The sequence below is a fragment of the Melospiza melodia genome, chromosome 5 (genome assembly GCF_035770615.1).
Source record: "Melospiza melodia melodia isolate bMelMel2 chromosome 5, bMelMel2.pri, whole genome shotgun sequence".
Taxonomy (NCBI): domain Eukaryota; kingdom Metazoa; phylum Chordata; class Aves; order Passeriformes; family Passerellidae; genus Melospiza; species Melospiza melodia.
In genome coordinates, this window is record NC_086198.1 from 72,100,495 (window position 1) to 72,172,583 (window position 72,089).

At 36.7% G+C, this 72,089-nt stretch overlaps 3 protein-coding genes across 5 annotated transcripts in view; 2 read left to right on the top strand and 1 right to left on the bottom strand.

Moving 5' to 3' along the window:
* Positions 1 to 5,362, top strand: part of GNPDA2 (glucosamine-6-phosphate deaminase 2) — a 7,539-nt gene extending 2,177 nt beyond the window's left edge. Inside the window, exons 4-7 of the mRNA XM_063157350.1 lie at positions 257 to 439; positions 751 to 935; positions 1,028 to 1,202; positions 4,347 to 5,362. Coding sequence (XP_063013420.1) covers positions 257 to 439; positions 751 to 935; positions 1,028 to 1,202; positions 4,347 to 4,405 — 602 coding nt within the window. The 3' untranslated portion in view covers positions 4,406 to 5,362. The remainder of the gene's footprint in view (positions 1 to 256; positions 440 to 750; positions 936 to 1,027; positions 1,203 to 4,346) is intronic.
* Positions 5,363 to 8,403: 3,041 nt separating this feature from the next.
* On the bottom strand, positions 8,404 to 27,186 carry GUF1 (GTP binding elongation factor GUF1). Of its 2 annotated transcripts, XM_063157348.1 has the most exons (17): positions 27,055 to 27,186; positions 25,869 to 25,980; positions 24,813 to 24,961; positions 24,526 to 24,606; positions 24,112 to 24,189; positions 23,200 to 23,283; positions 22,705 to 22,769; positions 20,696 to 20,899; positions 19,050 to 19,189; positions 17,793 to 17,916; positions 17,305 to 17,437; positions 15,835 to 15,978; positions 14,773 to 14,906; positions 12,823 to 12,924; positions 10,712 to 10,831; positions 9,781 to 9,817; positions 8,404 to 8,753 (listed from the first exon to the last, which is right to left on the bottom strand). In XM_063157348.1, the coding sequence occupies exons 1-17, from the start codon at positions 27,184 to 27,186 to the stop codon at positions 8,616 to 8,618; spliced, it is 1,977 nt and encodes a 658-aa protein (XP_063013418.1). In that variant the 3' UTR covers positions 8,404 to 8,615. The 2 variants fall into 2 exon arrangements, with proteins under 2 accessions (XP_063013418.1, XP_063013419.1); XM_063157349.1 differs by lacking the exons at positions 22,705 to 22,769; positions 23,200 to 23,283; positions 24,112 to 24,189; ... (2 more) ...; positions 25,869 to 25,980; positions 27,055 to 27,186 and adding an exon at positions 20,207 to 20,352 and having other exon boundaries at positions 20,696 to 20,835.
* A 17,055-nt stretch (positions 27,187 to 44,241) lies between these two features.
* Positions 44,242 to 59,907, top strand: YIPF7 (Yip1 domain family member 7). Of its 2 annotated transcripts, XM_063157351.1 has the most exons (6): positions 44,242 to 44,369; positions 45,806 to 45,922; positions 47,066 to 47,235; positions 49,611 to 49,756; positions 54,175 to 54,356; positions 58,693 to 59,907. In XM_063157351.1, exons 2-6 carry the CDS (start codon positions 45,807 to 45,809, stop codon positions 58,853 to 58,855), a joined length of 777 nt encoding a protein of 258 aa, XP_063013421.1. In that variant the 5' UTR covers positions 44,242 to 44,369; position 45,806; the 3' UTR covers positions 58,856 to 59,907. The 2 variants fall into 2 exon arrangements, with proteins under 2 accessions (XP_063013421.1, XP_063013422.1); XM_063157352.1 differs by lacking the exon at positions 44,242 to 44,369 and having other exon boundaries at positions 45,824 to 45,922; positions 47,019 to 47,235.
* The last annotated feature ends 12,182 nt before the right edge of the window (positions 59,908 to 72,089 follow it).

Genomic DNA, 72,089 nt, shown 5'->3' on the forward strand with positions numbered 1-72,089 from the left:
GGATATTTGATAGTAATTGAGACTTCCTAGACTGAATTCTGTTTGACTAAGACAGTAGAAGCTGAGAAAAGTAAACTGTAAACCAGTTACCTTGTACGTGCCAACCTTTCTTCTCAATGTAGTTTCAAATCTTTATTTGAAAGATTTATTTGACTCAGGTTTGCTTTGCAAGCCCTACATCTGTTAGATACAGACTAGAATTAAAGCTGTTTGGTTAAATCTTGTCATATGGTAATCTCCCTGTAAATCATTTCAGGGCTTCCCAGAAATCATCCAGAGAGCTATCACTCCTATATGTGGAATAACTTCTTTAAGCATATTGACATAGATCCAAATAACGCTCATATCCTTGATGGGAATGCACCAGACTTACAGGCGGAATGTGATGCATTTGAAAAGAAAATTGAAGAAGCAGGGGGGATTGATCTTTTTGTTGGAGGTATGAGGAAATGCTCTATGGTTAGTTACAATTCAAGCACATACACCAATTCTTTAATTGCTATTTTCATAACTTGACTAAAACACAAATTTTTCAATTATTGTGTAAGAAAGTTCTGTGACTAACAAAGAATCAGTATAAATTTCAAAAGAGAATGGTTGGTGTCCAAGTTTCTAATGACTTAAGTAAGTTTTTATTGAAAATGGGGAAGCAAAAGGGAAGGATGAGCCCTTTTTTATTAATTTACAATGTTTGAGGATATGTGTTGACTCTCAGGTCTGGAATGATTTATTTTTTTTAACTTTGAAAAGGCATTGGTCCAGATGGCCACATTGCATTCAATGAACCCGGATCAAGTTTGTCTTCAAGAACAAGATTAAAGACTTTAGCAATGGACACCATTTTGGCAAATGCTAAATACTTTGATGGAGACTTATCTAAAGTACCAACTATGGCGCTAACAGTTGGTGTGGGTACAGTGATGGATGCTAGAGAAGTAAGAACTCATTTAGTTCTAGTTGCATGTGTGTTTTCAAGTTAGTTGGTATTGATACTGGGATGGAAAGTAAAGAGACCTTTGTTTTGCAGGTGATGATTCTTATAACAGGTGCACACAAGGCTTTTGCATTGTACAAAGCAATTGAAGAAGGAGTCAATCATATGTGGACAGTTTCTGCTTTCCAGCAACACCCTCGCACTATCTTTGTGTGTGATGAAGATGCTACTTTAGAACTAAGAGTTAAAACTGTGAAGTACTTTAAAGGTGAGCACTGAATCAGAGGTCACGTGTTTATGCAAAACCGACAGCTTTGAAATCATACTGATTTAAATCTGAGCCTTCCAACACTTTGCAGTCACTAATGTATAATGCTATATAGTCAAAATATAAATATTAACTTATTTCTTGTGTTTGGAAATTTGCCAGGAGGCATAATTTGTGCTACCTACATTCCAGACAATATACTTGGGAAGAGTATTTCCTTTGCTTCCAGTTTAAACAACAGTTTAGTAATCTTTAACTTTAAACAGCAGTAATCTGGTGTTCCAGAATACCAGTCTTAAGTTTACTAGAAAGTTTAGCTTAAAAAAATCTTAACACATTTATTAATCCTGATACATTTCCATGCTGCTTTTGCTACGTGCTGTAATGTGATGTCTAGTAAACTGCAATACAGACTTTGAAGCCACCTGAGAACATTTTTCATGTGCAATTAGCATAACAATCTATACTACCTTTGAAACACTGCACCCTTTTACTGTGTGTGTTTTTTGTATTTGTAGTAGGTATACTGGGGCAAACTTAAAGTAAGTCAGGATATTTGATAGTAATTGAGACTTCCTGGACTGAATTCTGTTTGACTAAGACAGTAGAAGCTGAGAAAAGTAGTTTTGTCCTGACTGCACTAGCAGAGCACATGCAGTTGTGTGACTCAGTTGTTGTTCTCACTAGCATGGGTACCTGTAGTAGCCAAGGTATCAGAGATCAAGATTGTAATTTATTAAATTCTTTTTTAGAGCATTATATTACCAGTGCTCATATATGTATTGGATTGCAATTTGGATATTTCTATGATATTTATCCTGATACCTCTTGTGGCCAGCTTGTTAATTTTGATTTTTTCAGTATACTGTTCTCTGCTATGTATTTGTGGGGTAGGAGGGAGGGTTAGTCTTTTCTTGTATCACACTGCTAAACAGCACTTAGTGTTGTTTTCAAAGATAAACTTCTCTATCTGCTTGGATAAGTTTTAAACAGTATCCTGTATTTTATATAAGCAGAGGCTTTGCTTGGGAAATACAAACCTAATGTAGAATCAGTAAATATAAATTACACTGAACATTGCTTTAAAAAACATCAAGGGCTACAATTTATGAATGTGTGCTATTGTGTCACTGTATTTAATTACCCTGTAATACACAGCAATAGAACTTTTAAAAAGATGGTTTACTTTAAACTTAATTAATTTTACCTGTTCTCAAATCAGTGAGATTTTTTTCCCCTTGTAAAATGGAGAAGTCAGTGTGGGTCAAATTTGGAATTATTTCTGAAACTTGATCTTCAGGTTAGACTTCTTAGGGAAGCTAGGTAGTTCTTAATACTGCTATTTATAGTAATGATTTATGGAGATTTTTCACCACTTAAAACTTTCAATATGAAACTGCTTTTGTTTTGTTTTATAATCAAGTACCACACTGGCTGGTAAATGGATTAACCTATTCATTTATTCTAACTTTCTGCAAACCTATAATAGGCTAAAATTATCAAGTGTGCTTATGGTCCTACTTGCAACTTCCTTGAAGAATGAAACATAAAACGAATTTTGAAATTACTGATTTATCTGCAGATAAGTTAGTTCAGGATAGTTTTTACCATACTTACACATGCTCCTCTTAAAACTGTGTGCAGAAATGTGTTTATGCAAAGCATACCTGAATATCCAGTGGGACTTTCCTTTGAAACAATTGTTTTGGCATCTACCAAGTCTGGTGCATTCCTTTAAAAATTCTTTTGTTTCTCACTGTTTTTCCTGTAACACTTTCACTACCAGGATTTAAATATTCTTCACTAAGTATGACAGAAGCTATACTTTGTAACCATTTTTCATGCATCTAGGATAATGGGTAATTATTTAATTTCCCCTTTTTAGAAGAGGAAAATATTAGTAGAAAGTTAAATGTTTTAAGGCTCAAAACATGTTTCTAGTTTACATTGTGTAAGCAGCTGTTACTCTTTTATGTCATTTGACTTATGTCAAATGTATACTTAAGCTTTTGTCACTGTTAAACTGAAAAAATATTACACTTGATCTACTATCTGTAATTTAACTAAATAATCACAAACTGATTAGTAATAGATGCTGCATAAGATGCCTTTTTTTATGGTCACCTACAGTAATGACCTTTGATTGTAGAGTTAACTCAAATTTCATGTTGCTGCAGTGACACTAAGGCTGCCACCAGCTGCATCATGTAGCAAAGGTATTTGAATATTCTTTACCATAGATAATAAATATGCAGTAATGTGAGATTTCTTTCATGGTTTTTAAGAAAATTACTTTTAGTGTTGCATGTTTTGATTTTAGAAGTTAAGTCTTTAGTTCAATACTAAAATGGACTTTGTGGATTGTGAACACTGATCATTACTGTTATTAGTACTCAAGATGAAATGTGGAAAAACCTGCCAGTGATCCAATGTCACACATACCTAGATGTAGGTAACATTTTTACTAAGTTATAGCAAAGTTAAGAAGGAAGCATCTTTTTTTATTAATTGCACTTCAGCATTTATCAGAAATAAAGTAGTTGAAGAGGAAAAAAATAAACCCCCTAATCATAGCTATGAAGGACTTGTATATGACAAGAAAAAGCCCAGCTACAACAGAATACAGTTGAACTGCTGAAATTGAGTCTGCACTAAGAGTCTGGATAATTTAATTTGATTTTGCCTGTCTAGGACCACAAGTATATGATTATTACAAAGACAGTATTACCACAATGCTAGAACATTTCAAAAGAACTCAAGCTGTCAAAGTCTCACTATGTGTGCATCTAATTTTTATGGCACATTGTGGTGTGAGGGAATTACATTGCTGTTACACAGTTTTTAATACATGGAAGATATATTGAGTTCATTTGGAAGTATTCCAGATGTGGGGTTTTGGGTCTGGTATTAGAGAACTGTCTGGTTCCCTGCTCAGCTGATACTGAATATGTCATTAGTATGCAAGTGATACAGGAATATATCTGCTGTCTCTGACTGAACTACTTTAAATAGCCATTTTTGTTCTCTTCAATGAATTATTTAAAATGTATGCTTTGAAGCAAATTCCAAATAAAAATGTGGATAGAAGAACATGTTAACAAAGTATAACTAATGTAAAGCTGGCATTGTTGCTTTCCCCCCAAGGTTTAATGCATGTGCACAATAAGCTTGTGGACCCACTGTACAGTATGAAAGAAAACTGAAAGAAGACTGAAGAGGAACTCCATGTGGGTCAGCAGCAACAGTTTTAGGTAGCAGATAAGTTCACTGCTATGCAATATGCTGAAAACTGTTTAAAATGGGAAATCCTAGGTACTGTATTTTTAAAAAGGTCCAATATCTGTACATTCACATTCCATCTGTTTGCTGTGTTGTGCATTTTGCTTTAACATTTGGAGCTCCGCTGTTGGTACATCAGTAAATGGAACAGAACAAACTTGGGAGAGACTGCACGTTATGTAGAGAGGGGAAAAGCAGAGCACTTACTCTAGCACAGCAATGTATTGCATCTGCCTCATGTTAGAGATGATGACACTTCATTTCCCAGAATTCTTAATTTTTGGCTTGGTTAGTGTAACTACATTTTGCATTTGTGTCTCTAGGCAGGATGGTTTTGGCCTTTGCTACTACTATGGACTTGTAATAGTTGTACAATTTCTACTATGAAATGTTCTGTTTACATATATCTAATGTACACTGAGCTTTTGCACTTGGTTGCCTTAAATTTGTCTTAAACAGTTTTTGGGCATCTCAAGTCCTGCTGTATATTTCAGGCAAATGAAGACACAAAAACAGTGCCTAAAAATGCACCAAAATCTTTGAAGTTACAACTTGCTCCATGGATAAAAATATTAAACTTCTACAATAGCACTTTTTCCGCTCATGTACTTCAAATTACTTTAGGATTTTATATTTTTGGTAATCAAGCTTTATACATAAGGAAGAAATCTCAACGTTCCTTCCTGGAGGTACCTGGTCAATTATATAACGGATGTTAGAATTAAATGCCTGAAAAGAGCTTAATTTACAGGACTATAATGTCTGCAAATGATCATTTAAAGCCAACTGTTAATCACTTTCTCATTGTATCATTATAAACATTGAGCTGTTACAAGGAATGTTATTTCCTACTTTGAATATAAGTAAAACTTAAATATAAATCTCTTAGTTTCAAAATTGTTTTATTTCTAAAATAAATTGTAATGAGTAAATAGTTCAGAATTTCAGGGAGTGGTTAGGCACCAAAGGAGAAGGATAAGAGTTTACTGATGAAGCCTTTTCTTGGGAAAGTCCTTGTTGAAAATACTCTCTGCAAGAAAGTACAACTAAGTGTAACTTCAACTTTTCACCCAAATGACAGCCATGTGGTCTTTATTACAAAATCACATAATCTCCCCAGATATGTGGCAGGCTTGCCTTTCATCTAGGTGACTTTTCTAAACTGATCTAGGCTCACCTTTCTCATAAATGGTCTTACAGGGTCCTTTCAAATCTGGACTGTTCTCTGATTCTGTGAAATTACAAAAGCACGGAAAAATCTGTCTATAGCAGTATAGGAAGCCAGGCCTAGTATTTCAGTTCTCAACAGTACATTGAACATCCACATATTTAAAACAGGTTTTCAGCTTTAAGGCTCAGTTTATGCACATGTATTTTTGAAGCATAATGCAACATTGTGGGGAAAAAAGTTGAAAAGACTGCCTTTCAGAAGAATGCTGTTTCAGGTAATATATGACTCAAAATGCAGTGTTAGGTTTGTCATTAGCCTTTACAGCTAAGCAAGTTTATAAACAATTCTATTAAAAAGCATGAAATTAAAAGTAGTAATTAATTTAGGTTAGTATTAATGGAATTGAATCAGGTTTCATCTTGATGATCATTATCCTTAATGTGCCAAAATGGAGAATTCTATTGAAACAACACCCTTGTTCTTTATTCCAGCACACCTTTCAGTCATGTGCCTTGCTTGGCACCCTTACTCACTAAAGCCCTCTGTGTCCTCAACACGTGCCAGATCACAGAATAAATATATTTTCTCCCTTTTTAACTATTCCACCTTCTGTAAAACACAGCCCAGTTTAAATACTGGTTCAGCAGAACCTGTCTGTCCCTGGGTCTAGGACTACTATTACATCTTTTAATGCACAGGTTTTGGTTGTTCTCCCGCTTGTTTCTCTTGTTACACTATTTTTAAAAAAATTTTGAGTGCTATATTATGTAATTTTTTAAGTACTATCACACTGTTTCCATTATTCCATTCTTTAAGATACTTCCAATCATTTTATGAAATATTATTTTTTCAAGAGAGTACCTTTCAAACTTGTCCACTACTTTAGTGGACAAGTCAACCCTTTAAGTTGCATAAGATTTAACCTGTTACTCTGCAGTAATGGCAAAGCAAGCATTTTCAAGTTCAGGAGGTCTTAAAAGTAAATTCTAAGTTAGCCTAGCACATCAAAGTTACCATTGTATTCTTTTTCTCATTTTAAGGTATTTCCAAAGGAAAAGGGAAATGAAAAAAGTAACTAGATAGAATCAGGTACATTTGTGACAAAAACTAATACTTCATGTACTTTACAGGTACTAACCAGTTAATTTAAAGTTCTTGTTCTTAAAACTGATACATGTACAAGTCCTCTCAGAATTAAGATTACAATTTGTATTTTTTTTCTGCCTCAGGTGACTATAGTAAAGCTAAAACCGATTCTCAAGGCAGCTCTATCCATCTGTGTAACTCATTTGATTAGGTAAGGTACGCTTCATGTGTCTGTCACTCAGCAAGGATATCATTTATATATCCTATTTGGATCATCTCTAGCTCACCTTCAGCTTCTGCCTTATTCCTCAGTACAGAACCAGTGCTGGTAGGTCTGGTTCAAGGAGTGGAGAGGAGCTCGTTTTAGCTCCTTGGCTCCTAGCATGTATCCCTGCAGCTGTAGTTCCTTATATGCTAGCTTTCACAGGGGAGGAATAATAAATGTGTTAGAGAGCTTTTATCCACAGCATCCTTCCTTTCTTCAGGGTCAGTAGCAGCAGTTTAGGTACCTTTAATAAAGGTACAGACACCTTGTTCACATCTAGATCTTTGGTTTTTCACTGCACTTGAAACAGCTTCAAATAAAAAAAAATAACAAAAAACAAAACCTGAACAACTACAACCAAACAGAAAAAAACCCCAACAAACCACTAACTTATCAGAATTCCCTCTCCCCTTTTTCCACACCCTGAAACTAATACAGGTTGAAAGGGAACAAGTCCTGTTCCCTTCCATCCCTCCAAAGATTTTCCCAATTCCTCCTTGTACACAGGCTGAAATAAAACTACTTTATAATTAAAGTGTAGGTACAAGCCTAAATTTAAGGGCAGACTTTGATGGTGACTGAGTACTTCAGTAGGTATGACTAGCAATTTGTTCTCTAAAAAATATTTAATAACAAGAAATTAAGATTTGTGAAGAGCAAAACTAGTCCCTGAAGATCAAAAAAATGAATGCAGTTTAAAAGCTTTTGGAGGTGGGTAAACTGTTGTAAATATAGTATATAGTAGGGTCATTAACTTGTTTATAATTGCCTTGTGTACACTTCCAAAAGTAACACTTCAAGGTACACACACTACACTGCAGCATTTAACTGGGGATGCACTGACAAACTTTAGCATGTAAACAATATAAATAAAACTTCACCAACTACACCAAGATACCCTATAACCAAACCTTCATGTTAAATAATTTTTTAAGGCCTGAATTGATCTTACTAGTGGAACAGTTACAGATTCTGTCTTTTAATATAAGAAAACTTACCATTTTCCTGGAGATAAGCACAGCTAGGCTGAACTAATGGTAAATTTATACACTTCAGCTGGTTTAAAATAAACAGCATGGTAAATTTAAAGAGTTTTGATTTTTTCATCTGATGTAGTTTCCCAGCATCATGATTTCCTGAAAACAGCAACTTTAGAGAAGGTGAAACAGGAAACAGCTTGATAGTTTTGTGTCAGCAGTTCAAACTTTAAAAGAAAAAAACCAAACCAACACAGCATTGTTTGTCTATACATACCTTTAAATTATTTTTATAACCTTTCTGCCATATGGTTCCTCTCTATACATAGAGACTTGCAATGAAAAAAAACCCCAAAAGTATGTTAATTTTAAGTATTAAAAGTATGAAAACAGTGGAAAAAAATGAATAAACAATATAATGTGAACTTTTAGATGCAGTCAAGTAAATTTAATTTCATAATAATCTACAAATATATGTACATTTTTTAGGTCAATTCATCTTCCCACACATACCAAATTCATACCATTTAAAGTCAAATATGTTCCATCTCACAGTGATAAATCCTGTATTAGCTCACTTTGTTACTGTCTGCAAAAAAGCTGACATGATCTGGAAGATCAGATTTCACTGATCTCTATTTGTCAGTTTCTCTCTTTAGAACACGTATAAAGGCATCTCTTGGAACCTCAACATTGCCAATTTTTCTCATCAACCTCTTGCCTTCTGCTTGCCTCCTTAAAAGCTTCATTCTTCTTGTAATGTCGCCACCGTACTGTGAAAAAAAAATAAAATTTACTCAGCCTAAACTACAACTGCAGCTACAGTACATTCCAGCCACACAAAACCAAAGGGTTTAAAAATAGTCAGAAAGGCTGGTTATATTTTGACAAAAATATTACTTTATACTCCAAACAGTTTGGCCTAAAGGCCACTAATTAAAAAGAACAAGGACGAAAATAAGCAATTTAATTTGCACAACTGAGTGTTGAACTCTGTCACCTAAATATATACATTCCTGTAAGCCTGGCTGACACTAGACAGCACATCAGATCCAAATCCCCTTGGATAGCAGCAGCTCAGATATACTGTGGAATCTTGACTAGCATTAGGTGCTTACATCTAGAAAAGTGACCTAAACCCTTGTACAGTATTGAACAGTCACCATCCCACAGCTGGGCTTAGCAGAATTCTATTGCAGTTGTGAGAAAGGGACACTTGTTTAATATTTTCCAATATCTTCACTTCAGAGAGCTAAATCCAAGCTAAGTAAGAGGCCTCACAGTTTTCCAACAGCTTTGTTGAATCTTGTCCATAATCAACTAGTGCACATTTAAAGCTTTATTACAATGTATTACTGCAAATCTAAGTAGAAGTTTAATCACAATCAAGTCTCAAAAGAAGCACATTTATATTTCCTTCTATCACCTGAGAACAAATTTAGGAAACATGAAGTTAACTATATGCTTGTGTACACAAACACACACACAAACACACACACACATTTACTGTGCCTGAACTATTAGAAAATTATGAGGAGATGAATCAGACACACGCAAAGTGTGTGATTGAAAATGCCATTACTTTATCTGATCCACTCCTCAAGCTGCAGCAAGGGGTTACAAGAGTTGGATTTTAAAATAAAAGCTTAAAAGTATCTGTTAGAATTCCAGACACTTAGGGGCACAAGCAGAAGAATATGTCTTTGCTGGGTTTCTAGGAAGAGATGGGCATATAACCTTAGCAGGACTCTAAGGTTTACAAATGTCAGAAACTTAAGAAAAGAGAAAAAAAATACCTACACATTTTGCCACAACATTTTTTCTGTAAGGTTTCAGCCTGCAAAATAAAATAACATATACACCTTAACATATTAGAACATCTGCATGTGAAGCTAAGTACTTGAGTTGTTAAAATGTTACTTGTTTTTCTCCTAGTTTTGTAAGATGCTTTGGAATCATAACATTTTCAGGTTTTGTATGCAAAATATGAAGCTTTAAACAGAAGATAAAATTCACAGTTTTCAATTCTAGAAACATCACTTAGGGCATATAATATGTACATAAAGAAATCACAGTCTTGGCTTTTTATCTGGAATTTCTGCTATGACTCACAGGAAGCATTACATCCCTGTGTATATACACGTATCAACAAATTCTTACTGCACCTCTGCCTGAATTCTGACCTTTAATTATGTTACCACCATTTAAGTCCTATTTAAACAGCAACAGAAAAATGTGATGAGAAACAACAACATAAGGAAATGGTTTGCTTTAAAGAAGCGTGTGCTAGGAAAATGTTTTTGTGTTCAGCTGCAACATATTTCCTTTAGAACAGCACAAATCAGCTCTTTTTTTGCTGACTTTCACAGCAAAGTATTCCACAACTGGCTAATTTTTTTCAGTAGTAAGAAACTTTTTCTACTGCCAAAGAGGAAGTGGACACGTGTTGGAAGTTACACTTAATCCACTAAGTGCAATTTTGACCCCAAGCAATCTAAAATAGAAATACAATTTCTTTGTATAAATTTAATTCAAAATGTTTAGTCAATAGTCACTGCTCAAATGTGTTTTTTTTTTCTTCAAGTAGCGTACATCAAGAAAAATACAACTTTATAGTGAAATCAAAGTCCTGTAATGTATGAAACTAGGTAAGACTTCACAAGTCTGTATTTCACATATCTTAAAATACGGACAGAAAAAAAAAGAAGGGGAACAGAAGGGCTTCACTTACGTTTCTCTTGCAATGATTTTCTTGCCAATGGCAGCCTGGATGGCTATTTCAAACAACTGTCTAGGAATAGTCTCTTTTAAACGTTCACATAGGAGTTTACCAGCAGCATAGGCTTTATCTCTGAAAAAAAAGGTCAGCAACACTAAAAATATACCCATAAATCAAACTGTTTGATTTAAGGATTTTAGTAGAGGTTTTCTTCTTCTTCTAACTCAGAAGATAAGCTGATCAGATCAAATTTTACATCTAATAAGTGGTCTCTGTATGTCACCTGTTTCATACTAACAGGTGATAAGATTGTATTAACTTCAGGATATAACATCATATAAAGCTTTTATAAAAAACACCCTGATTATCCATCACAAATTAAGATATTTTGAACACTGCCATAGCTTCAAGTGAAATGTTAAACTAGGTCAACGAGAATTTTCATTGATCATAGGTCCAATTGGTCAAAATATAGATATTACAGAATGCTTTCAAAGTCTGGTTTTATATCACAAGAAAAAAAAAATTAACATACTCTTGTCATCTGCTAATAAAAATTATCTAAATATATTCAGCATCTGCATATGCTTCAGGTTTTGGAAAGAGAAAACAACAAAAAGTCTAAAGAATCTACTAACAGATACTTTCATAAGCTGTTAGAAAGAAATGGATCTATCTGTATAAAAAAAAATCCATATTTAGCAGGCATTTTGTACCAACATACATGTTTTCAGGTAGTGGCAATGTGACTCTTGCTACCTGTATAGAGCAAACATTTAAACATGAAGTACTTGAGTCATGTTCATTGAGCGTTACAGTTTTCAGAGGTACATATATTTACTTCTACAGTAAGAACAATTGATGACTATCTTAATACCAAGCTTGCAGTAATCTCTGTAACACTTTCTCTATACATGTTATTCAGCATAATTCTTACAGATGCAGTTTTTACAGTGGGAAGACTGAGAATAGCTGCAGCAAGAGCAAAATGACTGCAACTATGAGTTTAAAAAAACAAACAACTGACATCTAAAGCCAAAAGAAAGTAAAGTGAGTAAAACAGTTTTAGTGAATAAAACCAGTTACTTTTAGTGAGTAAAACAGTTCAGGGTATGGGCTAAATTGATCAAAAAATACATGTTAAAGCAATAACTAACTTTTGCAAGGTGGCCCACTCCATTTTGCATCTTTTCAGGTAGTTTGCTAAACACTGCATGCTTATGAGAAATGCATTATTTCACAACTGGCAACTGAATGCAAGACAGTTACTCCCCTTCAACCCCATGATGCTGAACAAGGCAAGGGGTTTATTTTCCTATGTCAGCTTTCTGGAGTTACAGAATTTTAGGGATTTCAAGATTGCAGTTATGTAAAAAAATATGAAAATATACAAATATTTAGCAACTACAAGTATTTTAAGAAGGAAAACTAAACAACCCACAAAAGTAGGCATTATTGGAAAGGGATGCTGAAGTTACAGAAGGGAGCCTTGTAAAAACTTTGTGAGAAGCTAGGGGACAGGCTGGAAGAGCATTATTCTCACCTCTAATACCTGCAATGCCCATAGAAATAGAATCATTTTAGCAAAAAAATTCTGAGGTAACTGCATCCAGTAAATATTTACATTCTCCTGGTACTCTGTCTGGAAACAAGGTAACAATAAACTTATATGGAACAGGAATTAGTGGGAGAGCAAAATAATTTTTTGTCAGTACTAAGCATCATAAATTATTCATCTGCCATCTCCTAGATTGGTCTGCACTTTTTTCTAGCCCTTCAGAAGACTGGCATTTTGCATTTCTTTCTCTCTGCACTACATTTTCCACAAAAATATGATATCCAGTACTTAAGCTGAGAAAGAGAAGTAAAAAAATTGCTATTATTATTTTCTAATTTTCAGACTACAAAATGCTTCTCTTTTTCAGTGGTAATGAAGGTGATCATATGGAAAAATCTTCAATGCAAATCTTCAAACACATTTTTCATATTAAGAGTAACATATATACCTAGAGTAATTTAGAAACATGTCATCATTTTGGTCAGAAAAGACCTTAAATCCAGTCCTATTAATAGATAGTGTTTTCATTGTTATTCCTTTTGAATAAGTAATCCAGTAAACCTACTTGTGTATGACAGTTGCCAGTTCTTCAACTGGATTTCCATTTAGAAGAATATCCATTTTGATTAGGTCTGCTGATTGGTAACCTGCATCTTCATAATCAAAACTAAAAAAATAAAAGCAGTTCAAAAATTAGTCATGATATTGTATAAATTATATTTTGCATTCTTTGTTCTATAGATTTTATAGACATATTTCTTAATAAAACACTTGAACTTTTTAATATAATGGGAGTACAGTTTTTCGTAGTCTCTCAGTACATGTTCACACTAGAAATGCACCACAGATATGTCCCCTCCAATGCAGAAAGTTGTCATCTTGACTTCAAGGACGTCTTTCCAATCTAATCAGCAATTAGAAATCTACATGCTTAATGCAGTCTCACAGCTATTGAACACTCCATGTCCTGAATGTCACAGGAATCAAACACCAATCCAAGACTGTCTTCTTTTCATCCTCTCATTTGACAAACTTTTTATGTGACCCCTTATTATCACCATCTCTGACAATTAAGTTTTCCATTTAGTTTCCAAATCAGATTTCTTCTTTGGTAGCTGTGGGCCTTGCTGTCTGTGTGGTAGTTAGCAAAAATTCGTAAAATGGAAGAGATTTAGAGGTGCTGTATGCAATAGACAGACAGATAGATAGACAGACAGACAGATCTTGTGTGTAAGTGTGGAGGATCATCAATATCGATGTAATGTGGTCAAATCTGAAATACCAGAAAAGGGGGGGGAAATCCTTTTTAAAGGATTTAGATTATTTCAAAGTACTTCCATCTCAGTTGGCTTAATAACCACAGAAGTGTGAATGGATCCATATAACAGAAATATGATTACCGAGAGCACTACATACACAAGCTGTATTAAGGAGTCAATTAGGAAATAAATACTAATAAATAAATAAGATAACGCAACATCATTGGCAATCATCCCCAAATCAAAGGAAACCCAACATAATTCTGCTAATGAGATAGGTTCTTGATAAACAGGATAGCTTTTATGTAGTGGGGGAGCTAGATCCAGAGAGGAAATTCAAAATTTCATCCCTCTGTTTCTTCTATCTTGCCTCTCCACTTTTGTTTATGCTTTTGCTGCGTATATATGTAAACCTGGGCAGAACATGTTTTACTTACATTTTTAAGACATAATTAAACATAAACTCAAAGCAAATTCAGCCCTTCAATAAAATTCATTTTTATGTTTGTAAAACAAATAATGTAATTAGGTATACCAGTTCCTATTGTGTCATTAACATCCCACTAATGACATCTCAACATACCAGGTTTGTGAGAGCCATTGAGCCTCCTGGGGCACAAGCTCATCACCATGCAGCATTTTCACTTTCATTAAACTCACAAAGGCTCTACACAAACATTCTGAGCACTCTACTAGACTCTGAATTCATAGCAGCCACCCACAACAGAAAATTTTTTCTCAAAATACACATTATTTCCTTTTTTCACAAAATAAAGCATGTATATAAAGCAAGTACTGTTTGTTTAAAATACCACATTGTTTTTACTAGCTTTAAATAATCAGTGTGGTTAGTTTCCTTTTTCCACCAAGAGACAGTTCATACAGTAAGCAGTACAGTTCCATTGAAAAAAATTGTATAGTGTCACTTCAGACAAGGACAGACCATTTAGGTCTTACTCATATAGATGAACCAGTGCCACACCTGGGGGTGCCCTTGAAAAATATACTCATTGCCAAAAACAATGATTATTAGGTAGTGACACACTTTTCATGTTTTTCAGACTTATTTCCATCCATTTTCACAGTGAATCTAATCCATTCAAGGTGAAGAGATACTAGATTTGCAGCAGCACCATAAAGGAATATTCTTTACTTCTGCCCTTCCACAGCTGTTCCTCAGGCCTTTTTTTTACCATACCACCCCCCTTCAGGGTCCAGGGTGGGAGGAAGAAAAGGGGAACAGGAGAGGTAGTTACCTTGCGTAGCCAGAAGACAGAGACTTAAGAGCATCATAAAAATCCACCACAATTTCATTCAGTGGAAAGAGGTATTTTAGCATTACCCTGTTTTCATCAATGTACAACAGATCTTTCTGGACTGCCCTACGATCCTAGACAAATAAAAATTGTTTCAGTTTCCCTTGAAAATTTCTACAAAAAATACAAAACAAATTAAAATGAACAGTAATCAAGCTACACAAGAGAATTCCTGTAGTAAGCCCCAAAGTAACTTTCTCATTGGTAGTTTGCTGAAGTCACAGGACAAACTGCAGCATTGTAACAAATGAAGTGGTTATAACTTAACTAGAAATTCAATTCAAGCCTTTCCTCTCTAAATGCTGAATTTCTGAAATCCTTAACAGCTTCTGCTTACTGCTGCCACTGTAGGACTTGAAGGCTCATCTTCTCTCCTCACAGAAAGGTGTTCTTAAAGTTAATTTAGAAATTCTTTTCAATAGATTTTATTCTTCAATGTACTGCTTTGTATTATGCATTTTGGAATGTTAGAAGCTAAGAAAAATATTGTGAAGAAATAATATAAACACAGTATGCATGGCAGTTAAAACATTTTGAATTAGAAGTATTCCAAATACAGTTAGGCAAGTTTGGCCATCACTATCCTAAATTTACTTTCAGTGAAGTACTGAGAAAAGTACATGGACACATAGTCAGAAGTGTTGGCAGAAGTTGTTATTTCCATGCATATACTTCTAAAAAAACCAATACATCTTATTTCCCTGCTGCAGATTCCATTGTTTCAGGAGAACAGAACTAGCTATGAATTAGTCCAGTACAGACCAAGCACTTTGTTGTCACCAAATTTCATCATTAACTTTTCAGTTCTGTAGTTTGATGGATTCTGTAGTTCAGAATTTTACAAATAAAATGTTTAAAATTATTTTATCTTTCAAAAGTGTTCAATAATTACTTCAAAGATACTATTTAAGTAGCAATATCTATTATCATACTATCTTGTGTCTTCACTTTGAGGTGAAGAGCTTAAAAATGCAAAAGATAAAATTAAAATTATACACCAACCTGACACAAGGTAATTATTTTCCCAATATATTCATGAGGTGTTACAATAGTACCAAGAACAGTTGGCTCCAAATATTCTGATACTGAAAGTTTATCAGGAAACTGAGCAGGGTTGATAATAGTAATCTGGTCTTTTCCATACTCCTGAAAACAAATAAACCAGATATTGTAATTTATTAGTAAGTAAAATGAACAGCAAAGGAGACAAATATAGCATTGAAAAAATGCTAAAATATGTTTCAATTGTCTGAAAACATTGGTGCATTATGCAACCCAAGTTTAAACCAAGGATGATTTTAGAAGAGATTTTTATAAAACATATAGAAGTCTGTTATCAGCACATCCTTAAATATCACTATGCAGAAATTAGCTTTTGACTTGGGAAATGATAGAAATACAAAAAACTTTTCTATCCATTTTTCTCTCCACTGTAAATTGAGGATCTTCTTTCTTACTTCATCCTGATCCTCTAAGTTACTATTACACAGCTTCAACAGAAGACCTGCTCTAAATATTTTAGAGTTCAGTGGTGGAAACTTTCTTCCTTAAGTAGAACTTTGGGTTCAGGCTCCCTCACATGCTGAAGTGGATTTAAAAAATGAAGTTTTTAATTCCTGTGTGAGTGCTTTCATTACCTACTTCTTCCAGTCCAACATCCCAGTAAGGGCTGGAGTTACCCTTCCAAGGTAAAAGGAAAGTTATGCTGCTTATTGTGAAAATGCAACTGCCCTCTCCTCCCTGTCCACTGACAGGGACCCAACTTACAGCATTGTTTGAAAAGAATCTCACATCAGCAGTCCAGAATCACACACTAAAGGTATCAACTACTTCATTCCTAGCTGCTATACTGCCTAAGAAACCAAAACAACCAGAGAGATAAAAGGTTTATGCCTCACAGGTTGTAAGTACAGAAACCTTTCTTATACAAGTTTTTAGTAATTTGCAGGACAATCAGGCAGTCAATTTGCAGCCTCCTCTCTCAGCAGGTGCTCTAAGTCTACCTCTTTCTCTCTCTAGAACTCAAACACAGTAATTCTATTTGCACTCAGTTTAATGAAGTTAGCACAGGCCCATTTAATTGTGATCAAAAAATCTCACTTTCTTTCACCAGCCCCTGCCAATCTACAGTATCATCACAAGCTATTCCTAGAAACGTTCATGTTTTCTGATGGATAAAGCCTGGAAGATTATTTCATCTGCTTTTAATGCAGTCCAGTCAGTAAGCACTTAAAAGAATACAGCAAGGCATGTGTCCTGTACTCCCATTTTCAAGAAAAAGTGTAAGACATAAGAAGAGAGTGCTTGAAATAAAAGGGGAAAGAGCAGTTAGCATCCTTAAAAAATTAAAAACTACTTAAGTAATATACTGGTGTTTCTAATGCTTACTGTAAAATACAGTACTAGCCTACATTTAAGAAGAGACTCTAGATGTTTATTAAATTTACGTAATTTTTAATGAATTTAACATACCTTTATCAACTTTGCTGAGGAAAGAACAGCTTTATAGGGAACTGTAGGTGCAGTCAAAATGACAGACATGTTATACTCTTGCTCCAAACGCTGATTAAAGACTTCCATATGTAGAAGACCAAGGAAACCCAACCTGGAAAATAAATATCCTGTTGGTAAAAGTATTTGTGTATCCCCTGGAATTTCACAGTGGTCTTTTTCATCCTCCAGCATGTTTACAGTGCTAGTATGGCAGTATCAGGCAGAGCAAACAACCTTCAAGGGACCAAATAATTGTACAGTTGAAAAATCTTGGAGAACAAAATCACAGTAATTTTCATTCTCTGTGCAAACAGAGAATGTAAGAAAATCAAATGAAATTATTGATCTTTATCATTTATTTGAATTACAGCTTCTAATTTTGAATTAAGTTTAATTCTACCTTCAGTTGACTTAAACATGTGCTCTTATGAACAGTTTAAAAAATGAAAGCAGCAGAAAAACCTCACCTCCATCCAGCTCCTAAGGCAAGGCTGCTGTCACGATGAACAGTTACACTGGAGTCATTCAATGTCAGCCTTTCCAAAGCACTTTTGAGATTATTATATTCTGTTTGGTCTATTGGATACATTCCTGTCAAAATATATTAAATAGAAGTGATGTGACAGAGAGCTTTAGCTACTGTGTACCTGGCTTTCAAATATGCCACTTACAGTTAACAGAGTAATAAAATCAGGAATAGTTACTTTCTGCTCTATCAGTTTTTAAATGTGAAAACAACATAAGGATTCTTTATTCCTCGAAAAAAAATTAGTCAAAACATAAAAATGTTTTAGATTACCTCTGAATTAACATCTAAACCATAATGGTAGGATCACTGTATTCATCTAATCCTTCACATTTATGGAAGATTCATAGTTGAGTATAACCACTGTTTTGCAGTGTAAGTGTATAGACTACACTGAGATGTTCCCTCAAAGCTAAGAGTGAGTGAAAAATAAAAAGCATCATTTCAAAGCTGCAAATATTTCTCTCTTCTTTTGAAATTAATAAAAACAGCTGTTTGTATAACTACTGTCTGAAATAGATTCTACTGTATCACTTTTCACATCCTTGTATGCTCAGAAAATGTCATCTACATGAAGATGCAACACACATGAACACAAAAACATCATCTAAATGCCTAGTCTCCATGAGACAATTCAAGTGAGTTCTACACACTGCTTCACAACAGGTCTAGAAAATTATTTACAGAATTTTTTCTAAAGTCACCTTCTGTAGCATTTGTAGTAGTTACTGAAGCTAGTGGTAACAGCTCAACGGAATTATTCAAGCTCAAGAAGTCAAATATTTTACAAGATCATTCTGCATAGTAGCTCTGGCAGTTTACCATGTTTAACAAAAATGAAACAGTTGCTAAATTTTAAAAGAAGAAAAACCAACAGAATAATTACAGAAATCTGATTATCAAGATGAATAATTCTCTTTTATTTCAATCCTTCTTTTCCAGCTATTAAAGTTTACTGCCATTAGAAACAATAATCATATTTGTGTTGTATTCATAGAAAACCAGTCAGCATTTATTGCTAATCCTGCTAAGACACATGGAAAACATACAAATCTACGTAAGTGACACATCTCAGCTAAAAATTCTAATCCTCCCAACTCTTAATATACATGTCTAGAGCTTTTAAAAGAAGCTCTAACAGCTCTTGCTCTTGTCAATGGAAAAAAGTAACTCCACTTTACATTGATTTACTCCTCACCTGCAAAAACCATTGGCTTCGCTGACTTAAAGCCAGGCAAAGGCTCCACTGGCTGTTTATACAAAAACAGTGTGTCTCCTATTTGGGCTTCTGTTACTTCTTTCATTCCAGCAATCAGGTACCCCACCTGTCCTGCATAGCTAAATAAAATTGTTATTATATGGACATGATTGTTGGCATTAGCAGTATTTCTACTATTTTCCTACTTAATTTAGCCCAGCCAGAAATTCAAATAAATCACCCCATTAAAAGCCCATATCCAAAGTCCAGAAGTGAGATTTAAGTTGTTTCACCTCTGAGATGTGAACAGTCTCAACCAGCTCTTTTTCTGTTACAGCTGAACAGTACATTTATGATCCTGGTTTTGAATACTGTGTTGCTCTCAGTTTAAAACCTGGAGCTAGACCCTTGAGAGGCTCCTAAGACAAAGAAACCAGAACAGTTCCCAGCTGCCAGCACTGCAAGTTTCATATATCACTAGGATGAAACTAGACAAACACTTTCCATCAGCACATTATGCTAACAGGAGGGGAATACATGGTAAATATTGAGCAAAACACAGTGTTACTGGTTTCGGCTGGGATAGAGTAACTTTGGTCAAAGCAGCCTAGTATGGAGCTGCGTTTTGGAATTGTGACTGAAACAAGTGTTGATAACATACCAATGTAGGTACTGCTGAGCAAGCTCTGTGGGTTTCTCGCTGTGCCCCTGCAAGCAAACAGACTGAGGATGTGCAAGAGACTGGGAGGTGACACAGCCAGGACAACAGACCCAAACTGGCCAAAAGGGCATTTCATACCACAGAACATCAAGCTTAGCAATACAAAGCAAGTGTAGTCTTTCCAAGGCTTTTACTTGTAGACTAGCAGGACATCAGTCTGCTTGTGGGAGGTGGCGAATAATGGACTGTCTTTGCATAATTTGCTTTTATTTCTTCTTTTTTCCTCCTTTATTTATTAAACTGTCTTTATCTCAATCCACAGGTACTTCCTCAGTTCTCATCCTGCTAGAGCTGGGGAGTGAGCAGGGGGCTGGCTGGGTTGCTGGCTGGGTTCAACTCACTAGACACAGTAATGTAACCTGAAAATGACCCCAGTAAAGTCATTTATGTATATTTGGATGCACACTGGTAAAACTTCTCCACTGATTCTAAGTACCTGATTTTCTTCCCACTTCTGCCATTGAGAAGCCAGTTTCTGGAAGCTGTTGCATTCATGGATTTTAAGTTTTCCACCCTCAAAATATGCTGCAGCAATAACTAAGATGAAGCCCCATTCCCTTCCACTCTCAAACAGGGCAGTTCCTAGAAATAAATTGGACAGCTGAATAAGAATATCGAACACTAGCCTTTAAACACCTAGCTGTCCAGATGTTCCATGTACTACAGAAGATAATGGATTCCTCCCACAGTAATGCCCCAAAAGCACTCCGTAAAACCTTCTGCTTCAGCATGCCCAAAATAAAAAATGACACAGAGCATTAAATTGCAAATAGTAATTAGTAAAAAAAACTACCACCAAAGAACAAGAATAAAAACCTAGACATCTCCCAGTTTTTATCTCTCAAGGCAGAAATCAAACAGAAATGCAGGACATTGTAGTTTAGCCCAATATAATATTTTTCCACTGTAAGAAGTTTTTACTTACAGCTTATGTGTTGGCTGTTCATTTGGAGTCAGAATTCCAACTTCATTTACTTCATATCTTTTCTTAGTGTGTGCAGACACAATTTTGTGTCCCTTTGCAATCTCCCCACCAAAGAGCGCAATGTTAGCTACGACACCTCGGTAGTGGTCAAAGGTAGAGTCAAATACTAAGGCTTTCAATGGATCAGCAGTATTACATTGGGGTCTGTCACAAAAAAAAAATTAGAACAATATATTATGCAGAGTGTTTTTATTCAATATTGAATAAGCAAGCATGCCCACCCCAAACACTTTCAAAGAATCACACTAGGATGGGATTTCCAGTATCGCCTGATCCAACTTTTCTTGGCAAAAACACAGGCTTACACAGGATGGCCTAGCACCCTGCCCAAATAAACAGAGAGTGTCCAATGCTGTGGAATCCACCACTTTCCTGGAGAGATTATTCCAATCGCTCTTTGTAGCTACTGTTTAAATACCAGAATACAGCAAAAGGTCTCCCTTAAGCCTTCTTTTTTCATGAACAAGTCCATTTTTCTCAACCTTTCCTCAAAGGGCAGACTGCCCAGTCTTTCAATCATCTCTGTGGCCCCTCTTCAGCTGGTCCACATTTTCTACACAGAAGGGGCCAAAACTGAACACAGTATTCCAGGTGTGGACCGACCACCACTGAGCAGAGTGGGATAATGACTTCTTCATCTCTGCTATTGATGTCTCTGTCCTTGATGTCCCAAGGCAACCCAGCATGCTGTTGTGTTTCTTTGCTGCAGCAGCACATTGTTCACTCACATTGACTTTATTGTACCCAAATACCTCCAGGTCCATTTCCACAGAGCTGCTCTCCAGCTAGGTAAGATTCCAGCCTGTGCTATGCTCCTGAATTATTTATTCCCAGGTGCAAGACCTTTGCCTCTGTTGAATTTCACAGGGTTCTTTTTAGCCCACTCTTCCAGCCTATCTAGGTCTTCCTGCAAAGTTGTTTGTCCTTTCTGAAGTGTCTACTTCCCCCTCTCAGTTTGGTATCACTGGCAAACTTCACCAGGGTACACATCCCAACTTCCAGATCACTTATGATGATAAGAAACAGCATTGAACCCAATGAGGAACCCTGGCAGACCCTACTTGTGGCCAGTCTGAAAAGGAGCTATTTACCACCACCCTCTGGGTGCAGCCTGTCAGACAGCTCCCATGACACAGACCACTCCAGACTGTAACACAGTGGTTTCTCCAGGAGTCTGTGAGAAACCTTATCCAAAACCTTCAAAATCCAGGTAGAGAGAAATCCAGGCAGCCACTGTCCGCTGCTCACACTACACAGCAGGCTACCCTGCTGCAGAAGGTGATCAGGTTTGTCAAGCCCAATACACCCTTGGTGAACCCCTCCTCGCTTTTCCCAGTCACTTCATCTGGTTTGTCACAGCTCCCAGGAGGATTTGTTCCATACCATTTCCAGGCACTGCAGTAAGACTGATGGGCCTACAAATTCCTGGATCCTTCTTTAAGTTCTTCTAGTAAATTCGACATTAGCATTCTTCCAGTCTTCTGGGATGTCCCCTGATCTCCAGGACTTCTCAAAGATTACAAAGAGCAGCTTTGCACAGACACAGCCAGCTCTCCTACAATCCTCATGTGGATACTATCAGGGCCAATGGATGCACAGGGGTCAGGCTCCTGTAACAGTTCACATACCAGCTCCTTCTTTGCTGACAGTGCATCTGTGCATCAATCTGCATTTCTGCTCCCCAGCCCTAAAGCCCAACGGTGCTGGTAAAGACAGAGGTGAAAAAAATGTCCCTCTGCTTTTCAGCCTCACTGGTGACTACTTCATCTCTCCTGTTTAAGAACAAGTCACTATTTTCCTTCCGTTTCTCCTACATCTATCTATAAAATATTTTATTTAATTAAATGCATATTAAGTGTAAAACTACTGCCAATACCATATAAATGCAACTCATGATTTTCTAATTACTTTTAAAGGTTAATTAGACACATAATTAAATACAGACTTACGGTGGGATCTTCTCAATGACCTTTTGAAGAACTTTTTCAACATTTGTTCCTTGTTTAGCAGAAATCTAAAACAAATCCAACAACAACTTTATAAGACGCATCTTACATTTATTAATAAATAGTGTCATGTGAACTTAGGCAGTTTGGGTGGCATCCATAAAAGTACTCAAAAGGACACTCTAGAATGCTATTACTAAGAAATACTGTCTTTTGTCTTTTGTGAATGGCAATTATTTTTATGATAGAAATGAAAATCATTTGTGGATTGACAGCGAGAAATAATTTAAAATCCCAGATTCTAATCCTGAAAAAATACTAGAATTTTTAGCTGAGAGTTATTTTCTCCACTCTTACAGGAGACAAAATTTAAAGAAATTCTTATGTCAGACAAGAACAGGCAGACAGATAGCATTCTCTTAATTTATAACATGCACATGTCACATGTTAGTTACAAAGTTATATTATCAGGCATGTCATAAAACTCAGAGATCTTACCCTTATGCATTCATCTGTAGGGATATCAAACAGCTTCTCAATTTGTTTTTCAACTCTTTCAGGGTCTGCATTTTTCAAGTCAATCTGTAAAACAACAAACTGCTAAATATACAAGAAACCAGATCTCCCACATCATCCCGTACTGTACAAAAAGTACAGTAGAAAGTACAAAAAGAACAGCAAAGTACAGCAAAGAACCTTTATGTATTTATGAGTAAACATTGTCCATCTTTAGGAAAATATCAATATTCATTTTATAAAGTCTTCCTTCCTTGATTTTGGGAAGGATCCTGTCCATAACCAGTCTCCTTTTGGCTTGTTTCATTAGGGAAAACACCTTTGCCCAAGAGTTGGTAAAAATCTTTAGTTTACAAAATAATTTGAAATCATTAAGAGCTACGTACATTGTTTATAGGATCACATATTAAGTACAAAATAAACTTACAAAAAGCAATTAACATAAGCTGAGCAGTAATTAATCTTGTGATTCCAATAGCACAGCTCTCAAAATTGTACAGAAAGTAACACTTAGAATTTCTCTTAAAATTAAGACTTAACTTTTTAAATACTGAGCTCCTAGTCATGTCATTTCCTCAATATTAATGAACTTTTAACATCACCAACTCCAACCATAACCCCAGCACTGCAAAGTCCACTACTAATCATGTCCTTAAGTGCTACATTTTTAAATACCTAAATGTATTTCATGAAATTAAAAATTTCACAGCAGTTAAATTGTAAAATTTACACAGAGAGCAAATACAGAAAATTCCTAGTAATGTTAAATCTAAATCCTATAAATATTATAATTAATAACTTTCTTCACTTCTCTTTGAGGTTACATTTCTGATCAGCACTATACACATTTAAACAACCCAAGTATTTAATAGAAAATGCTAATAACTTTATTACCTTATTTATGACAGGAATTATTGAAAGCTGTGCTTCAAAGGCGAGATAGAAGTTTGCCACTGTTTGAGCCTGAATACCCTAGAAAATAACATTGTAAAGTTCAACACAGAAATCACTTCAGTTTTGGTGTGGGTTTGGGGAGTATTTTTAGGCATACTATACAATTTAAGATTACTTTGCTATTCTATTAACTCTTTCATTTAGGAGATGGATAAATAAAAGGTGATTGATTATATGCAACTGCTTTAAAATCCCACTACTATTTTTCTGCAATGTAATACTTTCATGGAGATAGCCCAGGGGCAGAAACACTGTCAGAAAAACAAAACAAAAAAAAAAATCCCACAACTAGTTTCCCTCTAGCTAAAGGAAATCCTGAAATACTAAATAAAAAACAAGAATTAGGTACTACACCTCATTTGCATCCACTACAAGTATGACACCTTGACAGGCAGATAGTGACCGTGATACTTCATAGCTGAAATCTACGTGGCCCTGTGGAGAAAACAAATGTTTACAATTTCAGGCATTTTTTGCAAAGATTTCTGTACTACATTGTTTTCATTTGTATATTTGTATAATGAAGTTCACATTCTTATAAAAGAGGAATTGAATAAACACAGGAAGCCAGAAAGCTCCTACTTTTAACTATAAGGACGTTTAGATTTGTGTGATTTCAACACTGTTTATATTTAACTTACTGGTGTGTCAATAAGATTTAAGAGGTAGTTTATTCCTTCATGATTGTAAAAGAGAGATGCAGATTGGGCTTTAACTGTAATTCCTCTTTCACGTTCCACTTGAAGTTTATCCAGCACTTGTTTATTACGGTCAGTTTTAGAAATTGTTCCTAAAAATAAGGAAAAAAAAAAGTTTTATTACCTAATTTACGACATAAATCTTGAAAATGCCATTAACCAAAAGTTAACCAAGAGCAAATGAAGCTTTCCCATATAATTAAGCTAAACAAAGATTTTCAATCCAAAATGAAAGAGTGCATCAATTCTACATTTGTCAAATAAAGTTTACACAATAAAGTTACATAAAATACTAACATCACCTAAGAAATTAAGAAGAAGGAAAAATTCCCTTGAATTGTAAATATTTTTGATACTTAAGGAAACTTTCCCTCTTATCACTGAGGAAGAGTGGCCCACAGCTCTAAAATCAATCTTAAATGCCAGACGAGCATTAGCATAGAGTGACAGACCTGAATTCAAAATCCCATTCCATCACAGGCACCAGGCAAAAATGCTCATGGTGATGACACATGGGAGGTAATCATAAAAAGTAACTTTGATCAGAAGTTTCTCTCCCTGGTTTTGTTTCATTCACCATTAAATGAGAGTCCAGAACTCCCAGGTCATGACAGTCCCACCCCTTCTGTCCACATCAACCACAGGCAAAAAACATCATAAACTTAACATGTACTGTTCTAATGGATGACTGGTTAGAGTGACAGGAGTGACACATTGAACAAGGAAGATGTTGAAACAAGGAACATCTTCAAATTCCTTTTCAGTTTCTTTCCAAAAGATGTACTTCTTTAATGAATTACGCACTTGCTTATGCCTACGTGTAGGCAGATCTCAACCATAAAGTCCATATATCTGTAACACTACACAATTAAGAGCTTAAAAGCCCAAGAAACACTAGGAGAGCAAAAATATTAGAAATTTTAGTATCATCAACAGTACACGAACTTAAGATGCCACCTTCCATGTCAAGAAAAGGTAGCATAAAATGAGAATGCTTACCTGTAATTTCCAGCAATCTGTCTGCTAGTGTACTTTTGCCATGATCTACATGAGCTATAATACTGAAGTTTCTAATGCTTTCAACAGGATACGTTGACATATCTATTTCTTCCTGAAAAACAGGAATTTCTTTTCATAAATCAAGGTTACAGTCTCTATACAGCATATGACCTGGCCTTTAAAAAACCATATTAATTAATATTTTTTCTCTAGAAGTAGTACAGGTTGAACAGAGATACAAAAGCTTGAATTGTCACTATTGTTTAAAATGTCAGCATTTCACTTTAGTCATATAGACACATGTATTCTTTTATCACTAAACAATTATGAACTATGCTGGAAAGTATGTAAAAGGTACTATGTTCCTATGTACAAATGGAGCTGGAAAATTTTGTTTTACAGTTTCACACTGGTGAAACTACTGAACTTAAGGATTAAGAAAACTGGATTCAGGGGGCCATTAAGGACATCATTCTTCACAAGCATGATAGGAATACAAAGCCATTACCTAGAGACTCAGCGAGCAGTAACTTTATCACAAGGAGCACATAGATAGTGAAAAAGGATGTGTGGAAGAAGCCAATCCACACACAAAAGTCAAAGTATTTTATTTATTTACAGTTCTGTGCAGAAAGAGGTACTTGGTGGAAAATCCACAAAGCCAGCAAACAACTATCAAAACTTCATACTATTTATACATTTTAGCAAACAAAGGCACTATTATCGATTGCCTAAAAGTTACATAGTTCTTTTAATTCTTATTCTATTGGTTAAATGATTCCCTCATTTATGCTAGTTAGCCAGCATGGTGTGTTTCTCTTGAGTCGGTGGGTTTCTCGGGTCTATGGTCGTGATCTTCCCCTGCCACAAGCACCTTTTTACCCAGCCAGAGCCGATTTCAGCGCACTTGCTGAGTTGACTGTGTTAGTTCTTTCCTTCTGGCCCGTGAATTCTGCCTTCTCCGTGCCCATTACTAACAGTACATCGCTCTCTCCAAACTCTGTTAACCCGTCCCTAGAACCGAGATCACTGAAACACGTCAAGCCCTACACCAAGGCAGTTCTACCAAGCAGTAAGGCATCCGTCTCATTCCTGGACGCCAGCGTGGGCCGCCTGGCAATGCGGCGAGCCCAGGGGTCCGGCAGCAGCCGGCCTGGGGCAGGAGCCCGGGCTGCCGCGGACTCACCTTGCCGCGGGAGCTGTAGGAACGCCCGCACGCTGCGGGCAGCCAGGCCGGACGGCAGAGCGGGGCGGCGGCGAGGCCGGGGCTCGGCAGCCGTGCCCCCCAGCGCAGCGCCGCCCTGCCGGCGAGGGCCATGGCGCTGGCAGCAGCTCAATTCTGCCCAGCCAAGCTCAGCCCGGCCAAGCTCAGCGCAGCTCCCCGCAGCCCGCCAGGGCCCGGTGCCGTCGGGCCGCGCCGCGCAGGGCGGGCGCAGCGGCCCGGAAGGGACGGGGCGGGGCGGGGCGGGAGGCGGCGGAAGCGCTGTGAGGCGGCGGAAGCGCTGCCGCGGCAGTGCCTTGTATGGAGGGATACGCTCCCAGGGTGTGTGTAGGGACGTGCAGAATCATGTAGTCTCAAAAATAACTGAAAAACAGCATAATTCAAATCAAATAGGTTGCACTTGCACTCCCTGTTTACGCCTTGGAGAACAAAGGTGTTTGCACCACATGCACACTCAGCTGGCTGGATTCAAGGAGCTGTGCTGGAGTAACTCAGTGAGCTCATATGCTGCATCTTCATCCTGGAACTTGTCCTGTTGTCATTGAGTGAACAGCTGTGGAATGACTGCTGGTCCATGCTGTGAGACAGCAGCCCTTAATGTAAAGCTATTTGCAGGTATTTTAGAGTTCTGAGATAGATGAAGAAAAACTGGGATAGAACTGCATTTCAAGCATGATTCCTAATCATATGAACAAAATATATTAACTAGAATTTCAGATTGGAGGTCCATCATAAGCTAGGATAGAGCACAGAAAAATTACAGTCATCTGTCTTTATTTTCACTTTTCAGCTCAGATAAATATATGAATCAAATATTAAGATTTTTGATCAATTTGAGCTCTATATGCAATGGAACACATTCACTGGAAATACTACAGAACGATGTGCACTTCATCAGAATAATAAATATTAAACTATTTATGTGACAGCAAGCCAGAAGCAAGAAATATTAATTTTCAAGTGATCATTTACACGTCAAAATATGATGGATGGATGCACACATTTCCTGAACATCAAAAGCCATTTGTTGTAATGAGGATAAATTAAATGTACCTGTCACTAGCTGCCTTCACTAATACTGGAGCCAACCATATAAATGGTAAATTCAGATGCTTACACATTCCTGACTGAAAAGGTGAAAACAAAATACAAGCACATCTGATTCCCAAGTATCTTGTTTCAACTACACTTGACTGCAGGTGTTGAATGTCCTATCAATAACCATTGAAGATATAATGTAATTGCTATAAATGCAAACCAGTTAGTGTTATGTATTATTTCCTGGCAGTTGTGTTCCATAGAAACAAATATGCTCCCTAAATGATACGGTTTCATAGCCTGAGTTTTAACAGGAATTGTGTTTTCCCATAAAGTGAAAATATTGCAAAATTAAGCATTTTCCCAGTCAGAGATGAGAGTTACCTGCTAGACTTCTGTGACAGTCACACAGGGTGAAGTAGCACACCCTAACACAATGAGTAATACAAAAGGTAAAGAAGCATTTCCTTAGTAGTGAAGTGTGAGCTGATAAAATGCAACTAGAATTTCATAGTGTAAGACATGTCTGCATGCAGAAGGCCAAACAGATCTGTAATCAGTGGTATCTGTCACAGCAGAGGCTGCACCACTTGCTACTCAATCATCAGTGTTCCTCATTTGGAAGCACTGCAAGATAGTGGAAATGCAGAAATAAGAACAAAGCATCATTCAATAGCTGTAAGTATAACAAAAAAAAAAAGAATATTTCTTTATTTCATTGGTGAGGATTACTGTAACAGAACAGATTTCTATTTCCCACAAGTACTTACTGTGCAAATGCAATAGCTGAGGCAAAAGCCTTTCTTGTCACTGGAAGCACTGCTGCCAGCAGATGCTGAAAGGGAATTACTACCTAAAAGATAACATTGGCAGAAATTTCACCATCTGTAAAATACATGCTCTTAAGCCAAATTCAAACACTTTATATTGCACAGTAATGACCTGAATTAAAAGGACAAGGTTTACCTAGGAAAAAACCTGAAGTCTCAAACTAAACACATTACAGGACAGGTCACTAACATTGATCTTCTATATAAATGTCTCTGTGGCAGAGTGAGGTGCCTGAACAGACACCTTAATTAACTAACCTGGTCTGCCAGTTTTTTAACTGGAGTAGTCACCCAGTTTTCCTCAGGATATTTGAGTTTGACAGGCCTTTGTTCTTGGGAGGACAAAATCTAGCAAATCCTTTATCTTTCTTCCCTTATTTTCTTCTTTTCTTTCATTATTTTTGTCATCAAAAACTGTCCTGTACAATATCCATACTTGCTGTTATATCTGCTCCACACTTTTCTTGACCAACGCAATGATGGACTAAGGGGCAGCAGTGACTGAAGTTAATATTTTGCTTCTTAGGACAAATTTCTATTTTGGAGCTGTTCCTTGACACTGACTTGTCAGATTGCTGCAATATATCAAGCTCATCTCCAATTATGCTTGAAAATGCAGTTTAATCTTTTATTTCTTGGCACTTCATGATGCTGATGGCCAAATATTTCTGTTGTAGCCAAGCTGACAAAAGTAGCAGACACATATATACTTCTTGCCTTAAAATAAAGCAGAAAAAGTAGTTAGTATCTTCCTGTCCAATCTTCAGAAGTCGCAGCAGAAACTGAAGAAAATGGCAGTATTTTAGTCTGTGAAAAAAAGTGTCTGAGATTATTTATGTCTGTCTAATAAAAAGAAAATAATGCATTTTTCCTTGTTTCTATAAATAATGACAAACTGCATGTTTCTAGGCCATAGCCTACAGTGGAAGAGGAGCATATAGTGAAATACATAGCAGAAAAATTGCTTTTTCTTTATATTGGAAACTTCTTTCATTTAAGACATGTACTTTCTATATTCCATTTACCAGAAAGACAATATTTTAGAATTATGTTCTGGTAACTTCCTTATGCTTGTAATTTGAACATGTTTTTAATAAGCAGTGATTAAGAAAGTTTGTTCCCCTTATTGTCCCCTATATTATATTCTTGGTATATGAAGTTTTGCATGTGTTTACCAGTCTAATGGAAAATTGCCTATTTTAAGATTTTCTAGTAATAAATACTAGATGGATTCATATCAGCTGGATTTGTGTTTACAAAGCAGTTTGAACATATTTAATAGGTTCATCCCTGTTGATACAAGGTTGAGAATGTCCCCATCCTGAGTTATCACTTTATCTTATCATCCTTAGTGAACTGTGTAGGGCCTCTCAGAGCCCCATTCAGGGTGTGGTGGTCATCTCTGCAGCATTTCTAACACAGTTCTGCTATAATGGGCAAAAGTCTTTCATGAAAATATTTAGGTCATAAACTATAATATTTCAGTCTCTGACAGAGACTGAAAGATGAGAAACAAACTTCTTTTTAGCAGGGTAATGATGTTAAATTCAAAGAGGGCTAATGCAGATGAGAAGTTTTTAACAGCGAGGGTGGTGAAACACTGGAACAGGTCAGCCAGAGAGATGTTAGATGCCCCATCTTTGGAAACATTCAACGTCAGGGTCAACAAGACTCTGAGCAACCAGATCTACTTGAAGATGTCACTGCTCATTGTAGGAGGCTTGGAGTAGATAACCATTAAAGGTCCCTTCCAACCCAAACTATTCTATGATTTCATTACCTTCACAAACTATATGTTGAGAAAAATGGTTTTCTTTATTTCTAATGAAATAGCTTTTTCATAGAAATGTAGCATTTTAAAATGTATTTTCACCCTTCTATTATCCAGTTTGTTTTACTGAGAATGTTCTAAATCTTAGAGGATACTTCATAAGGAATGTATTAGTGCATTCTGAACAGAAAAAGCATAAAGTTAATGAAGTAAATTGAACTCATCCAAAGTTCATTCTAGGCATTTCAAAATATTCAAAAAAGCATCATATGTATCTAGACAGAAGGGAAAAAAGGTCTTTCATGTTCCACATGCACTTAATAAGAGTTTCTAGTACTTTCTGGATTTAATTCTTCTTTGCAGTATAATAGAATAGCTAATAAAACTAAAGAGTCTTGATTTAGAAGGCTGTAAGTGATGCAGAACACTTTATATTGGATGATTACTCAAACAGCTGCCTAGTTTTAGATCTTTAAAAAGTGGAATTATATCTGTTCTGAATTACTCAGTGTCCTGTTGCCAGGACTGAAAAGGCCATCTGGAAAGATTCTCTTTTCTATAAGTTCTTACCTGATTAGTAGCCCCCCCCCTTAAGGTCTTTGTATACCGGACTAAGTTCCCTCAGGATTTGATTGAAGGAATTACATTTCTTTTATTATTTTCCTTTATTTCCCGGTTAATCGATTTCCCTATCACATTTGCATTGTTGTCTGTTAATGATTTTTTAATGAGAAAAGGCTAGTAGCATAGCTTTCCCTCCCTCATTATTAAACTATTTATGTGGTAAAGGGTAATTGTGTTGACACAAAATTTCTGAAGCTGATGCTGCTGCCATAGAAGCAGAAACCAGTTTGTACCTAGAGGGGTAACTGCATTTGGGCCATCTCAAATACCAGGTCTGATAATGCCCACCCTACAGTACAATTCAGATTGCTTTGTATCAGTGATTTATGCTTCTCATTATCTAAATAACCCTCAATCTTTGTGTTATTTTAAATTGCATTAGAATTTACTTTCCTAGAAATAATAAACAGAATTGTTAAAGTGTTTATAAGCAAGGAAAAGCTCTCCTAGACTTCCATTAGACACACAAGTACATGATGACCATTTCCTCAAACCAAACCTTTGAGACCTAGCAAATACACCAATCCATTTGATGTTCAGTTTAAAAGTTTTGTTGCAATTTTATAATAAAAATTATCATGTTATTAAAGTTACATGTCAAATAGAAACCTACATATTTTGTATTGAGAGTGTTATTTACCACCACTGTCAACTTAACTTGTAACCTTACTTTAAACAAGAAAAAACATTATTTTGATGCCATATATTTTTCACAAATCCAAGTTGACTGGCATTAATTATGACATCCTTCTTTAATTCTTGATTATAGTCCTGTAGCATCCATTCCTTTATTTTGCATATGATTGGCATCTAGCTGACAGGTCTGTAATTGCCCTCTTTAAAAACTTAAACACATTTCCTCTCTGTCACTGTTCTTGAACTGACAGCACGTCAAGAGTTGCTGGAAAGCCATGTTAATGGTTCACAGAGCTTGTCAGGCAGTATTAAAAGTTTTGTATGCAAATTATCTGGATACAGCTATTTTAAAATTGAACCACATAGTGGTTTCTAGTATTGCTATTAGAATAACAAATTAAACCCTCTCTACTGTGTGACATACATATATAAAGGTTGCTGGATAGGATTTTGACATAAAAGAAGTGTTCTCTATTAATAATATAAATATTATTTTTCTTCTAAAAGGTGAATCACCCCCAATGCATAAATATGATTAGAGGTTTTTTCTCCTGAGGAATGGATTTTGTTACCTAAAAATATTAGAGTTGGCAATGAATCATCTTTAAATTTTCTAAAGAACTCTTACCAAAAATCGGTAGTTCTCATCTCCTTATTTACAGTAATTATTGCCACCTTACACCTTCTTTCATTTCTTGTTTATTTTTTCCTTATACCTCTTCCTCCCATCTAAGATTAATGGTTTGTTGAACCAGTGTGGCCTCTGTCTTTGCTGTGTGCCCTGAGGCTCTTTGGGCACTGCTACTGCTGCTGTTCTGGACTGCAGCTGGAGCTCTGTCTCCTGGGCCCATACTTTTGTCCTTTGGTTTTTTAAGAGGAGTTAAAGTCATAGCACCCTACAAGTTGCTTTGTTTTAAAATGTTAACAGTTGTCTTATTCTCTCAAAAAATATCAAAGTTTTGGAGTTGCCATGTCAAGGCAGCCAAGCCTTAGCCATTCTCCAAGGAATCCCAGTTGTAGAATGCGACTCTGCATTTGTTCATTTCCCAATCCTTTCCAAAAAGGTATGAAAATATTTTTTTTTTCCCCCTCTAAAACATAAGTGGTTTTGACAGAATTAATAAACCCAGATTTGCCATGTGGGCCACTAATAATTGATTCATGGTGAAGAAGATAGTTTGATTAACTTTGTAGTTCTGTCTTCTGTTAGTGTAAGTTGATGAAGATCAACAAAGTACTTTTCTAGAACATCTTAAAATGCCTCATGAAAACATTGTCTCTACACCTTGTTTTGTTTTTAAAAAGCCATTAATAGTTGTAAGGCCATGAGTTACATAACCTGCAGGTATAGTGAAAGAAAACTAGTTTAAAATCCTAGCATGTGCATGAGTAATTGTGAGATTGTTATGCTTTAGGAGGTCTTGACTAGGTAAATGACAAAAGAATTAACTGAATATTATATTTACCTTGTATTTTCTTCCTTCTATATGATACTGGCCAAAGTTTTGTAGCTTATTTAGTATTGAACCTTTTCTGCTCTTTCCCTTTGTTAAATATGTTCTGTTTCAGTTAATGTTGTGCTATTTCTATACTACAGCCATTACTTATGTGTTAATATTTAATAGGAATACTGCAAGAGACTTTCTGTAATTAGGCATGAGTAAACAGAGATAGGAAAGGCAAAAGATTGGCTTGTAACTATAAAAGATTGATTTTCTGTGCATGGATAACTGGTTTGTACAACGTAAAAATGTGCCTTGGTCTATTACAAGTGGTTTTTTAACAATTTAATAAATATGCTGCTTAAACTTTTAAAAAATAATAGCAACATTTTTAAGAATGGGGCTCTTAAACATTAAAAAATGCTCTTTATCTTTTTCATAGTTCACATATTTTATTTATCATCTACCAAGGTGGAGGAAGTGCATTACTTTTCTAGGCTACTTACAATGGACCTGAATTTTCCCAGATTTGTGGCTCTGATTCTGCTTTCACATGGGGATTTTCAACAAACTTAAGTCACTTAACTGTGAGCTAACCTGAAAAAAATTCAGTTCTCTGTACGAAACCTATTTTACATCTATATCATCACAATAGATGCCTGAAATCAAGTGATTCAATGATAATTAAAAATCAGCAAAAAAATTATTTAAGCAAACAATCAAGACAATGCTGTATGTAAGAAAATAAAGACTTTTATTAAAAAACACAGCTTCATTCAGACAGAGAGGGTAAATCAGTGAAGCAGCAATATCTTTCAGCTACCAGCAGTACATGAAAATGAGTACCTACCAGTTATAGATGTTTTGAGCAGTACAGCACCTGCAGCATCAAAGTGATAATTATTTCCACATTTTTGTCTTATTTCATACTAAATCTGGAGTGAGGAGGGGTGTGGGGTATGTGTGTCCCAAGTTTGCCTTTGATATTAAATTGCAAGTGCCTCTGTACATGTGGCGATTTTAATTACCTCTGCTTCAGTGAGAATAAAGATTGCTACTAAACTGTAATATGCTGTATGCCTTGTCTATTATATACAAGGCCTGGAGACACATTTTCAGGATGCCAGAGGTCTGCTCAGTGATGTGTTGATCAATCCATTTTACCTATTCCTGAAGCTCCTTTCCCATGGCACTAAAAGAATAAGGTTATGGAGGGTGAGTCTAAGGAGAAAATAGCTCATTTGCATTATTACTTGTCCTTGAGATGTCATGCAAGACAGGCAGTTCTCCTTACAGAAGGACAAGTCTAACATCAAGAAGAGGAAAATCTAGTAACCACTCACTTTGATAGCCAGAAAAACATTAGTTCTAACTATTTAATTTGGATGTCCCTTAAAAAAAATGAAAAAAGGGGGAACTTCTTACTCCCCCTGTTTCCATGAACTTGTGTATTTAGAGTTTATATTGACAGCAATCCTGTGAAGTGGCCCTGGTCCAGCTCCACCTTCAAAGGACAGTTTCTGAACGACTCCAGCCTGTTGAGCAGTTGGCATATTTTTGTTTTCTTTGAGACCTAGGCCTTTTGGCCTGATTTGTTTGAAGTCTGAGCAAATCCTGCTTCCAAGCTCTTCAAGGAAATAGGTATTTGCTTTGTTGCTGCTGTAAATAAGTCAGTCTCTGTCTGCTGCAGTATCTTGTCTGTTTGGCTTCCTTCCAAGGCAGATGTCTGCTATCTGTCCTCATTTTATGAGTTCCCTGACTTTGTGCTGTAACAGAATGTCTTGTGTGCCGCATGAAGTGTGGCATGCTATGGCATGATGTATGTCTCTGTCTCCCTTTTTCTCCCACCCTCAGGTCTTTCCTCTTCTATGGTTGGATCCATTCCATTCTCCTGCCCATCTTCTGCCTGAGGTTAACCCTCTCTTTGCATTTAGTAGTTATGAAACAATTGCATTAACTGGGAATATTTGTAGGAATACAATACTGCAGTTGTTCTGCTTCCCTAGTATGTTCTGCTTCCCTCAGTACTTCCCCATGACAGCCTAGCAAAGAAATAACATTTTCTTAAAACTGGTGTTTGGTTTGGTACAGCCAGCCTCAAGAATTTTCTGACTAAATGTAGGAACTCCAGAGTATACAAAGGAGAAAATGAAAATATTTAGAAAATAAATTTTCCAAAATGATAAAAGACATTTACAAAACAGAACAAAACATATTAAAAATTTTACAATTTTCTGATTTCCTAGAAAAAGGAAAGCTAGCCAGCCTGTGACTGCATGGTCTGTCCACTTAGCAATGTAGTTGCCCATGCAGAATCCATATCTGATGGGCTTGCCTAGGGCAAAAGCCAGGTTTCCTCATCAACCTCCCACCATCCCAGCTGCCCTCACAGCCACGTCACACTGCTCAGCACTTTAGTGGACTGGGAGCTGCTAGGTTTTTCTCTCAGGGACGCATTGGTCACCCCTGGCAGGCCAATGCATACTTTGCAATACACTGTACAGGGGTAGCAGGAGGATGGAGATTGATTGGAACACCAGCCTTCCTTAAAGCTGAAAAAAATCAGACAGTATATAGAGCTTAATATGGCTAATTACATTATCCGTAAAAAAATTGGCCTTGCTTTAATTTCTGCATATGTATAAAGAAAAAGACCTTACAAAACTCATCAGATTTGACACACCTGCATCTTTCCATTGATTAAATGTATACTTTAGGATAACTTACAACCATAGCTGAAATCAGTAGGATCATAAGAAATGCCCTTCTGGGTGAGATGAATGCCTTGCCCAGAACAGTATTTTTCCTTCAGCAGCTGAAGCAGGAGGTGCTGGGAACACACAGGCCTGGCCAGGACCTCCAGTGCATTCCTCTTGCTCTCAATCATGTCTCTCCTTTCCTTTTTTCCAGCATGAAGAATTCCAGCCTCCATACTTTTAATCTTTTTTTCCACATTTATTATATTCTCTTTAATTCCATTGGTTTGCCATCTCTTCTTAAGAGCTTAGTTTTGGAAACAGAAAAGATAATTTAGCACTTTATTGTTTAAAAATGAGGTCCCAATGACCAGGACAGTCCTGAGGATGACAACAGAATTTATTTAGCCATGTGAACCGTGTCTAGAGGAACACAATCCACATACCTTGCTGTGATTCAGTTCCCTCCAGACATAGATCAGGCCAAGGTCATTAATCCCAATTTTAATTGCTTTTCTCTCTCATTAAGTTGGCTGTGTTAGAAAGCTAGATCCATCCAGCTGTAGAAAAGAGACAATTAAAATCTTTTTGATGGTTATTGCCTGAAAAGAGTTGCAAGTAAAGAAAATATTTTGAGCAGAAGAGAAGGGATTGTTCATATTGGACATATGTATTAAAGGTATTCCAAAAGGACAGCTTTGAGGATTTGATTTTCAAAACACACTATCTTGTGAATGATAATTGTGTTCTTGCTTTTTATTTTCAATGACAATAGAAGAATACACACCTTCTGAATAATGTACTTAACTTTTTGGTCTATATAAGTTTCCTGTGAGCTAGCAGTATCTATATTCTATGACTTGTCCAGCCCAATAAATTAATATCCCTATTTGAAAATTACATTATGTATTTCTGGCTACTTCTTCATTCTGTATCAAATTAGAGTTATAAATAAGAGTTTCTTAATAGTAAAATATAGGAGTTTCTTTTCCTTTTTATCTTTCAGAAAGGAGTTTTGAAAGGAGTAAAGTGAAATGCAGCAAGCACTTTAGTAAATCTTATCAGCATTTACATTTTTTCCTTTCTTAGTTATCTCAGCAGAACTGTTTTTTAATTTTTTTCTCGTTATTCATCTTCATGTTAAAATAATGATAACAGTAGAGAGCAATTAAAAAAATGAATAAGCATTTTTGAAAACAATCTTCCTTTCTGAATTTTGACTCTCAAGTTTCTACAACTATAATCGTAGTATTTATTTTCTTTTATTTATTCTACTGACAATCTTTCTATGTTGAGAAGAAGACAATTACTTTGGCTCCCTATTGGTGGAGTGTCTGAGGTTGGCTTTTAGCCAGTAAATTTCTTCTTCTCTATCTGGGTCTTACAATGGCTACTGTGATATAGAGTAACAACACATAAAACCTAGGCTAAAGAAATCAAGTCCGAAAACATTAGGAGTGAAATCCTACGTACAAATGTAATTTGAATTATACTGCTCATTCATTTTCATTCCTGATCAAATGCTTTTAATTTTATAGCCATATTTTTTTAGTTACTTCTAAAATGATTTTCAGAAAACAATGAGCATTTTTTTCAGTGAATTTAGTTCACCTTGAAAATAAAACATATGGGGAGCTCATCCCAGATACTTAAGACGTTGTAAATTTATAAGCAGCAAGGTCTTTATATAAGGTCCTTAATCACAGTGTGGACTGTGGCACTAATCCCTTGCTTGGATTACAACTGAGTGTACACTGTGTCATAACAAGCCTGCACCCTGGATGACCTTGGCTGGGATGAATCCTGGGCTCAGGGATCCCTGCCATCCATTTTGGCATTGAGCGTTCCAAGAGTGTGTGGAATTTGCTTCTAAACAAATGTGGCTCGTGTATCTTTTTCCTGTTCAAACTGGGCTGGGCCCAGGAAGGTTCTGCCTGCCACGACAGATTTGGCCACTCACGGGAATAGACCCTGTGCCTCTAGCCCCTTCCTTCCTTCCTTCCTCTTAGTGGCCTGTGGGATCTGTCTGATGTCTGGGCAAGGTCAAAATATATTCAGCCAAATAGAAATTCATCAGGATGCCCAGTTTAATTAATATTAAATGCTTCTCTGGTGATTTAGTTTTATTTCCAAGATTTGGATTTATTTCCTCTTCCCTTTGCTCCCCTTCTGTCAGAGCAAAATAGAAACAAGTAACAAAGGCTTTTAGTCTATGGACTTCTCTTAGTTTAACATTTCTGTCCTATGAGACCACTACATATGTAAAATCATACAAAACAGTAAATATATTGACAGGTCTACTGCAAATTTTACAAATCACCAGCATCTTTTTTCAGCTCTTCATCTGGTTCCAAGCATGGCTGTATTGCTATGTCCATAATTACTCCAGGCACAGACAAGAAGCTGAAATTTTGCCTGAGAAGCCCTTTAAGGATGACAAATTCATTTATATGCCTTTCCAAAAAAGTAAAACTCACTTTATGGAGTTAACATTCCCCTCAGGCAATTTGTGATCCATAGATTATTGACACAAAGTGCTGTAACTGCACTTTTGAAACCTTTATAGCTTACGGAGTCTGTATCTGCTTATTCTAAAGAAATAATTACAGTTGCCCTTAGGAGCTTCATGACCTCCACAGAGAAAAAACTTTTTTTCTTAAATATTGCCATATCTGCTGTTCCTAGTTCAATTTGGGAATAATAACCATGCCTATGCAGGATGCAGTATTGCAGTTTTGTTACTTCAAGAGGCCCATGAAAAGCCGATGTGCAACACATTTCTGAAATGCTGAATATCTTTATTGTGATTGTTTAAATAAATAGTAAGGCTGCCTAAACTCCATTTTCAGTATACCAGTGATGATACCTCCTTCCTGCATAAGACCCTTCACATTCTATTGAGCAAAAGTCCTACCACAACAACAAAAAAATTTAAATTTTTATTTTTTGTACATTGACTATTGGTTCAGTATTCCTGAAAATTTATTTAATGCACGCCAATATAATTAGATACTTGAACTACAAACAAGTTAACTCAAGAAACAAGTTTTCTATTCTATATCCTTAATTGTAATTTTTTTTTTCAAATTGAGTTCTCATACATACATATTGTACTGGTAAATATATATTGTAATTAATATGCCTCTATATATGGATTGTCCCCAAGAAAAGGAAGATTTGAAAGAAATTGTGCTAGAGTGAAACAACAGAAAGGATACAAGAAAACAAAAAAGGAAAAATTAATTAAGTGAGATTTATTTATTGCTATCTTTTCAAATTCATACAAGCCTTTATTTCTTAAGGACAAAGTATTGCTGCACCATGCTCCTTATCTACTTGTTTTGGCATTCTCCACAACAATTTTGAATTTGTTGGGTAATTTTGAATATGTTGAATATGTTGAACACAGAGAGAGAGCTCTTAATGCTAATAAGGTTTCTACAAATGTCATGAAAATAGGCAACTACTAGGAGGTAAGAAATTGTGTTGGTACCTACACTAAGCAAAACATAAAAAAATCACTCATGCTTATTAGACACCAAAGAATCAAGCTAGGAATCAGCTCTTGTGTGTGATTCATACATCAAAAAAAGCTTCATCTGAAGGGGATTTTTTTTTTTTTTTGGTGGTTTTGTTCATTGGTTTGTTGAGTTGGTTTGGTTTTGGGTTTTTTGTGCTTCTGATAGAAAAAAAGGCTGGATGGAGAATATATATATTATGAATCCAAAACCAGAAGTCAGCTAACTCACAACAGAGGTGGGAGAGCAAGGACTCCAAGCAGAAGTAGAAGCTGAGTGGAAGGAAAGGTATCGCAGAAATCATACAAAACAGTGTTTGGTAATTGTTGGAAGTCAGCAAATTAAGCCCATGGAGAATTAAGGATGTTATGGTCTTATGCAGTGAGTTTCTTCCCTGTTTAGATTTGAATCTGTAATCTTATGCGTTGCTTTCCTCCTTCACAAACATAAAGGATTTGAATGGTTATATAAGTCAAAACAGGAATTCCCTGTTTTACAATGACAATGATTGAATACACAAGGATGATTATGAATTCTTCCCATAAATATTTTTCTAGTCTTCTACTTATTCTTGTTTATTGGCTTCTTGAGCTGCATACCGTTTCTTTGCATTCAGTAATTCTTGGTTGGTTTAACTCTCATGGACTTCCAGATCCATAGAGATATTTAACATGCATAACTTCCTTTGACGTGGATTTCCAGCAGTCTGTCACTCACGAACCTTTTTTTTTCCTGGTTTTGAACTCCTTTTGAATTTTGTTTGTCTTGCAGAAGAAAGAGGCCCCAGCTTTTCCCTGCCCAGCAGTCCCTGTCACACAGTTTCATAAACCCCAATTAATCATTGCTTCTCCAGCCTGAGGACCTGACCTGGTTGTTGTTAGGTGGAGCCTGTTCCACACACACCTCCCCTGCTCTTCTCTCAGCAGGTCACCATCCTCCCAAATACTTTCTGAGAGAGCTCAGCTAGAACTGCATATAATATTCAACTTGTCAGTGAATCACAGATACATGCAGTGAAATAATGATCCCCTCTGTTTTACTGTCTTTTCCTAATAATGACTAGCAGGAGAATTGTGTGTTTGATTTGTAATGGGTATTGATAGGTAAAATTACTCATGCAGGAACCTGTAACTTCTCACTTGTTTTTTCAACTCTAGCACACTTGTTATGCATAAAAAAGAAAACACAAATAGCTTCATATTTCTTTTTTTTTTTTTAATTTGTATCTTATCCACCTTCTGAAGACTGGTTACAGGAAAGAATTTATCTCTTGCAGTAATGATATGTCTGAGACATAAAATTCACTAAGCCGCCACTTTATATAATGTAAGTAATTAATGTGATAAAAAAATGCTATTTCATAGTGAATGGTATATTTCTTTGCAATTAAATTTTCCTCTCTTCTTTAGGAGAACATTTTAATAATGTCCACTTGCAAAATTATTAATGGTGCCTGTAAATGTAAGTAATTAAGCTTAAGGCTTGCTGAATTAATCCTTAATAAGATCAATTTTTACATTTGATGTAAAAACTATGAAATTATTGACTAATTTTTATAATGGATTTGCCATACTCATCAGCTTACTTGGAGTAATAAATGTATGGTTACATAGCTGAGTCTAAAGCCAGAGTTCTATAGTCTTTTCTATCTTTTCCCATTTAATCTCATTTAATTCTATTATTTTTTTCAAAAAATGCTCACCTGAAATTTTAAAAAAGTTGAAGTGTCATTCCATTTCATAAAAAACAAAACCTGAAAATGAAAATGTAAACTTATGAAAATGGATGAAATTTCACTTTTTGCTGCATCTATTTTCCTTTTCAGGAAAGATGGAAAAAAGTAGGTAAATTAAAATCTAGGAGTTCACCTTTAAGAAAAGTTTTGAATTACTTCTAGAAATTCTCACATTTTTCATTAATTTTCTTCATCTTTTTTGTATTCCCCAGCTTAAATTCTCATTCTCATCTTTGAGGATGAGATTTCATCCAAACTATCTTCCCCGTAGATTATTAACATCCTCTGTACCTGCCCTTCAAAGAAAGTAAAGATATCTTCAAACTCTGTTCTAAAGGCTTTAAGTGCGATAATTTATTTTTCCTTTACGTTAATGCATCTGTGACAGCCTTGTCCAGTGTGGTCTCTCAGTGATGGACTGAACATCAGGTACCTGTGACACACCTGAGTGTCTGCAAGGTGATCTTTGGAAAGCTTCTGTCCTGTAAGGCATCAATGCAAATCCTCCCCTCTTTCCCAATTTCATTTGAGACACATCAGATAGCAGCTATTTAATCAGTATAATGGGTGTCACACTAAGCAGGGATGGTTACATATCTATTGAACCAAAATAAAGTAAAAGGCTTTGTATAAATATGGGTCATTGGTGGTTACCTTTCCCAAGTACAAATCTTGTTAGGAAATAAATTACTTTGAAATGAGCTCATTTCTAAAAGCCCATGTTGATTGGATTCTTCAATGCAGTTAGTTATTATTTGAGCCCATAATTTGCTAGGATCAATCTCACGGGAGCAGGGCTATAATTACTCAAGGCATCTTATTTAGCCTTTTACAGGATAGCATGTTTACTTACTTTTGATCTTCCCATACTTTCCTGTTGTTTTGTTACTCAACAACATAGAAAGTTTTAACCATTTCTTCTAAAACTTTTAGATGCAGAATTTTAAAATGGTGCTTTTAGCATTTCTAATAAACACATCTGTCTTTTAGTTTATTGATACTTTTATTTTTACACCTGCTAGGAGCATGGCAGTAGCAATAAAATTTTGTCTGCTTTTAGTGCACTTGAGCAGTCCTTATTTCAACCAGTCACTTTCCTATCATCTACTTAAACTTAGCTTTTTTTAAAATCATCTACTTCTAATTTCCAACTAATATTATCTTCTAATTTTATATTTTGTGTCCATTTATACGTGCATATCCACAGGCTATTAATACAATATATGTGTATAATTTATATATAATATGTATCATAAGTTATATAATAATTTTATATAAGGAGAGAAATATATATGGCTCAATTTTAAGTTCCTTTTTTTTTTTTCTCTTTTTGATTTACAGGTGGCTTTCTTGTCTAACTGTGGTATATTAAATGGCTATTAAGGTATTATTTGACCACATTCCAATGCAATTCATTGTAATTTTTTCTATTTAAAATCCTCCTGGGAAGTTTTTTGTCTGATAATTATTCCCACTTTTGTATAGAGGTATATATATTTGTATTTCTAACAGAAAGTAGCAAAAGTAATCAAATCACTTTTATAGTTTAAATAAACAGGCAAAACCCTAGCAAATCAGGATTTTTTTCTATTCCTAAAAAGAAATTTTTGAATTACCTTCCTGAGGGACAGAAGTTAATCCTGTATCATTGCCCCCATGGATTCAGTATAAACAAGATGAAGCCATTTTATCTAAACTGAGATGATCAAACATTATAGAGGTTAGCAGTTGGCTATGAGTTGAATATGAAACTTCACCTAGGTGGATGTAGCAGCATAAACTGTTACTCTAGAAATAGCAGAACATAAGGGAGACTTAACAATAGCTGTGATAACTACTGTAGTTATATTACCCTTAATCTTCAAAATCAAATGTCACATTTTTTCTTCTTTTCACCATTCTTTACTTCTGAACTCTTTCTTGAACATACTTACTGAGCAAAAACTTGGTAAACTTCATTTTAAGTTATTTTAAAATGCACTTATGTTATAACTCTTCTATAACATTGTAAGTCATGTGCTAACAGTTCATCGTTGTTCTGCTAATGAAATGGAATTATTTGGCTTTCAACATCACAGGATTGAATATGCACCTGAGGCATAGATTTGTTACCTGATAATACATATAATTTAATGTTGCATTCCTTAAATTTAACGGCCCAAATGCTTTTTGGGGAAACTACCCCATAAATAAAGAAGTGAAAAAAGCAGCCTTTGTTGTGGTTAGTCAAGTTTGTCAAACAAAAGCAGGTGTAAATTGAAAAGTCATCTTTGAAGCTTGAAATCTATTTTAAAATCCAGCCTGTGCTGCTGTTTCCTAGTAGCCAGGACTATGGAACAGAGGTTCCTTGCACTGATCCTGGCTTGGTGGGTACTGCACTTGAGGAGACAGCTTTGCAAGCAGAGAGAGCCCCTGGAGGAGCAGTGGGGCAGGGGATGTGCCCGGAGAACAGGGCTCGGGCGCTGGACCAGCACAGGGACTTGGCCCAGCAGGGTGCTAAGCCTCCCTCCCTCCTTCCCTCTGCCACAGTGCTCCCAGGGAGCATCCCACAGCCATTCCAGGGCTCTGGCTGCTGGAAACACACCCTCAAATAAGTGTATTCAGCCCTCTCCTTTAACAGGTAGTATTACCCTTTTTAATGTCCAACAGCTCAGCTGATGAGGGCTCCACCAAGGTCTTCATAAATACTTACTTAAGAGGGAATCTAGATTATTGAGTTGAAATATATGGGACAATATTTGTTCATTTTGTTCATTTTTCCTCGAAGGTTCCTACCCTTCTCTGCCCATTGTTGTTAGCTCTTGTTAAATGCCGGCCCTGATATTGACAGGTTGTGAGGTTTTTTTCCTTCATGTGCATCTGTTCAAATATCAAATTTAGAATCTTATAAATAGCACTAAGCTCATCCCTGTTGAAGCAAGAGGATATTTTAGGTCTTCTTCAACATGTAAATTCAACAGACTGGAGTTTTCACCAAATATCTTAAAACGTAAGTAACCTTAACTCCAAATTCTTTTGGAAAATAAATTTATCTTTTCTGAACTCTGTTAACCCTACCTGGTTAAGTAATTATTTCATTCTGTATAGTGACAGCAAAGGACATTAAATACTTTCTGGAATTGAACTATTGAGGTAGAGCTACCAACTAAAGTTTCTTAAAACATGCCCTGTGTGAAATTTTCATTGAAAGATTGACTAAGTGGTGTGCAATTCCAAATAAAGCCACAGTAAACAGCTTGGTAAAGTAATTTCTATTAATTCATATTTAAAATGTAAAAATTATTTTGAAAACCTTCACAATTGATTAGGAGTTAAGAAAATAACATAAGAGCAATTTCTACTTCGAACTCTAGGTAAAATAAGGAAATAAGTCCCCAAAGATTAGACTGATAATGGAAAAAAAATCAGAAATTCTAATATGCAGCATTTTAAGGTCCCTGATGAAATAGTAATCTTTATCACTTTTATCTTACAAAGAGATTTGCAAAGATCTTTCCCATAAGCAGAGTGTGCTTGATAAATATTGAGATAACTCTAAGAATAACTGCGAGGTCCAAAGCATATATTGCCAATGGCATTTGGAAAGTTGGAAATGAGGACAAAAGTGAAAAAAAAGGGAAATGTTAGGAGAGATGAATATCTCACATGAAAATCTAAGTAAGTTGGATATGGCTATGGTTTTCAGTCAGGTTATGTAACTTCTCTGTGGGTTTTAAAGGTTTAACTACCTAAGTGCTAGCCAAGTGGTAAAACACATGGAGTAGGAAGATATGCTTTAGCATATCTTTTCACTGAGGAATCATCCAATCATTGATCCAATTCAATCATCCAGTATGCTGTCTTTTACCAGTCATGTTGCTGGCCAGTGAGAATGTGCCTCTGCTACCACTGATGTGCCAGCTGTGTCCTTGAACAGAAATCACAGATTTTGTAAACAAATCTGGGATTTTTTCCTATAGTTTTATTACAGTCATATATAATATTGCAAAACATTGTAAATAGTCATTGTTTTTGAAATCCTAAGTACTTCCTAAAACCTTAATTTTTAAACATTGACATAGGGTCACAATTTTTTTATTGAAAGTAGGAAAATGAACTGTTTTAAAAAATATTTTGTAGGTATATATCTTCCTTCAAAATTGCATTATTTTTGGTAACAATATTGAGATAGGAAGTCTGATATACCACTTTTAAATTAATATACTGTAATTTCCAATAAAGCAGATTAATTCCTCTTGTTACAGCTAAAGGAATTAAATGGTCTTTTTTTTGTCACTTCCAAATTATCATGAGCTTCTACAGAAAGATTCTCTTGAGTTTGGGGCTTTACAGTTTGCTATTTTAATTTTAGAGCAGTTCAAAACATAGATTTTTGGTTTGTTGTAAAGGCTATTTATGATATTTGCAATCATTTTTTCTAACCAGAATGTCAAGTTTTGAGCAGTTTCACATCGACTTTTACCAGTCTAATTATACCATAGAGGACCAGGAAGAAGGTTGCAACAGCTATGGCTCAGATAAAAACCCCTGTGAAAGCAGAAAGTAAGTGTGGGTGTTGCTTCAGCTTCCCTCTCCAACAGATGGTGGTTCTGGGGCTGGCTTTGGGGCTTGCAGGAGCAGGAAAGAAGTTCAAGACATTATCTAAACTTTCAGAAAGGCAGAATGTTTATTAGTGAATTTTTCTTTTTAAAGGATTTGATTTTGTGCTACTTTTATTAGTAGAGGTGTTACAGCTTGTTTACCTGACAGGAGTAACTGAGCTTCATGTTATTCATGTGAAATTTAGGCTGCATATTGCAGGAAATTCTTTAGGATCCTTCTGAGATTCAAGGAAAAAATTTAAATGTATGGCTCTTTCATTTGCAGTATGGATGGATCTGAGGAGTGTCACCAGGCTGCTGGGCAAAAAAGCCCCAAGTGCCTGGATGTGGGAGCGGTAGTGGCTATGGGGGCTTCAGAATCCCGGCAGGCTGGCAGGGAGCAACAGCTCAGCTCTTATTCCCCACAGCAAGGACTGGACCCAGAAAAATTCCAGGTTCCCCACACTGAAAATAGCTGAAAAGTACGTGGAGCATGGTGAATAGCTCTAAGACATGTAAGAAATAACTGCTCGCTTTGAAAATTTAAAAGGGTTTATTAGACTTTGACAAAAATACAACAAAAGGACTACATAAGGAAAAAGCTGCAGCACTGAGAACTGCCCCTCATGCATACCACGTGCCCAGTTCATTTTCAAGGTGGATGCTCAGTCTTTTGTACCCCTGGGGTTGCATCAGCTAACCCTGGCCACTCCCGAAGTTTGTCAGTCAGCTCTTCTTTGCCATTTATCGGCGGAGACTGCTTTCTTGTAACTTGATTGTAGGTCAGGTGTTGCCGTGCTGCACCCCCTCAGCCCCAAGCTTTTCCATTCCCAGCTGCCCCATGCAAGGGGCACATGTGCCCCCCTTCTTTTTACCTGTCATGGACAACCCCAGCTGTCCGATGGTCACAATACAGGGGGGAAAGAGAACTGTGAGGAGAACAGAGGACATCTAAACTACAATAACATAACTATACATCACTAAACTTTTCTGAATATTCACACAGTAATTATCCCTTAATTGCGAGAGCCAACAATCTCATTATCCATCTGTAACAGACGTTTCTCACTGCAGCCATGAGTTTGTGCTTTGCTCCTTGTCCCAGGCGCCAGGCAGAGGAGCAGCCTGCAGGCGGGGCGTTTGTGCCATCGGACATGCTGCTGTCCCCGCAGCAGAGCTACTCGGGCAGCATCCTGCAGCCAGCCTGCAGCCCCGACGCTCCTTCCCAGCTTGGTTACGTTGACGGATTTGACGAGGAACCTCCTTTGCTAGAAGGTAAAACTGTGAAAAACACATTCACCCTCTTGTGAAAATTTAAGAAGTTTAATAAAGGACAATAGGAGACAAGGACTACAGAGCAAAGGTTATTGGAGCTGGGTGCACCTTGGCACTCAGCCAAGAGCACACTGTTATCTTTGGGGACACCCTTTAAATACCTTGTCCCTCACATCAGCCTCTTGCATTTTCATAGACTCTTATGCATGGTAAACTTTTCCTTCAAACTAGTTTGCATGTTCTAGAATTGTTTAGCATATCTCCTCTTCGGATTTGCCTTTTTAGAGCATGTGTATTCTTTGGTTGTGCTTTTAGTCTTTTTTTATCATTATTTTCAGTTTTAGCTCTGGCTCACACTGTCTTCAGACAGTGAGTGCTGATAGTTGGCATATCTGTAGCAGGTGTTTTCTTCATATGTTCATTGGATGTTATCTCATCTAAGCAGGTATTTTAACAGAAGTATATTATATCAGCTATTTCACTACTATGTCTTAGCTTAATTAACAACAGAAATAAAATTATATCATTATAACAAAGTTACTTTAACATTACGCATATAAAATCTATTTCAATATTTGTGAAAAGCCAATATTATAATATGTATCTATAACAAAACTAATCCCACAGACGACATGCAGGATTCCTGGGGGTGCCTCTAACTTTTCTCTGCCAGCTAGAGGATGGAACTCACTACAGAAACTGCAGCAGAGCTGGCAAACCTCGCTCTGTGAGCTTCAGCCAAAGCTCCTGGCGGCCAAACCTGCGTTTTCCCCTTCGGATCCGCCCTGGATTCCTGCAGCCTTGTGGCCTAGAGCAGAAATACTGTGCCACCGCTAGATGACAGCAGAACAATAGTTTTGCATTCATTCCCGTTTCCAAAATAGTTTCCACTCTTGCGTTTATCCTCTGTACATATTGGAAAATCTATAACTAATGAAGATGGATAATCATCTTTTTTTGCGTATCTAGTAATAGATTTAGGAGTTTGCAGATGCTAAGTCGCTTGTTTCAGTGGGGAAGGAATTGAGAAAGCTGCTTTCAGTTCCAATTAGTTGATCATTTAACTGGATGAGCAATGTCGTTCTTTATGATGATTGACCATTCTAATGCTAGTGGATGATTTTGTCGCTAGTAAAATACTTGTGCTGTATTAGGAAAAAAAAAAAAAAGGAGAATTTGTCTGTAATTATTTCAGCATAATATAAAATGAGCATCTTCAGCCTGCTGGTTTGCATACTGGAAGGCAGCTGGAGTTTTTACTACTCAAAAGGGACCACTACTGCCTTAAAGCCAGCAAGATCCTTCTGTTTGATATAGATAACTGCTAGATCTCTACCCCTAAAACCCCCAACCATTTAACTCCCCATGTGCTTCACCTTGGGAAAAGGATGTCGTAATACAGCTGCTTGTGATCTGCAAGGCTTTAGAGATATTCCTATCTGTGTACCACATAAATCTGACCAAAACCACACATTTTAATGCAGAATACCTTTATATATAAAATGTTTTGACTGAGCTCAAGATGATGGAGAGGTGGAACCAGGTAAAGACTTGGCTTTCCTAACAGATCTAACTCATTGTCAGTCTCAGCCATTCCGGCAGCAGATCTGAACCTAATTTTCCCCTTACTGGAGAATCTCGGGGAAGATGATTACTTGTGCAAGCTGAAATGTTTCTACAGAAGTTATAAGATAAAGATATGCCCCAGCAAAGTTAATGGCAGCATTCCCATCATCTTTAATGGGACAGAATTTTCTTCTGTTTCTTGGGGTCTCACTAATTACTTTTTAAATGCAAATATCTGCCACCCCCCCAAAAAAAACCAAAAACCCCAAAAACAACCACATTACAAACCCCTAAGCCTATAAAGCACTGTATAAAGTAGTATAAACTTGCCTTGAAGGAACAAATGTCATTTTTAAGTGCTTTTGGCAGTTCAGGCTTAAGACACATTTCTTGTCACATTTTCCAGAATTAAATTATATATCTCTGTCCTCAGTGTTGCAGATTATCTTAAATTCTGCAGTCATTGTTAATTAATGTGTTTCTCAACATCTATGTTAATATATGTGGCATTAGGCATTAGATATGTGTGTTTTAAATATAGGAAAAACAAATATTAAAAATGCTGAGGCCATTTTTTGCTTCACTGACTAAAATCAGACTTAATGCATTAATAGTCCAATTTAGAAAGCTGAATCTCAAATATACTGAGTACATAGCAGGGACATTATGTTCCTAATACAGAGTACGTCATCCTACAATATTATCTTCACTGAAGCATTTGTTTGTAGTTTTGTGGTGTCTAACGGAGTTTTGTAAAAGTGTTGTTTTCTTGTGAGCAATTAATGAAATCCTGAAATTTCTTGTTGCAGAACTTGGGATCAATTTTGAGCATATATGGCAGAAAACATTAACAGTTCTAAACCCCATGAAGCCTGCAGATGGCAGCATTATGAATGAGACAGACCTCACTGGACCTATGGCTTTCTGTTTGGCCCTTGGAGCAACATTGCTGATGGTAGGATGTCATAGAAATCTTCAGGGATTTCTTTTCTAACAAGCTCATGCCTAGGTGATAATGAGTGTGAAGCTGCAGAAGATGTAGTACCAGCATAAAAAGAGTCATTTGCTGCCAGTTATTCTGGGATTATGTGTTAAAAATTCCTCCTACTTTCAAAGCACCTGCTTAAAATTTAAATGTAATGTAAAGGTGACATAGGTAAAGTGATGTATTACTTCCAGTGGAAAGAGGAGACCACACCATTTTAGGGTGGGATTTTATATGAACAAAAGGACAGATCTGTGCCATATATAATCTGGAAAGGCTCTGAACAGGTTTTAAAGGAGGGAATAAAAAGGAATAGCATGCCAGCCCAGTTTTTCTAACACTCTTGCTACTTCTTTGGAATTATCTTCTTTCAATGTTATTTTAGAGAGTGCCCAGACAGATAGACTAAAAAAAAAATTATACAACTAGAATAATTAGAAAAAAAAGAAATTGAAACAGTCTTTTCCCTCCCACCCCCTTAAATTTGCAATGCCTTCCTATAAATTTGCTAGTACCTATTTTATATTCTTATTTTATATTCTTTGTTCTGCTTAACAAAATATAGTAGCCTGTATTTGACCTCCTTCTTCTGTATGAATGCAGCTTTCCTACAGGAGTAAAGTTAACAGGGTTGTGCAGAACTCCAAATTCATCTATATACCCCTGGCAACGGGGGCTCTCCCGTGTTGCTGAAGTACAGCTCTGCCTGCCAACAGCAATTCATCAGACAGCAGTAAGGGGGGACCTTTCTGGGAAGGGCTTTACTGCCCTGCAACTGAGGTCAGAGGAAAGGGGCTCTAATTCTCCATTTCCTCGGTGATAAATAGTGCTGAATCAGAAGATTCTTGAAAGTTCTTACTCAATTTGTAATGAAAATGCAGTACCTTGAATGTGCAAACTGCTATATAAATGGCAAGTAGCATTATTATTTATGTTCCCATAAAAATAAAAATATTTTAAAAGGGTGGAAGGGCAGGAGGAAAGGGAATAAAATGAAAAGAAGGTGGGAAGCTAGAGAAGACAGGCTATTTTCCACCTGGAGAAATAAATGTATGAGGGTAGTAAAAAGAGAAAGTTGAATTAATTATAATGAAGAAAATGAAAGGAAAGCTAAAAGAAAGAACGGAAAAAATGTTTCCTGTTGACTTTTCTTCCTGAATAGCCAACAGTTATAATGAATATTAAACTATTATTATCGAAATAAATTACTTTAATTATCATATTTTTGCTGAGATACTATGCATTTTAGGTGTCATTAGAAAGCCAAGTATTTTCAATGCTCCAATTTTAGGGCAGCAGAATACCTCTGACACAATCCAGTGTTTTTGTTCCATAACTTCCCAGCAGTAAGCCTTTGGGTTTATCTTAGAAATTCAGGCTACCATTTTATCTCAGATGTATTTGAATACTAACGTGTCTCTTCAGCTGTGTAAACTATGATATCCTTCTGTACTTAAATAAGTATCTTCTGATAGCACCAGGAACATAATTTGGTTGAGAGCTTGTTTCTAAAAATAATGTATACATTTTCTTTAGTTTCAGCTTTTTAACTATGGAAAATTATGCAAAGATATTCTTCAAAGGGTAGCAGTCCTTTCAGAGAAAAAGAGGAAAGTGCTGCTAGCCTGGCAGCAGCACTTGTTCTTCCTCACCTTAGTGTAAAACAGGGCAGCTCCATTGTAGATAGAGAAACAATGGCAGCCCCAAATTTAGCAGAAGCCCAAGTCTCAGCTGCTTTGCATTTTACACTGTTGTTTGAATGAAATCAGATTTCCCCATCTTCTCCAGCCAACGGTGGTAGCACCCACTCCAGGCAGATGCAAGCAAGAACACAAAGTCTGACTTTCTGCTAACCTTGCTCCTTCCACAGGACAAATTTAGCTCTTTCCATTCATCAAAGCCTGTCAGACTAATCAAGCCTGATTCTGGTTTTGCTTACATCACTGTGAACTGGGAGTATTCCCATGTGTGTGAGTCAATATATTTACATATGTTAAGTAAGAATAAAATCGGAACCAACATGTTCAGCTGCTTTTTTTCTTTTTTTTTTTTTACTTCTCTCACATCCTTGCACCACAAATCCAACGTTTCACCAACCAGAGATCTCAGCTAGGTGCTGGTGCTAGTGCTTCCTTCATCTCTGGCTCAGGAATTTTTTAATCTTAAACTAAGCTAATAAATAAATAGTGCTGTGTAGAACAGTTATATACACTGAAACAGTCTAAAATATATCTTGTAGTTCATGCATCTGTTTTGAGACAGAACTTGGTTTATAGCAAAGGCTGCCCCAAACCATTGTGAGTGTTAAACTTACTGTATATCCTTAATGACTGGAGTTCTAGTTGATAATTATCTGAGCTAGTATTGCTCTCCCACACTATCTCTAGCTATCATTACTTTTATTTGTTCAAGCAATTTTCCCTGATTATTTTATACCACTAGTATGCAAATGCCGGCAAAAAAAAAGTCTGTACCTAAGTAGGAAGATTTCTTTTGCTGTGATTTCAGGAATAGATCAGTCTTTATGGTGGAAGACAGAAATGGGGAAAAGGCCAGGATGCTGGAAGGATATATTGGCAACCTGGCTGGTCCTGACTTAACCTTGAGGACTGGGAGCAGAGGAGAGCTCAGCAGTGAGCCAGGTCAGAGTGCAGACAGAATAATGGCGCTGATGTAAAGTCAGGTCTTATTAACTCAGGTTGCATTTCACATTCATGAACTGCTCTCCAACAAGAGCTGGTGAGCTGCCACCAGCCTGCAGCATCGGGACTTCCAAGCTGTGTCATCACCAGGCCTTCTCCATGCTGCTGCTTTATGTCTGTCCAGCTCAAATACTGCTGGCATCCAGTGATCGATTTCCACATGCATGGATAGAGAAATAGAGGTCAGAAAAGGGTCCTCAAAGTTGATTTCCCCCAGATTTCATTAAAATGTAGGGATAAGTAAAGCCAGAGATCTCAATCCTCCTTAGCCATCATGGAAGATAAACTAGCATCACAAAACATGATAAAAGCTTCAGCATGTTTCCACTTAATCTATCTCAACAGAATCCAACCATAAGCCACAGCATTATTAGGAAACAGAAACCTTCTATTAGTTTTGAGTCTTCTGTGTTTTGTCATACGCAATATATCTATATATATGATATATATAGTGTGTGTGTGTGTGTGTGTGTGTGTGAACAAGCACACTTGTGTTTTATGTATCTGCATACACCTTATTATATATCAGGAAAATGATGCATAGTGGCCCTTCATTCGAGAAGTTCACTCATGGTTCTGAGTTAATGGTTAAGTTCCAGGTCTGAACTTTCTCCTTCACAGGTGCGTTCTATCATTAGGATTCAAAGTTCCAAGAAAAAAAATAGATTTCTGATTTATGAATGTTTATCTCATGTACAGATGTGAAAATGACAGTATTGCATAGCCAACTTTCAGCATTTAATTTGTTAGAAGCTTGAAGAGAGACAAAAACATATTTAACAGTCTTTTGTGATGGTTTATTTTGGGGAGTGAACAATGCCCTTATGCCTGGAGGGATCCTTCAAAATGATGGCAGGAGATGAAGGAATTGGTGGTGCTGTGGCCACAGTTGCCTGCTTTACTAGCTTTGTGTATAAATTAGAAAGCATCAAGCTCCAGGCTGCCAGGCTGGTACCTTTCATAGGCAATAAATTCAAACAAAGGAATAAAACCTAGAAGGGAAAAAAATCCCGGATTTTTTTCATTTGTTAGAACAAAAAAGAACATAAGCTGACAGTTACCGCTGAGTTTTATGTTGAAATGAACATGTTGTGTTGGTCTAAGCACAGAAATGTATCCTTCTCATGGTAGTCAAGGGAAAAACAAGTCACATTTGCCCTGAAAACCACCATAATTTAAGCAAAATTTTCCCAATTTTTTGCAGACCTGTTTATAGTGAAGATTTGTAATAAAATGTGAAGCACATCAGGTAACCTGGGTCATCATGTTACTTAGGACACTTTTTCACAGCCCCATTACACTTATTGAAAAGATATTTCCTGAGCCTAAACTGATTTTTAATGATTAAATGTGCTTTCCATAATTTCTTCTTAGTTTGTTGCCAGTTAAACTTTCCCAAATCTCTCAACCAATTCCAGTTGTGCTCAGAGCCCCATAAGTAAGTGAGAATAAGCCTTGTAACTTTAAGTTAGCAACAAGCACATTTTGTCAATTGCACTTTGGAATTATTTTTATGCAAAAATCACTCAAAAGTGTCATCTGTGGTTCACAACTGAACTGATGCAGGTGAAGCAGAGAGAAAGTGTCAACAAGAAATAACAAACGTAAACCTAAATGTGTCTTCTGCTAGCACTTAGTGATCACTGCTCCCTTCTGCCAGCTCATACTTCCTCTTATTTATTCCAGGCAGGGAAAGTTCATTTTGGCTACGTGTACGGGATGAGTGCCATCGGGTGCCTTGCCATGCATGCCCTGCTGAACCTGATGAGCGTCTCGGGAGTCTCTCACGGCTGTGTTGCAAGTGTGCTGGGCTACTGCCTGCTGCCCATGGTCCTCCTGTCCTCTGCTGCAGTTCTCTTCTCTCTGCAGTAAGTACCAGCCTATGGCAGTGGGAGTCCTGCGAAGGACAGTAAGTCAGGTGGCTGGCGTTGTGCAAAACATTTTATAAGTGGTCGTGTAGTAAATTTTGGTTTCTAAAACTGTAACACCAGTTTGATTTTATGTTTAGGTGGAAACAGACAAAACTGGATTGTATTTGAGAGGGCTGTATGCATAATTTAGATGAGTCTTCAATTCCACTTCATTCCATTTGGACTGGGAGCGCTTTTGATTTTTGCAGCAGCTTCAGATGTGATTTTTGTTTTGCAGAGCCAAACTGAGGTATCAATTTTAAAAGCAATTTCTGAACTTTGGGCTTATATAGCTAGTTCTCTTGCCTCTTTTTTGTTCATAGCATCTGGCCTCCCATCTTTATGTTTACTTTCCTACTGACTTCTGTAGGACAGAATGAAATAGCCAAGTTACCCTTAATGATGTGGAGAATTCGGACAAGATATAAGTAGACTTGTGTGACAGTGTTCACAGGGGTTCTTGGATGAGGGAAGAGACAAAAGTTGTTGACTCCATGTTCAGAAGGCTTGATTTATTATTTTATGATATATATATATATTACATTATAACTATACTAAAAAGAAATAGAAGGAAAGGGTTCATCTCAGAAGGCTAGCTAAGAATAGAATGGAATGAGTAACAAAGGTCTGTGGCTTAGACAGAGAGTCCAAGCTAACTGGGCTGTGGTTGGCCATTAATTGTAAACATCCAAGATGGGCCAATCACAGATGGACCTGTTGCATTCCAGAGCAGCAGATAACCATTGTTTACATTTTGTTGCTGAAACCTCTCAGCTTCTCAGCAGGAAAAAATCCTAGGAAAAGGATTTTCATAAAAGATGTCTGTGACAGACTTGTATATTCAGAAGTATAGTTATGCAAGTGCAAGCCTGAAAAAAGCAGAATACTTTGAAAAACCAAATGTGTAGTGATGTAAGTATCTATGCACATGTGGGGGGTTGTTCAGTCATATTCTCTGAATAGGAAACTTTTTGGCAAGCCTCTCATTTCTCCTCGTTCAGGAAGCCCTTTGAGACAGAGTGTTTATCTCCCTGTTCACTCACAGCAAAGTACAAGCAAGTTCCAGATCTTGCCTGAAGGCCTTGAGCAGTGCTTTTGTCTATTGTTAACATGTTATTAATGATGGTTTCCCTCCTTAGTCTTTTTTGTTCTCTCATATTTTTAACTCTCCAGTCTGTAACATATGGAACCTAGCAGCTGATGAACGAGAAAATGCCCATGTTTGTTTTCTTTGGAAAAGCATTGTTCTTACATATGTGCATATTTATTTATTTATATTTTAAAGAAATTATATGGTGGAATGAATTTTTGGAAAAAATTCTTGTTGCATGTTTCTGAGAAGCTATGATGGCTTAACCTGACCATATCCCATGTATTACAGTGTTTCCGAGCTGTCTTTGATAAGATGGATGATGACACTAAAGAAGCTGTTTATTCTCTGTTCTCCTACACTTCCCATATTTTCTTGATTAACCTGTTTAATAATCCAGTCTAATAAAATGTGCAGATACATAATCATAAGACAGATGGGGTGAATTCCAAACCAGCTGTTACAACTGTGCAGGGTACTGTTTTCTGTACATGGAGTCCCCAGGCAGACACTACACGTTTGTAAAATGCTGTGAATTTACAGAAAGCTCATCTTTTGAAAATCTATAAATACTAAAATGTGATAGCCTTGACAAAAATGAACTGGTATTTCTGAAATGAATTGCTAACATTAAGTACCTATTGACAGGATTCTGCAGTCCTTTCTCATTTGGTATATGAAACTGCTTGAACATATCAAGTACCAAGGTTAATTATTGCAAACATGCTATTAAAATTAAGTGGCAACTTTAAAATCCAACATACATTTCATTTTTTTTTTAATTTTAAAAAATATTTTAAATGGTAAAAGAAAGAGCAATACATTTATGATTTTTAAAAATATTTATAAAAACATCACTTCTATTTCAAAGTTCAAAGAAATAATCTGGATTTTTTTTTCACCAAAAGTATACATAAGATAATGCACTCATCTATGGCAAAGATACATACTAATCTAATAATTTTCAATTTTCATGATTAGCTATTTCCCTGTACATAAATAAAGCAAAATATGGAATGTTTGGAGTACTGAATAGTACCAAGGAGAATACCAGTTCTCTTACTCAAATTTGCATGGAACTAGATTTGTTTGTGTCCATCTATACTGTTTTCATGTGTGAGCCCAAGTTTATTAGGTTGTTTTTCTGGGAGAAATATCAATAGACTTTTTTCCTGCAGAAAGCAACAACAATTCTTTAATATCAAATCCCCAAACAGAGTGGTAAAGCTACTTCCTTAACTAAACAGTGAAGGAAGTTAATGTAAACATGAAGAAAGCAATTCTTACACCCAGCTGATACAGAGAACCCATTTGGTGACAGCATCTGCAGGATGTGAGAGAAAGAGAAGTGGAAATGGTCCACTCACATGTGTCCCTCCATCTCAATCTCACACCAGTACAGCCCCAGTCCTCTTGGCCATTGTAAGCATGACCTGTGCTTTTTGCCCTTCTGCCGTCTAGAGGATTTGACCCTCATGGACATGCCAGACAGAAAACTCTCTGCCAAACCATTCATTTTAGTAGTATCACATTGTTAGATTGAGGACTGAATTTGTAAGTGCACAGAGGTACCTCTTGATTCCAATATGATTTTTATGCCACCTTTCCATCCTGCTCTCTGCCAGTCCTGGAGCAAACCATGAGAGGCCATTGGACTTCAGTGCAAGGTGGAGCAGTCACAGCTCTAAATTGTGCCAGGTTGTTACAGCCCCCAAAGAGTCATTATGTTAGCTGAAAATTGTCATTGCACAGTATGTTCCTATTGCATCCCATCCCTCTGCCAGCAAGGGTACCTGCTCAAAGAGCCATCCCTGCCAGCTCTGAATTTCTGGCTCACTGTTTAGGTGAGCAACTTAGCATCTCCTTGGAGGAGAGACCAGCAACTTGCTTTGCAAAGCCCAGTGGAATTTCCCTAAATGCCACTATATTGGTTTAAAAAACACTTAAACCGAGGATATTAAATCACATGGTCTTTAATGTTTTATTTTTAACTTGTTGAAGTTGCAATGAGGTGCTGAGTCACCATGAAATCAATTCTTTCCTTCCTGCCTCAAAGGCCCAAGAGCTGGCCTGGTGACTGGATTGCTAAGAAATCAACTATTTTATGTGATGTGAATGCATTAAGTAAACTAAGTCAATTACATAAGGACAGCTTTATTCATCATGGTTTAGTTGCAATAATTATATTAGTGGAGATAATTTCTGATAAAAGGACCTACCTGAGTATGTATACACAGTCAGTTTTTCCCTTGTGCTTCTCTTATGCTGATGATTTGGGAGAGTGGGGAGCCAGGAGGGCCTTTGGGAAGTGGCAGAGGTTTATTCTTTCTCCAAGTCCTTGAGACTGACGCAGCTAAAGTGTGCAAAGTAGCTATCTCATTATGTGCTTCAGCAGTGTATTATGCACATGATCTCATGCATTTTACAGAAGCAGGCTGCAAATAGAGTGCAAATAAAGCATATGTGGAACATTATTTATTGGCAAGATTTTGTTCCCACAGGGTTTAATAGTGAGCCCTCTGTAATCTGCAGGAGTATTTCAGTGGGCTTTTAACCGTAGTCCCATAATCATCAGTTCTCCAGGCCTCCCTGCTCCTGGAGAGGGGCACAGTGTAACTTCAAATGGGCTCAGCTGTCACCAAGAGGTAGGGTGGAAACTTACAGTCCTTTCAATGTGCAGAGAAGGATGCCAAGATAAGCAAAATGTTTTTCCTTGGTGGTTCTTTTCCCACTCCTTACCTTGTGCTCAGTGTGCTCACTTTTTTAAAAGGCCAGTCAGGCTTTTTCCTAGGAGACCTTTCTGCCCGTCCAGCTGGTGTGAGTCATTCAGAGCCTCTCCTGAGTGTCTAAGGCACCCTTAAAATCTGTTCTCTGTGTTATAAACTTGGCTAAATTTAATATTAAACTTAAGCAGCTGCATCTGCTGGAGGCTCAGATTTATTTGTACATGTGCAGTGTTCTTAGCAGTACTTCTGATGAAGCTTTTATCCAGGCTGAACACATTTTTTTCTGTTTGTAGTTACAATTTTCATTTGCTCTCGTGCTTGACTTTGATTGTGTCAGTTAGTTCTTGGTTCTTCCATTGGGTGTTACCCATCAATGACATAAACTTAAGTTTGGTAAGATTTGATGCTACACTTAGTAATATGTGGACTCTGTCATGTTTCTTTTGTGTTATTTTGTTTTGTTTTGTTTTTCTCCTAGGGGGACCCCAGGAACTGTGTTAGCCCTGTTTATTATTGGATGGTGCAGTTTGTCAGCCTCCAAAATTTTTACGTCTGCATTGGCTATGGAAGGACAGCAGCTCCTGATTGCATACCCATGTGCTTTACTTTATGGACTTTTTGCACTTCTAACAGTTTTCTGAGATGTATTTTCTGGTAGTCTTCTCACAGGCTGTTTATGGTTGTTGGAGGGACAAGGGTTTATTTACTTATTTTCAGATTGCCTGGAGTTAAGTTCCATTAACAAAATTAGATTCTCTGATTTACTGTTTATTTCTTAATGGCTGATAATGTAATAAAAAATCAAGCTAACAGGTAGATAGTCTTAAAATAATGGTGTTTTGACAGTCATACAGCTTAAAGAAAAGAAATTATATTGAGAAGGTAGTAAAAGTGCAAAAAAATATATCAATTATAATTAAAATTAAAAATCATGTTCTGAGTATTTATAGTATAATACATATGCTAGAGAGTAACTAGAATGCAATTATGTAAATATTTAATGGACATAGTAAATCAAGCAAAAATGCATATTTATTTGCTTTAAAAAAACCAGCTTGCCATCTTATATAATTACTAATTGTTGTCCAGAATTTATATGTTTGGGTTTGAGGTTTTTTCTGTGACAAAAGACTGAGTGACCTGGTTTTGTGACATTGAAGAATTGGCCAGGAATAGGCTGATACAACAGAGGGAACTTAGGAATGTTGTCTTGTTTTTTCTTTTTTCTTTTAAAGAGTGCTGGTGTCCAAAACCCCATTGTACTGTTTTTAATGCACAGTAATGTTTTATTTTGAAATTTTCACTAAACCACTGCCTGCTGTAACTGCAGGAAAGCACCAAACAAAGTAAAGGCAGCCCTAAAAATGTCTCCTGAAAGAACTGTATTTGAACAGGCAAAATAAAAATCTCCATCATTTTATCTGCCCCTCAAAAATTTATTTGCTATTTTTAGTTTTAGGGGAACCAAACATTTATATAATGGCAATAAAGTACAGAATGCACAAGATGATATTTTAAAATATAGTATTAGAAATATCAAGCCATTAAGAGGAATTGGAGATAGGTGCAATCACAACATAAAAAAATCTAAGTATGAAGTAGAAGAGGAAATGAAGATAGTTGTAGAAAGAGCTAGGAAAAACAAATGGATGAAATAAATGGAAATGTGAGGGAAATAAATGGTAGCAGATTATTTCTTCAGTCTCTTATGGTGCCTTTCTTCTTGATGCATGTTCTTATGATCTTGATTATCCTCAATTGATTGTTTTCAATTCTTTGTTGAATTGTTTAAAAAATATTTTCTTCCTACACAGCGGGCCATTGGTTCTGGGACAAAGGGTCCTGATGCTGCAAGCACTTAGGCAGAAGCTTAGTATGGCAAAGCTGTTCAAGAATACACAAAATTGTATTCCTAATCCTTTTCAGTTCAGAGGTAAATTAGATGATCAGTTTGTCCTCAAGCTAGTGACTCTCTTTCTGAATTGCAAGAGCCTTTGGTAAAAATATTTCTCATTGCTGTCGTGTTTGGGTTTGGTTTTTTTTAAGAACTCTTATGCAAGCCATTCTAGAATTCATTTTACTGAATTCCAGCAGAACTCGTTCAGACTACAGGTCATGAGAAGTAAACAAAAGGTAATGTATACTTATCTAATTCCTTAAAAAATCACAACTCATTTATGGAAAAAATGCTGCATTTATCCATTTCTTTACTGCAAGCTATGAAAATGGGAACAGAGAGGCCAAATTGGAGGCATGACCCTGGAGCAAATTGTGGCTATAACTAGGCAGGATCTAGTTGCATATGAGTGGGAATTGTGTGAATTTGGAACATCAGCAATTGTAAACATGATGAATTTGGCCCTGCTGTATCAGGGAGTAAATCTGACAGTAATAAGGCACAGATAAACGTGTCAAGTGACTGCAGGGTATGGATATAAAAATCCAGCACTTTGATTTACCACACATTAATGGCATTTTCATATCTGAATAGGGACAGATTCATATGGCTGCACAAGTTGTAGAGTTCAGAAAAGATGGTTTAGAAACATTTAGATCCCTTTTTGTCCTAGACTTCATATTATCATTCTTACTGTCTAAAACAAGTATAAAATGGCTCTATTCTGCAGCACTTTATGTTCATTCTCATACTGATCTGCATGATATGAATGGCAGGGGAAGCAGTGAATGGAGCCATCAATTTGTCTTTTGATGCCATAGACAAGTCAAATTACTTATGGGGAAAATGAACACCTTGAAATTTTGCCACAACATTTACAAAGCAAATGGTGGTCTAATTATAGTTTTATGTTTATTTTCTTAGAATTTGTAACTTCTTCCTTTTCTTCACTGAGACACATCTTCATAATTTTGAATGCTAAGATCTTAATTCCAGTCTTCATAATTTTGAATGCTAAAATCTTAATTCCAGTAACTTCCCATGCTTTTCTGTTTTTCTGTGCCAATTTCCTTTTACCTTTTTCCCAAGGGATTTCCAGTAAGTGGCACATGCTGGTGCTGTGCTCCCAGTTTGGTGTCCTTCAGGAGTCTCTATGCTGACTGAGAGGGTTTAACTGTCTTACATGTCCTTATACTTCTTTGATACAAGATTCCTCATTATTATCCAGCTCTCCTTTCTGAAGGTCAGCATAGCCATGGTGATGCTTTTGACAATGTTATTCTTGTGTATACTTCCTAAATCTAAAAGTATTATGGTCACTAGCACAAACTGTTAGTTCATGAAAAATAAATGTTATTTTGATCTAAGATCAAGTATAAACAAGTATAACACATTTATTAAAACAAGTATATTTGGTAATAAGGTCTTGTTCTGACTCTCTGGACAGGCTTTCCCAACACCATCTAGCTTTCTTGTATTTTCTCTTGCTTGGGCTCTCATATTTAACTCACTCATATCTTTCCATGAAAGTTTAAATACAGGGTTGGCAAACTGTTGCTTTCCACTTGCAAAAGAGAGGCTTATGAAATAGTAATGGGTCACATACTGATTTTTAATTCAGGCTTCCTACTCCAAAGAGTTAAAAAAATTCATGAGACTTAGAAATAAGCTTCAGAACATAAAGGGAAAAATAATTTTGGTTTTGGAGACTGAAGTTTTCTAATCTGTCTTAGTTTTCTTGTTCTTCATAGCATGCACATGAAATGTTCTTAATGTGCATTCACTCACAAAAATGGACATTTACGAAGGTCCTTTCTTTAAATTCAAAGGGTGATATAAGTGAGGGACAGACAGTATGGCAGAGGTGTAGGAGAAAAAGTGTTTGCCTGCCTTTCACTGCACTTGTTGTGTGCCAGGCATACTCAAGGTCACCCTTAGATAAAAGCATGCAGCATTCTGCTGTAATGTAAATATTCTGCTGTTCTATTGCAGCTAAATGCAGGGGGGTATGAAAGTGAACGTATTCTGAGTGAGAGGAAACCATAGCATGTGGCTGACTATGCAAGGGCAATAAAGTGTTTTTATGTCTGACTAGCAGCTGCTGACAAAATGTGAGGTTGCATACGGAGACCTCCTCTCCCTGGCCACTTCTGTAGTAGCAAAGTTCTACTCTTTATCAAAAATCATCTTGTCACATGTCATCTCTAATAGGTTATAGTATGACCTTGAATGGTTTAACTGTTGGTAAGCTGAATTGAGGGCAGAAAGCTGCTGACACATTGAGTTGGGCACATGCTGTGCTTCTTGGTGAAAATGGTCCATTAGCAAAGGATAATATTTTTCTAGGTTTTTTAGCTTGGAAGCCATACAGGGCTTATATATAAAACTGTGACCTCATTTCATGACTGTGTTGTTTATGTCATTTGAGAAAAGACAGATCTATGTCTTGACTTAGACCTCTCTTGCCATCACTTTATTTCAGTGCCTTGCTAAACAGCCATCTTCACACATTGGCATTCTCTGTTCACTGAATGGTCTTAAGTGAATTTTACAGTAAGGCTGAATTACTCATTTTTATTCCTATCAATAATTATTATAAATGAAGCAAGAATTCAAGAGATTGTGCTTGTTTTTAAATTTCCTTTTTCTCCCTTATTGTCTAGAGCATATTTAGTGGTCAGACCATTGTGGGCTTCTTCATGCCTGTCAGATAAGAATTCCTGATGTACATAAGAATATATATCCATAGACATTTGCAAAAATAGAGATATACATATATATGATAGGGTGCAAGACTCTGGAGCTGCAACAAGTTCTGAACAGTAGATTGCCACTTTTCAGGGCATAATATCAACCATCTGTTGAATCTAGCCTGGGAGATGATGTATATCCTTCCAAAGAAACAGCAATTGCAGGATTTGATAAGCCCTGTGGGGAATCACTGCATATAATAACAAAGCTCATGGTGACACAATGCAGTTACTGGTTAGTATATTTCCTGAAAGATAAGAAAAGGCTACTGGATCAGCATGTAATGGGTTACTGTATAATGATGGCTACAAAAATCAATTACATAATTAAAGTTGACTTGCCTAAATCATTGTAATAAGAAATTGATCTCTACCTGTGTTGATATCACTCATGGATACCTTTTTTTCCAAAGTGTACTCTCTGTCAAAATTTCACTGATTCATGTTCAGTTATCCTCTTGCCTGTTTATTCTAAGCAAACTGCAAGAGTGCTATGAGCAATACCAATACTGTAGCTGTAGGCCATGACTTGTCTTCTTAAAGAATCTCATCTTCTCAGTAATCCTGATGGTGCATTCTTAGAGGAGGTCAAAGCAAACACAAGGGCTGTGTTTTAGTTGTTTGCCAAGTGCTTTTGAAAGAATAACATCTGCGACAATGACAATACGTTTGCTGTGGTTACTGAGCACATTTATTAGACTTATGGTTGCATCATTAGCTTAAAACTGCCCAGTGACCTTGGTGCTGCATCACTGAACTAGATGGACGATGCAATTCACAGTGATCTGCATACAGTTGCATAATAAAGACCTTGGCCAACACTCTGCTCTGGCAGCATTTTTGTTACAATTGCAAAAAAAAGAATTATTTTGCCATGGCATTAAGTGGAGTGATAATGAGTGAGAGGAGGTCACAAATCACCAAACACTCACAGCTGTAAGCATAACAGACCATATGGGAAGCCATCACTTTGCAGAGAACTAGGGATGGATTTTTAAAAGCACACATTTTGGTGAGTCGCATCAAAAGTCACTGAGATCTGAGATCTGAGCTCAGGTGTCCACTTTGATGGTTTTCTTGATGGCTCTTGACAAGCATTGCTGAGCAAGGTGCAAAAAGCCACCAGGCTACCACAGGCAGGGTCTCAGAAGGCTGGTGACCCACATAAAATTCTGGGTAGACTCAGCTGTAGCAACCAAGCTTAAGAAGCTCTCTCAATGTGTGGTTGCATAACGTAATCCCTGGCTACAACTTTATTCCTTTGGTTATTTTCTAGTTTTATTAATGCTTATCTCTGGACATTGAGTGACCATAGTTTGTCTAGCTCAAGCACTGTCAGCTTCTCATCTCAGCTCTAAATTTATAATATGGAGTTTTACTGGGCTCTGGCTTTGCTCTTCAGCTTAGTAAATTGCTGGTTGTTCTCAATATTGACCCTTAACACCTCTTCTCATTCCATTTCTTAGCCAAAATGCTTCTTTCTGATATTTTATTTCCTGGTTCTGGTTACAAGTTCATGGTTTTAGTCGTAGTCTTAGCATTCAACAGTCTGCACCCCTGTATTTCTTTGATATTCCATCTACTTTCTAGAAAATACATGCAGAGAAAGAAAGAGTGCTAGTGAATACTTTGAAAATATTTTGGAAGTAAAATCCTATCAGCACATGGCCACTGTTAGTCCTTATTGTCTACACCTGACTGTGGAATTAACTGTGTAGTTGGGATCTGTCATCTAATCAGTAGTGTTGAGAGAGGAACCTCTAATATGCTTTTTGAGTAAACACAGTAAGTTTAATGCAAGTACCTTGTAGACACCTGAAATATGATCAGGGGCTTAGAGGTGATATACAACTGCATATCTTGATGAAAAGACTCCAGAAACAAATACCCTAACTTTTAAAGAGGCATAAAGTGAGCACTAGATTTTATCTCTTCATGTAGAACAATGAGATAGACATGCATTACTGTTCCATCACTCTTCTGAACTGCAGACTGAGTGGAGGAAGAGCACTGTTGATGCACTGCAGAATGTGAAACTGTTTAGGCAGTTATTCCTTGTGAAAAGTAGTAATGACACTTGGCTCTCCAGAAGAAGTAGGCGTGATAATGTGATCCGCTTTAAAGTGCACTTGTGCATTTTGCTTGGTGAGTCAATTTGCTGGAGGAAGATGATACTAAGTGACACTAATAACCACAAAAAGGATGAGTGCAGCATAAATTTGCTTATATTTCAGACATTGTGCACATGGTGCATAGAGATCTGCAGAGTGTTGCAGAGTAGCAGCGCTGTGATGTAGCTCACCTGCATAATGAGTACTGCTGAATAACTGTTGGCACTGCGTAGGAAACTCTTTGACTGAGATATGAGCATACCTAATGCTTCCTGCCTTATAAAAAGGACCACTTCTCAAAAGAGAAGATCACCCTGGAGACGTGAATTTCTGAGGGCAGACACTGAGGTGATATGTTTAATGGAGCACTTTGCAGTTAGCTTCACTACCATCTCTGCCTATATACTTAAATTCTCTCTTTCCAGCACACCAGTCTGATTTATTGCATGGGTCCTGCTGCAAAGGAGAAAGCTCAGATCAGTTGCTAAGGTCAGTTGCTAAGAATACCCTAAAGTGCAGAAAGAAGCTCCACAGAAATATTCACCAGACCCACAACCTTTGTTTGGTGAATAATGTAGACATGCTTTTGCTAAGATAAATCACACCTCTCTCTGTGCTGCTCATGGCCAGAAGATGTATGTATGGTTGTTCAGTTCCTAGGCTATGGCTAGGGCTTCTTGAAGAGCTATGGTCCTTACATGACCACAATTTTTACAGGTCTTCATCTGGTTCCACCAGAAGAAACATTATGTGTGTCCCTTTTTCAAGCAGAATGAAAGACATTTTCCTATTTCAGACTAATTAAAACTGAACTTTCTAGCTGTTATAGCAGCTGAATAATCATAGATTCATGAAAAAAATCAGTGCAGGAAAGTGCACCAAGAGGACATTTAGTCCATCCTCTCTCTCAAAGAAGGGTTGACATGGTTTCTGACACCATGACTTTCACATGGTGACTTTCCTTTAAAACTTTAACCTTTCCCGCACTAAACCTTTCAAATCACCTATACTGAAGACCTGCACCATCTTTCAGTGGTAGGTGGCTTATACAGGACAGTGTGTGGTGTTTTTTCCTCTGTGTGTGTGTATATATTCATATATGTGAATATACTGGCAGGGGTGTTGAAGGCAGGTGAGCTGTGGTTATCTGGTTTTGAGTCATTAAGTTACTACAGAGACCATGAAGCAAATCAAACCACTAGAGGATCCCCACAGAGTCTAGTTTTAGTTTTCACATCCTTGTTCCAGATTGCTGGAATCTCAAAGCCATACCACTCTATGCACGTCTGTTTTCTCATGTTTTTTGCTTAAAAATATACTCCTGACTTTTATCAGAAAAGGAATACAGAGGTAGATGGGGCTTTGGTCTGGCCAATCATAATTCTTATCCTTAGAATAATTATCCTCATCCTCATGACTATTATGCAGTGCCTAATGGCTATCAAGAATGATACCTAGGCAAGGTACAAGCAGACAATAGTGCCTCTTTCCCTAAGCAGCTTATGCTGGTGAAATATGACTACTGTGGCAGCACACAATTGCATTAAAAATATCATTGCATTAAAACACTGCAAAGCCTTCCCTCAGTATAGCCTGACAACTGCACCTCAGAAGGCACTTTGCTCTGTAATCACTGCAGTATGGTACTAATTGGCTTGTTGGGCTTTGTGTGCTTTACTGCACAGTTTGCATTCTTTGTGTACTTGGGCACTTGAATGCATTCTAGCTGTGCCAGTGGTATTTGCATTCTGATTGCTTAACAAAACAATGCTGCACATTTAAGGAAAATCACAGTGCAAATACAATGCAGGGCAACAGTAATAATATCCTTTGTGCCTACAAATCCCTATGTACACAATGTCATGTGTTCAGATTTGAATGAACTGGGCAATGTGAAGCTGCAGCATCAGTTGTTACATAAATTGTTTACATATGTTTACCAAAATTTTTCAAGCAGTTCAAGGAATTAAGGGGAAAAGTTATTTTTTTTCCTGTAAAAAAAAGGAATTGTGTCTAATACACTAAGTTGAGACTTAGTCCACCTGGGTTCAACTTGGGCACTTTGCTAGATTTCCCATCCTGGGCAGACATTTGGGCTTTGAATCCTAAAGGTGCTTAGTGACATATCCTGCTGATTTCCTTTAGGTACAGGCATCTCTCAGCATCTGGCCCGGAGACTTCTCAGCAAGAATAATGATACTTTCACATTTCACAAACATGTTGTGAGAAGAGTTTAGTTTCTTAAAAATTTTCTTACAAAAATCAGGCACTCAGATGGTGGAGCCTATAGTGAATTAGTCACAAAAACAGTCAGGTGAAATCTCCTTTCCCAAAACAGCAAGTTTTCTTTTCACTCATTCACATGGTCCCCAATATGCACATTCCCTGGTCTTTAAACACAGTGGGCTTGTATCAGATGGGGTGGCCCTAATGACAGAAGATGGAATATGACAAAATCTGGTGGAGGTACATGGGCAGCCTCCAGCCAGCAAGATGGTCTCCTGCTTGCCATATTCTCTTCTGCCTTTTCCCTGTTACTGTAAAACACCTCACACCCTCCCAGCGAGCACATCTCCTTTGTGTGGGGAGGGCAAAAGAAAGACCTCAGGCAGAGTGTGTGTTTTCCTTTGATGATCCTCATTAAAACCTGCAAGGAGCATCCAGAGGAGTAGAAAACACAGCTGTTTTAAGACCAAGATGGGTAGGAAAAATGCGACAGCTCACATCCCTTGCTTAGGAGTCTCAGGAGTCCCTTTAAAATATGAGAGACATAAACTACAGCAGGACTGGGAGATATTTACAGTGTTTATTGGCATGAGAGATGCATCCTGTGTGAGGCAGCTCAGAGCAGTAGAGGTCTGTGAGCCAGATCTACACCCAGCACTCACACCTGTGCACCTTGGCCACTGTACTGTCAGGTAGGATTAATTTCAGGAAGATTTAGCTCCTCTATCCCACAACAGCTGCTAGAAAAAGGACTCTACCAAAAATCAATACTGCTGAAATCCAGACTCTGAGTCTGGGCTACTGAGTGACTCTTACCCAGACATTCAGTGTCCTCAATATCTGATGGGTTCCTAGTTTCTAGTAAAAAATTCAGTATGTTCTGCATGTTTCCTGAGTTTTCAACTCACAATCACTGTCCACAGCAATGGGTGACAGCTATGCAGAATCAGCCTGGCTGGCAGAACTAGATTAAAGACACAGTTCCCCATTAGATGGAGCTCAGTAAATTGCTTCTTTGACCTCAAGAAGATATTAGTTCATTAGCTGTGAGCTAACTCAGTAAAAGGCTTTATTTTATAAATAGCCTGTGATGTTTTAAACAGTCAAATATCTTTAACTCTGTTGGTCAGTCTGTTACTGTGTAATCAGTCCAATGCATTCCAGAAATATTTTTGCAGTAAACTCCACCAAATACTATATGTTCTGCAGTCCAGTGTGACAAGCCAATGTGCATGCCAGCAGTAACTCTTTGCAATCCATCATATGCTCTTGATATTCTGTTTATTACTGACTATTTATGTTAACTTCTTTGTCCTTGATAAGGCATACTCCATTTTAGCAAATAGATGCACAAGTGCTTTTTTTTCTTTAATAGATCTGTTGTAAAGTTTTTGTCCCAGACAGCTTATTTTTTTTTAAAGTCTTCATATTTGTTCAAAATAGAAATAAACTTTCCATTCCATCTGAATGAACAGCAACACAACCTTAGTCCTGGAAGTTTGAGGGAGAATTATATCTCAATAAAACTTTTGAGGAAGTAGAAATTATTTTGCTGTTTTACCTTAGTATGTCCAGGATGTGCTTAACTGCATGACATTTAAAAACAAATAACTAGTGGAATGCAAATTAGGTGCAGGCATAGGCACAAGTAGGGAAGATGTCCAGAAATAATCAAATTACAAGGGTGGGCTGTTTTCAATTTTAGGAATACAAAGCTGACTTAAGCTGCTATGTCTCAAATTTCAGTTAACTTGGATCACTGAAAGAACATTGCATAGCTTAGTGTTAATTAGAAGTATGGAGAAGAGGAAATTGCACCATTCTTTATACTTCTGAATACAAACACAGAGAACTCAGTCAATGCCTTAATCTCAGACATATTTGTATCATTTTGCTTATCCCTTTTCTTGTGCAGGGGGCATTTTCTAAAGTTACACTCCATTATTAAGGAATATGAACTGAAATTTAATAGTGAGGAAAAGAAAAGAAGATTTTCAGCCTGTCCAAAATATTTTTTTCACACTAATTAGTCAGATCCTGGGCTGGAATATTTCTATATCATCAGAGCAATTATGCTGAATAAACTATTTTCATTATTTTAGACTATTTAATCTTTAAAAGTCAGCTGTTCTTCAGATTAATTTCTGATAAACAGCAAACAGAGAAAATAATTTTCTACCTCATTTTGATACTACTCCATCCCCCATCCAAGTCAATAGAAACCCTTTCCCTAGATTCACTGGCATTATGGTAGAGCTTTTATTGTTCTCGATGAAAACTGAGAATACATAAGGTCCTGGTAGTGAGGGTGGATAGCATTTCAGCTGTTCATAAATTGTACACCAAATAGAGTAAAATAGATATCAGCACATATCCTCATATTATTAAAACTTTTGGAAAATGCACAAGGAACAAAGAGAAATCTGTCTCTCTTTTTGTCTCTCACTTGCTCATCAGTCTGGTTGGCAGATAGGCTGGGACAAGTCCTTAGGATTTTTATCCTGGTGATGGTTCAGGATGCTCTTGAAACTCTGTCATACTGTTCAGGCACAATTAGACATGCACAAAGAGATGCTGTGATCAAAATACATCATTAGTATTAGTTTCAAACTATAAGCAATCCTTCATTGTCTGACAGATGTAAGAGATTTCCAAGGGCTTCAGTGGGCTCCTGGGCTATGTAAGGAGACACACAACGAGATTCTGCTGGGCATTCTTTCCCAGTCTCCAGCTGCTGGCCTCCAACTCCTTGTGTTTCCTTTAGGATTTTATAAGTTTCTATGCTTTTCCTTATGACCCTGCTGTAGGCTTCCTCACAGCTTTCTCACAACGTTGACCTTCTACAATCACCAAACTGGATTTGGCTTCACCTCAGCATTGTTTCTGGTAAAATAATGGGGAGGTGGGCATGCTAAAGTTGAAAACATCAGATGCTGATGAATGCAAAGGAATGCTTTTTTTTTTTTACATTTTAGAGTAATGGAGAGCATTGATTGAGTATGCTGTCCTCCAAGCTGACGCAGAATGTACAATTTTGTCCACAAGTTCTTTCAGAAAGGGGAATCACTCATCCCTAAAAGTCCAAGGGTGAAAATAAAGGTCATTCTAGTGCCCAGAGTGGCAAACTAGTACAAAAAAAGATAGGCTTTTACTCTGAGCTGTACTACAATAAACTCAGAGTAAGATCAGTAGCAAATATCAATGAGTAGATTGTAGGAATATCAAGACCTGAAATGTCTGGTCATACTTCTGGTCAACAGCAGGAGTTAGGTTTAAGGACAGAAAAATAGAGAGTTTGCTCCTTTCTGTGGACTGTAAAATAGCTATGACATGCCTGAGAAAAAAAGAGTTTGTATTAGCAAAATTGCTTTCACATTTTAAATTACAAAAGCCAAAATCAGATTCCTTCTGGTTCAGAAAAACATTAATCAGTAGAAACAGGTACTTGTAAATAAATTAACTTATGCCATAGCCTCCTCTGTATCTTTTTTTGCTTCAGGAGCTGAGAAATCACAATATACCTTAGGGAAAATGGTCTTACTTGTTGATAGAATCTAAAAAGGTCCTCGGGAAAAAATAAATACAAATCAGAAATAAAATAAAATGCTTGTCTCTAATGAAAAGAAGGAGACTTTGATTAGTTTGTGATTCTTAGCATCTACAAAATTGAGGTCAGTATTGTGAGGGGATCAGTCAGTTTCTAATCTATTCCTTTAGTGCAGCTTTACCAATTCATCAGAAATTTATAGGGAAAAGTCCAACAAAGCTTGAGGCTTGGGCAGAATTCATTATTCAGTACCCAACTTTGTCTCCATGAGATGCATATTTAGCACAGCAGACTTATACACTGAGGAACTCAACTGGGATCCAAAAGCTTTTCCTTGCTAAAGCTCTGAAAGGTCTCCTGGCGATGCCTACTCTCTAGCAAGTCCATACATATTCTTAAGGGAATCATGAAGTATACCCTACTTACTTTTAAAGCTATTTTTGTAAACTATCAATGCAATGCAAAGATTGACAAGCATGATGGGTAATCTCTGTTTCCTGATCCCATAAATCATGGCTGTAAAATCACTTTCCCAAGCAAGGATTGATGCACAAACTACATAGATCACTCTAGTGAAAAATTAATTATTTAATCTGATAGTTTTTGCTATATTGGTAAATGCCAGATTTGATTTCTTCCCATGGGTTTCATTTCATTCTTCATGTGAATGTTAAAAATAATGCATTGTATGCACATCTTCTCTGTACAATACAAGACAGCAGCAAACATACACTGCTCCCATCAGTGTGGGCTCAGAGCCTGGCCATTAAGTGCTAGGACACCCCTGGCTGCATTGTTGCAGGTAGCTCTTCTATGACAGAAAACAAATATTCATTATATGGCTGAGGGAAGTGGATGCAAGAAAGGAGGGAGAATACATTCCTATGGCAGTTGCAGTAGTATCTGCTGCAGTAGTTTCTATTGGGTGTGAATGTGTATGAAAGGATTTCATTGAATGCTTCCTTACTGGTGTTGTCTCCCTGCAGTCTTTAATAAGAGGCATAAAGATTCCAGTTTTAGATAAGAAAGGAATTATAATCATTGGCTAATAATTCAGTCATGCTCCTTGAATAATGGAAGGATAAGAAGCAAAAGAGGTTTTTGGGCAGGGAATAAAACATCTCTTATAAATGTCCAAGCCTTTAAGAGTTTCAGTCCATATCCCCTTTAGAACCTAAGGTTCCATGTAGGTAATTTACAGTCTCTGACTTTCCATCATCACCATATTTTTCACAGGAAAAAGGAAGGAATGGATTGAAGCTTTACTGTAGAATGAGGCCTAGTTGCTCTTCATGTATGTGCTTATTTTCTGTAGAAAAAAAATGAAGTTCTGTTAAACTATTT

What these genes read in the sequence shown, in the direction of transcription:
- GUF1 (XM_063157348.1), bottom strand. Translation starts at nt 27,186, where the DNA reads ATGGCCCTCGCCGGCAGGGCGGCGCTGCGCTGGGGGGCACGGCTGCCG. An exon ending in TAAATCTTATTGACACACCA is followed by an intron (nt 24,607 to 24,812) that starts GTAAGTTAAATA and finishes TTTTCTCCACAG; the next exon opens with GGCCACGTAGATTTCAGCTA. An exon ending in AAAATGTTGTGGCAAAATGT is followed by an intron (nt 8,754 to 9,780) that starts GTAGGTATTTTT and finishes TTTTTTTCACAG; the next exon opens with TACGGTGGCGACATTACAAG.
- YIPF7 (XM_063157351.1), top strand. Translation starts at nt 45,807, where the DNA reads ATGTCAAGTTTTGAGCAGTTTCACATCGACTTTTACCAGTCTAATTAT. An exon ending in GGAACCTCCTTTGCTAGAAG is followed by an intron (nt 47,236 to 49,610) that starts GTAAAACTGTGA and finishes TTCTTGTTGCAG; the next exon opens with AACTTGGGATCAATTTTGAG. An exon ending in GCAGTTCTCTTCTCTCTGCA is followed by an intron (nt 54,357 to 58,692) that starts GTAAGTACCAGC and finishes TTTTTCTCCTAG; the next exon opens with GGGGACCCCAGGAACTGTGT.